Raw genomic sequence first — 55,877 nt, forward strand, 5'->3', positions numbered from 1 at the left:
GAAACAAACACAGAGGGAGACGGCGGCGGGGTCCCTCTTGCCGGCCCTGACAGGGTGATGATATACAGAGTTTTAAATAAATGTATCTCATTAGGGACATATTGTCTGGCAGGAGAAAAATGATGCCCTTCCCCACCCCTGCCTCCCCCCCATCCCCCAAAAAGGGGGCAGGGAATCCAATGCTACAGCTAAAAAGGAAATTGCGTTAATACAGATTGTTTTATTTAAAAAACCTTGACCTCCACTTCAAAAAAAGTCATTAGACATTCTCCTTCTCAAAGGCCGCCAGAGCTGTTATGGGGAGGTCTGGTCATCCTTCAATGACTTACTGTTCCCGCGCTAGGGGGAATGTGTGAGGGACTTGGGGAGTAATTTAAGGCTCCCTGCAGAAAGGTGTGTAAATCTTTGCATGTCTAAAGAAACTTTACCAGACCACTAAGCCAGAGGAAAAGAAAACGGGCAGAGTCACCCCCCCAACCCACCCTTTTTTCCGTTTCTTGCCTTTGGAACTCTGATCTCTTTGATGGTAAAAATGGTCATATTTCACCCCCAAAATATCAGCAATCAGCGAACGAAGGAAGTAGAAGCCCATGGGGAGTTTCACCGCCGATTAGGCCCTTGGTTTAATTATTTAACGCCTGCCTGGATTGTGCAGGCTGTGAACACACTCTCCTGGCGTGGGTTCAAGAACAAGTTATAAATAATAATAACTATTATATCCCCAATTAAGCTGGTGAGCTGAAAGCCTCGTCCCCGCCCCCTCTCTGCCTTCTGTCCCCGCCTTGTCCTCACCCGCTGCCCCACCTTCGTGGCACATGTCCCCCCGCCATGCTGTGTGCTCTGAGGAACCGCACACGCCTCACCCCACCCACCGCAAAGTAATCACAGCAAGGTTGTGCGGGGCCCGGGAGGGAGCCAGGACAGGGCCCGAGGGCTCCAGAAGCCTTTGTGAAGGAGGCTCAGGGCTCCCTGGGCCTCAGCGTGTGCCCCCGGCCCCCAGCATCCTTCCCTTGACTCCCAGAGAAGGCAAGACGGGCGTGCTAAGGACAGTGTTCCAGAAGACAGCTGCGGCGAGAGACGGGTCCCCAGTTTGGAATTGGTCGTTTCCCTTGTGAGCTTCAGTTTCTCTACTTGTAACAAGAGGGAGCTCTCCATCAGGGGTCCCGACTGGTTGTTCCCGGGGTCCCAGCAGTCCAGAGCCCATGGCTTGGAAGAGGTGTTTGTTGTAAGAGTGGGCGGCCCGTCCGAGTCTATCTAGGCCCGGGGTGCTTGGGCTCCGCGACTGGACAGCACGTCCCCAGGGCGTCAGCCTTCAGGGCCTTTTCTTCACACCCATGGCCGATGTTTGTCAACTCTTTCCCACGCGCCAGGCCCACTCTGCCGGTGATGTAGGCCCTGTCGTTGCCTCCGGCTGACAGACCAGGGAACCCAAGTCCAGAGAGGGGAAGAGACCTGAAGGGACCCATTGGCCCCACTGGAAAGTGTCCAGCACAAGGCCACCGCATCCCCCAAATCTAAAACCGAAATGGAAAAGCAGGAGGCCACATGGAAGCTGGTCTGGAGGTAACGGGGCACCTCCGTTTCAGCCAACCACAGTCGAGCTCCTTGTTTCCCCTCTTCTCACGACTGCATTTGGCTAACCTTAAAAAAAAAGAGGGGGGGCCTGGGTGGGTCAGTCATTAAGGGCCCACCTTTGGCTCGGGTCGTGATCCCAGGGTCCTAGGATCTAACCCCACATTGGGCTCCGTGCTCAGTGGGAAGCCTGCTTCTCCCTCTCCTGCTCCCTCTGCTTCTGTTCCTGTTCTCACTATCTCTCTCTCTCTCTCTCTGTCAGATAAATAAATAAAATCTTTTTTAAAAAATGCCATGTGGAAGGAGAAGAGAAGAGAAGGTAATACACTGACTTGCCGTAGGGGCAGATAAAGTTGCTGTGACTTTGTCTTCGCAAAGGCAAGGCAAAAAGGGAAATGCAGTGGTTGGCCAGGTCTTGTTATTTTGTTTGTTTGTGTGTGTGTGTGGTTTTTTTAAGATCTTATTTATTTATTTGACAGAGAGAGAGAGAGAGAGAGAGAGACAGCCAGAGTGGGAACACAAGCAGGGGGAGTGGGAGAGGGAGAAACAGGCTTCTGGCTGAGTGGGGAGCCCGATGCGGGGCTCGATCCCAGGACCCTGGGACCATGACCTGAGCCAAAGGCAGAGGCTTAACGACTGAGCCACCCAGGCACCCCCATATTTGTGGTTATTGTTGTTGTTTTGTTGTTTTCTTTTGTAAGAAGAGACCATAATTCTTCAAGAGAAACACTAAACTTCCTAGTCCTAAATTCTCGTAGAACAACTTGTCACGGTGGTTAAGAGACTCACAAACCTAGTGGGACACAGAGTGTAAGCTTTCTGAGCCTCAGTTTCCCCTCTTGGCATGGTATCTGTGAGGATGTTGCAAGACAGTGTGGTCGGTAGATCGCCTGGCTCACAGAAACACTCGTGAAATGTGAGCCCCTCTCTTAGGGAGAGTGTCTCTTTCTCTGGATTTACAGGTGAGGCAGAAACATTTTTCAAAGGGGCATAATATTTCAACCCTTGCCCAGCTGAGAACCAGTCACTTCAGCAGGATATCCCGGCCAGGAGATCCCCCCAGGGAGGAAACTGAGGCTTGGGGAAAAGTCTGGGCAGCAAGCTGAGGGAGAGAGCCAGATGTCCTGCCCCATTGGGCTTGGCTGTACTTCCCACGGGGTGGACAGGGGTCTGGGATGCGCGGGGAGCCCCGCTGTGATGGCAGCCTGACACAATATTTACAGAACCCTGCCGTCTGTCACGGTCATGCCTGGTCACGTCTGAGTCACATCAGCCTGCGGTGTTTACGATTCCCCAGACGCGCAAGAGTGAACACTGCTGAGCCTGTGTGGCTCTGTGGGCCATCCCTGCGAAACCGTCTCCTTCGGAAGAGGTTCCTGGGTTTGTGACCACTGGGGCCGATCAGGTGACCCGGAAGAGCCTCAGGATTCCATGTCATCCCTGGTCTCTGCTTATCCATCTGTGAAATGGGCCTGGTCCTTGAGTGATTGACAGCCAACTGTCTTGCCAAGGTTGTTGTGACCAAAGAATGACATTGATATAACTCCAGGAGAAATAGGGAAGCATTGCAGTAGAAACATGGGTAGTGACCACGAACAGAAATCTTACAAATGAGAGATGCAAAAGTCATTAAACACCAAAAGTTTGGGACGCCCGGGTTGCTCAGTCAGTTAAGCTGCTGCCTTTGGTTCAGGTCATGACCCCAGGGTCCTGGAATTGAGTCCCGCGTCGGGCTTCTTGCTCATTGGGGAGCCTGCCTCTCTCTCTGTCTCTGCCTGCCACGCTGCCTGCTTGTGCTCTCTCTCTCTGACAAATAAATAAAATCTTAAAAAAAAAAATTACCTTCAGCAATAATTCAATGTATGCAGGTTGAAACAGGAAATGCCTTTCAAAATTGAAAATAAATTATTATTACCCCTCTGGCTTAGCCCTGCTTACAGAGGGGGCAGCCGTCGACACACAGGCATCATGCTGCCCTTGGACCCATGGTGAAGTCCAAGATCATCACAAAGAGAACCAAGAAGTTCATCTGGTCCCAGGGAGACTGATAAGTCAAAATGAAATGTAACTGGCACTGGCCAGAGGATTCAGAGACAGTCTGGGGGCCAGTTCTTGAGGCCCAGATGTGCTTATAAGAGCGACAAGAAAATAAAGTGCGTACCATCCAGCGGCTTCCGGAAGTTTCTGATCCACACCACCAAGGCTCTGGAAGTAGCGATGGCGCTGGTGTGAGTCAGTCACCCATCCCAGCCCCAGGCTGCACGGGGAAGAACATGAACATATTGCTCACGTGCACGTTTTATTTGATTCCAATAAATCCAGAAAGACATTGCTGTAAACAAACAAACAAACAAACAAACCAGCTCACGCTAACCGGGGCCGCAGAGACCCAGGAGTAGACATTGATACAACCTTTCTTGAGGCTATCCGGCAATAATGATCAAAAGTCTTAAATCTTTGGCAGAATCTTTGACTCAGGATGTGAGGTCTGTATTTGCTGCTGTAACAAATGATCCCAAGCCTTGTATTTTAAACCGATAAAAATGCATTAACTTTCCAGCCTAGAGATCAGAGAGTCCTGGGCTGAAATTAAGGTGGGGCTGGGCAGGCCTGCATTTCCTTCTACAGGCTCTGGGGAAGAAGACTGTTTCCTCACTTTTCCAGCTTCTCGAGGCTGCCCACCTTAGTTGTGGCTGCTTTCCTCCTTCTTCAAAGCCAGTGAGTTTTTCTCACATTGTATGGCTCTGATCCTGGCCCCCTTACCTCCTTCGTCTACTTTAAAGGACCACGTGATTACACCCTGCAATCTAAAAGGATCTCCTTAACTTAAGGTCACCGGAGAGGCAAGTTTAATTCCATCTACTCCCAAATCCACAAATTCCGGGGATTATGAGGTGGACATCTTTTGGAGGCTATTATCAGCCTACCATATCCAGACATCCTAGGTATTTATTATCAAGAAAAGAAGTATGAACATATAACAGTAGGGACTGATGCATCCCTGGGCTTTCATTAAAAATAGTGGTGGACGAGACACAGTCAGCAACTTACAAAAGGTGGTTACATTGTAGCTCGACTTACAATATCTTGACCTACAAGATGATCTTTGTCTATCTAGAATATAGATATAAGCTAGAAAGATATACTCGAAAATTATTATTTTTTAAAAGATTTTTATTTATTTGATAGAGAGATCACAAGTAGGCAGAGAGGCAGGCAGAAAGAGAGAGGGTGAAGCAGATTCCCTGTCGAGCAGAGAGCCCAATGTGGAGTTTGATCCCAGGACCCTGAGATCATGACCTGAGCGGAAGGCAGAGGCTCAACCCACTGAGCCACCCAGGCGCCCCTCGAAAATTATTTTTAGCTCATTACTTGTCCTTGTCATATTGCTTTCCTTGGCCTTCAATATTGAATAAATATAGCGATTATCCTCAATCTCTCTCCTTAAACCAACTTGGGTTTTTAAAATTTTTTAAAATTTTTTATTAACATATAATGTATTATTTGCACCAGGGGTACAAATCATCAGGCTTTGTAAATCGTCAGGCTTATACACTTTATAGCACTCACCATAGCACATACCCTCCCCAATGTCCATAACCCAACCACCCTCTCCCTACCCCCTCCCCCTGGTAACCCTCAGTTTGTTTTGTGAGATTAAGAGTCTCTTATGACCTTAAACCAACTTTTAAAAAAGTATATTGAGTACTTACTGTGAGTCAGAGAGCTCTTACAATGGGATATATGTGATTTTTATTTTCTTAATTTTATTTATATCTTCTAAAATCTCTAAACATCTTATTTCTGTGATAAGAAAGTTAACTTTTTTTTAAAGCACATGAGCTTTTGAGATTCAGGTAAATACGCACTTTTTAAAAAAAGATTTTATTTATTTATTTGACAGAGAGAGAGAGCAGCAGGGGCAGAGGGACAGGGAGAAGCAGGCTTTCCGCTGAGCAGGGATCCGGACGTGGGGCTCGATCCCAGGACCCCAAGATCATGACCTGAGCCAAAGGCAGAGGCTTAACCAACTGAACCACGCAGATGCCCGAAATATGCACTTCCACTCATGGTCAGACCTAGGATCCCACCTCCAACAGACCCACCAATTAAGCATCAGCTCCTTCTCCATGAAATCTTCTCTGGTGAGCAGGGATCATCTCTGCTCCCTTTTATTTCTCCCCATCCCAGCTGCCGGGAGCAGGCCTGGTTCTATAAGCCCTCGTGGAACCGAGGTTCCCAACCGGGATCCTATTTACCCCTCATTCCCCGCTCTGAGTTAGCATCACAGCATTGATCTCTATGACCATGGAAATTATTTCTTTTCTAGCCGTATCCCTTTGGGGTAATGAGTTCTGTCCTCTTGGGGTTAACTGGCGTTTCCTTGGGTGAGTTTCCACGCCGCCATGGGCCTGGAGCTCTCTCTTGCTCGAGGGCTGAGCTTTGGAAAGAGGCTATGCCTCTCCTTCCCCACTCTGCCACGCCTGTACCACCCCGGCCCCCAGCCCCAGGACTGGCAAAGGTAGCAACAACCTAAGGGCAACAGCAGTAATAATAATAATAATAATAATAATGCCAAACTCGCGGGAATTCTTTGGGTTGGTCCCTTTATTTATTTATTTTTTAAAATATTTTATTTATTTATTTGACCAACAGAAATCACAAGCAGAGAGAGAGGAGGAAGCAGGTTCCCCACTGAGCAGACAGCCCAATGCAGGGCTCGATCCTGGGACCCCGGGACCACGACCCGAGCCGAAGGCAGAGCTCCAACCCACTGAGCCACCCAGGCGCCCCTGGGTTGGTCCCTTTATGATCCCCATGTACAGATGATGGACCAGCCTTGGAGGGAACCAGTAAGTGACCTCCCCAAGGCCACAGCTCGTAAGTGGCAGGAAAACATCCAAACCCATGCCCCTGTCCCCTCCCCCTGCTGCTCCAGAGTCTGACTTTGCTATCACTGCCCTCCACCACTCCTGGGAAGAAATGGGTGGGGTTTTTTTGGGTTTTTTTTTTTGTTTTTTTTTTTACGATTTTATTTATTTGTCAGAGGAAGAGTGAGAGAGAGTGAGCACAAGCAGGGGGAGAAGCAGGCTCCCCACTGAGCAGGGAACCCGATGCAGGACTGGATCCCAGAATCCTGGGATCATGACCTGAGCCAAAGGCAGACGCTTAACCGACTGAGCCACCCAGGCATCCTTTGGCATAAATGTTTTAAAAGTGACAATTGTTGACACTGAGTGCTCACTGCATGCGAGGTTCCCCACAATATATAGATCGATCTGTTGACCTATTGATCCATCCATCGATCTATATCTATATCTATATCAACTTACTTAATTATCCTAATTGCCCATTTTACAGATGAGATAACTGAAAGGAAGAGTGAAAAGAGACTTCTAAGGTCCACAGCTAGGAAGATCAAGGTCTGGATTTTAACCCAGAAGGCTGGGGCCAGACCATCATCATCGTACAGAGATCCAGGACATAACCTCTCTGTACGTGTAGGATGAGTGAATGACGAAGCTGATGGAGGAAGCCGCTGTGACTAAGACCCACTCACTATACGTCTCGGCCCTGGGCCTCACTTTACCTACCTGTTCAATGGAAGAGCTTGGACAAAACAATCTGGTTCTCCAAGCTCTGGAAGGAGCCTCTGCCTTTGCTGCCTCAGTTTCCTCATCTGTCATCCAAGGGAATGGGACATAGACCATTTCCTGGGCCTTTCCCAGGTCCACAGGCCCATACTGACAGTACCCTCCCTGTATTCTAGGCCTTGGGTCCAAGATTTCACCTGCAGAATCCCCCTAGTGCCCAGGAGACTGGTACTTCATTTGGCCCGACCTAGGGGGGAGAAGTTGGGGGTTAGGAAAGGAAAGGTGACCCGCTGGAGGCCAGCATGAGACAGAGCTGGGCCTGGAACCTGGTCTCTGACACCAAAGCTGTTTGGGACACTCAGCAGCCCTTTTCCTGGGATGAGCCCCCACTCTTGCCTTGGTGGGCGATCCAGGAGGGCGGGGCACTCCCAGCGAGTTCCCAGAGCCAGTAGCTGCCCTACTCTGCTCAGTCCCTCAGAAAATGGTTCTCTCCACCCACCGTGTGCACTGCCCCTTCTTTCGCTGGCTTTTCTCACTGGGCACTCCTCGGGGGCAGCTTTCCAAGGGAGAAACACCGTATTAGCTCCGAACCCTCAATCTGCCCATGTGTGCACCTCTGAGGACTGCCCTGGTCGACACCACTTGGGGGACACTCAGCCTCATTTTAGGGGTTTTTCCATTGTGTCTGGGGGAAAAATGTGACTCATGCAGAACCCAGTCTGCTGGGCTGCAGGCTCCCAGGGGTGGGCACCGGGCCGGGTCTCTGTGCAAAAGTACAGAAAGAACACCCTGAAGGCCCGCTCCTGGTGGGCTTGTTGCCGTGACTCCGACACAATGGCTGTGCAGGGACAGAGCCAGGTCACCCAGCAGCTGCCTGCGGAAAGGCCCGTGGCACCCGGATGGCTTTCAGTCTCAGTTCTGCCACCAGAGGCATCTTTTCCACGCTTTCCTTGAAAAACAAAAACAAGAGCAGAGACCCAAGCCTGCCTCTCTCTTACCTTGTCCATCTGTCAGTCTGGCTGTCGTCTGGCTGTCTATCCTCTCTGTATGTAAACTAGGAATTCTGGAGGGGAGAACTCTCTCCTACCGGATTGATTTTCCTTGGGGAGGGCCTGGAGCTTCCTGGAGGTGGGCTACCAGGGGTGTGTGTTGGGGTGCCGCGCAGTGTCTACACCCCAGAAGCTTGAGAATGAGCTGCTTCCTGGATGGGGGGGGGGGGGGGGGGGGGGGGCAAGGGGGGCCCTGGGTTTTTTCCCGCCAGGGGGGGAGGGAGTGGGGTGCTTCGGGGGGGGGGGGGGGGGCAGGGAGAGTGGCCAAGGTGGACCTCGGCTTCTTTCCGGCAGATGAGGAAGGCATTGGGGTGCGTGGGGGAATGAGGGTGGAGTTGGGAGTTGGGCTCTCCTCAGTCAACTGTCTCAGAGTCGCCCCCCTTCACCCTTGCGGAGGAATTTGTGAATGGAAGGGGCAGTGGAGGGGGGAGTGTGTGCGCTGCTAATCCCTCCACGGTCGCTTCCCACCCCCACCCCAACACACACACTTGTTGGGGGATTTAACCAACCCCAAACACTGAACTTTCCTACTCCTTACGATGTGGGGGGGGGAGGGGTGAAGGGAGGACACCCCTCCTTCCCCCTCTCCCCGCCCCCAGCCTCCCGCCGGACTCGGCGCGGGACCCCCTCCCCGCCCCCCGCAGCCGCAGGGTGGGGGCGGGCGAGGCGCGGCGCAGGGAGGAGGAGAGGCAGGGGCGAGGTCCGCTTCAAGAAGGGGCGTGCGGCCCGAGGAGCTCGCGTTTTAGCAACTTGGAGCGAGCGAGGCGGCCGAGGGGAGGGCGAAAGTTTGCTTCCCCGACGTCAGCGCCGGGCGGGCCGCGGCGGCCGGGGGGCGAGGAGGCGGCGGGCAGCGGGGCCCGAGCGCGGGGCGGCCGGGGCGCGCTCGCTCCGACCCGCGCCTGCCACCCGCGCCGGCGACGCCGGGGCCCTCGCGGGCATGGACAGCGCGGCCGCCGCCGCCTTCGCCCTGGACAAGCCGCCGCTGGGCCCGGGGCCGCCGCCGCCGCCGCCGCCCTCCGCGCTGGGGCCCGGCGACTGCGCCCAGGCGCGCAAGAACTTCACGGTGAGCCACCTCCTGGACCTGGAGGAGGTGGCGGCGGCCGGGCGGCTGGCGGTGCGCCCCGCGGCCAGGGCCGAGGCGCGGGAGGGCGCGGCGCGGGAGCCGTCCGGGGGCAGCAGCGGCAGCGAGGCGGCGCCGCAGGACGGTGAGTGCGGGCGCCGGGCGGGGCCGCGCCGGGGTCGCCGGGGCTCCGGGGGCGTGGGAACGGGAGCGCGGGGTCCGGGGCCGGCCGGTGGGGGGAGCTCGGGGTGGGGGGAGAGAGTCCCGGGGCGCGGGCGCGGCGCGGGACCGCTGGGTGGGGGAGGCTGCTGGGCTGGCCCCGCCGCGCCGCGGGACGGTGGAGGTCGTCTGACCGTGACCCGTGATCGCGTGGGCGGCGGGCACCAGGGCTCTCGACCCCCGGGGAGGGGCCCGGCCGCCTTTTGGCCAGAGCCACCGCCGCGAGTCGTGGGAACAGCGGGGAAGTGGGCCGCCTTTGTGCCCGGGTGGGGGGTGGGGGGACAGCCCTCGGGGCCGCGCTGCCGGATCGAGTCCCCTGGGAAGTGGGTGTGATTATATTGCCCCCGCACAGCTAGGGAAACCGAGTCTTGCGAGGGCCAGAGCATCCAAGTCACACAACTGGGTTCCGTCCGAACTCTGCCCGCCTGCCTCCCATCCCACCCCAGCTACTGCTAGGTCCTCGGATGGGTTCCTTGGCTAGGATAGGGATGCCGGGCCCCCATCTTCCAAGCCGAAGGAGCCAGCTAGGCCTCTCTCCTCTGCCGAGGTTAAAGGTCATCAGGAAAGGGCTTTAAAAACAAACAACCCACCCAAGTGGCTTTTTTTTCCCCCAGAAAAATCACACTGGATCACAGGGGCCTGAGTCCTTGGTGAGAAGGGGGAGGGGAGGAGGAGCCAGAGCAGGAGAAGATGAAGATAAAGCCGAGGTCCCAGGCCCTGGCTGGTTTCTGGGGGGGTCAGAGGAGTCCCGACAGCTCACCCACACCCTGTGGAGGAGATAGGATGGGTGACACCACAGTCCCCGCCCCTAGCTCCCAGGGAGCAGCCTGGCCTGAGGGAGGACCACTTCCCACTCCTGGGAACCCCCACTTCCTGCACCAGCCTCCAGGTCTCAGACAAGAGAGCGCCTGGCTGGCCACATGCCCTGCTTTTCACATGAGAGAAGGTGCAGGGAAAGCGGAGGTGACTTCAGCCTCATCTGAAACCTGGTCCAGGAGCACGTGCGGACGTGAGGCACGCCTGACACGCAGCTGTGCCTTGGTACCCAGCTGGTGCCAGCTGCGTCCGGTAGTTACTGGCACCCTCCCAGGGGCGCCCGCTGCCCACCAGCCACAGTGGACCGGCATCTCCAGGGTGAGCATGAAGCTGGCTGACCCACCCCCCGGGAGCTGGGGTTTCCCTGAGGGAAAAGCAGAAGGAAGGTGTCTGGTTTGGGGTTAGGTGGGGGGGCCTGCTGGTTCAGGAGGAGAGGGGCTCTGTCCCCCTGAGTTTCTTGCAGGACCTCGGATCTCCTGGGAGGAGCAGCTGGCTCAGAGCTGGCTTCCCCTAAGGGGAGAGGAGAGGGCTCTGGTGAATGCGGGACCCCCTTGGCAGTGGGCAGAGGAGGAGGAGCAAACTGAAGGCGAAGCCAAGAACGAAGGGAGAAAAGGAAAGGAGAGAAGAGAGGAGTGCGGCAGTAACAAGGGTGGAGGGAAGGAGGCACAGGCATTCTCTATACTCAAGTCCTAGCCAGGGGCTGGGTGCCTGTCTCCACCCTGGCCCCCAGCCGTGGGGAGAGACAGTGGAAGGCATTGCTTCTCTTGGACACAGCGGAGAAGATTTCCAAACCCAGGGTTTTTCTGGGGAGTTCCAGAACAGCTCATGCCAACTGGGGACATTAAGTGCCTGGACCGGGAGGGGGGGTCTCTGGCAGCCCCCCAGGCAGCTTGGTGGGTACTGGGCCTCCCCAGCAGCCCCCTGGGGCCTCGCCACTCTCAACTGAGCCCTGGAGGCCTGCAGGGCCTTTTTGGAGGTGGGGCTTCCACACCCCAGGGGTATGGCCAGTACTGGGGACAGAGAAGGCACTGGGTGTGGGGGCAGGTGGGATGGCGCTAGAGCAACATCCTCCATAGTTGGGCATCTCCTTCCCCTCACCAGTGAGTGACAAAGGGCTGAAGGCTCAAGGAGGGGCTCACGGCTGCCTCCTACCTGGGAACCCCCGCCCAGCGCTGCTTGGGGAAAGGCCATTTAGCTCAGTGCTTCCCCTGGCCCCCGGGGAGATTTTCCCCAGGCCTCTGGAAGCTGAAGCAAACAGGACAACAGGGAGAGTTCGTCAGGAAGCTACACCTTCCAGTGTAAAGGATTCTCTGTGTTTGGGATGGTTATATTGGGATCTTTCCTCCTCACTTTTGGTGTTTGAACATCTTTCTTTTATGAACTAGGGATAGTAACTGGAGATTGTTTGATTTTAATGTCCTTACTTGGCGAAATTAAAAGGCAGTAACCCTATACTCATTCCTTAGATTGAAAGCAAATCACTAGTCCGTGAAATCCAAATGTTTTATATAGAATCAAACATCTCCCCAAGGCCAGCCCCAAGCCGCATGCCAGGGGTGCCCGCTGCCAGGCAGAGTCCCAACCCCCCGAGAGGCAGGCAGGGCAGCGGAGACTGGGGCGCTGCGTGGCTGCTGCTGGTCTGGGAGAACCTCTCAGCTGGCCGTCTGGGTCTGGGCCTGCAGAGAGAGGACAGAAGTCAACTGCCCTGCTCTCCTTCCATAGCCTTCCCTCTCAGGCAGGTGCCCCCCGCCCACTAACACTCACCATGGATGCCGGAGTCTTGAGGTCTTCAAGAGGGGGAGAAGGAACTTTTCCTCCCCTCATCTCAGTGAGCCAGGCCTGCATCACTTGACCCCTTTCCTAAGTGGCCAACTAAACCTCTGGGTGCCAGGACTCTGGACCCCAGGCCAGCAGGCATGGGCTCTGGGCTGCGACTTCTACCCCCTAGTCCTGGGCCTGCGGGGAATGCTGGCGCCTGCTGGAGATCGGGACATGCTCAGAAGTGGGTTTTCGTGTGGCTTCTGGAGCTGTTTCTGGGCCCAAAGAAAGCAACTGACATCACAAAGAGATGGGGGACCCCGTATTAAAAATGAAGGGCCAGTGGGGAGACTCATGAGTTAAGAAAATTGATCCATTTTCAAATCTGCCAGGGTAGCAAGGTTCACGTTTTTAATTTTTTTTTATTATTTTTTGCTCTTTTGTTTTCCCAAAGCCACCAGTAGATGTACCCTATGCTTGCCAGTGATTTTCCCAGAGCAGGCACCCCCGGAACTGGCCGGGAAGGCTGTGGCTTCACTGGTGACTCAGAGCAAACCGGGGTCTAGCGTTCCTCCCAAATCAAATGCTGAAGTCTGCGGCCGGCGCTGAGCTATGCCAAGCACGTTAGGAAAATAAACCCTCGTTTGGTGCCTTTGCAATGACTTACAACAAAAGAAACCACATTAATAACTGAGATTTTCTTTAAAGCATTCCCTCCTGTGGGCAGGGCGGAAACAGGGATGCGGACACACTGGGAAAATAAACAAAGCTCCTGGGGCTGGGCGGGAGAGCCCCCCCCCGTCCCCCCCAGCCAGGGAGCCCTCCGCCCCCAGCCTCTGGAGGGCTGGTACCTGTTTCGGAGACCTCAGGACCAAGAGAGTCAGGGCAGCCCCGTGCTCGGAAGCTGGGGGCACAGGCTGAGCCAGGGTGACTAGAGCCCTGGGGTGGGCGGGGTGGAGATCTGGGGCTCCCTCCACAGAGCCGCTCCCTCAGCCACAGCTGCTAATGGGGGCCCAGGAAGCCGAGAGTGAGCCTGGTTTGGGGTGAGGACCTGCCCCTTCCCCTTGCCAGTGATGGGCGGGAAGGGCCGGTGTCTGAGCAGAGGACCTGAAGGGACCATCTAGGGCTCAGCAGAACTTGCCTCTAAGTTCTGAAAGCATTTATTGTGGTGAAATATATCCAATGGAAGGTTTACCCCTTGTACCATTTTTTAAGCACACGTTCAGGGGCATAAAGCACATTCACATTTTTGGGCAACCATCCGTAGCTTCTGTCTTCAGAACTTTCTCATCTTCCCTGAATAAAACTCTGCACCCATGAAACACCCACTGGGCATCCCCCTCCCTGCGCTTGGCACCCGCCCCTCTCCTGTCCGTCTCTGTGAATCCCACAACTCTGGGGACCTCATGGAAGGGAAGCTTGTGACATTCGTCCTTTGCTGTCTGGCTTATGTCACCTAGCATGACATTTTCCAAGTTCCTCCACGTGGCCGCCACTGTAAGGATCTCCTTCCTCTGGGGGGCTGAGGAATATTCCAGTGCCCTTGCGAGGGTGCGCGTGTGCGTTGTGCTCTCCATTCATCTGCTGCTGGACACCTGGGTGTTTCCACCTCTAGGCCGCCGTGACTAATGCCCGTGAACATGGGTGGGCAAATACCTCTTCCCATCCCTGCTTTCTGTTCTTCGGGGCTTGTGCCCAGAAGTGGAACGGCTCCTGGGTCATGTGGCAATTCTAGGTTTCATGTTGGGAGGAAGCGTCACATTGTTCCCCGCTGGCCACGGGGTTCAGCCACCTGCCTCCCCCAGCTCGCTGTGACAGGTGGCCGTGCAGCCCCTGGGCCAGTGATGGCAGGAGCCCGGGAAGCGGGCGGCCGGGACAGCACAGGCTGGTGGGGGAAAAAGACAAGAAGGGTTTCTTCCGCGAAGGGCTTTTTTTCTGATCGAACCTGCTCTTCTTCCCTCTTCTCTTGCTTCCCTGCCTCCATTTCCAGGGGGCAGGGAGAGGGTAAATCCTCCCCTTCCATGGGCGAGGAGCCCTGGCTTTTGCTGCCCCCTCCCTGCGTGACCTTTAGCATGTCACATCCATCCTCTGGGCTCAGTTCCCACCTGAACAGTGGGAGGCAGGACCCAGATGTTTGAGAGGCCTCTCCTGTCCTTCATCACGGTCTGATCAGGCTGAGAAAATGCCCCAGGAACATGGAGTCTCCAGGGTCTGGGTCCTGGCGAGGGCGGCCCTTGGCACCCGCCCTGAGCGGGAAGAGGAGGCTGAGAGAGAGGCTGAGGAACCAGGTCTGGAAGCTGCGAGCCCAGGGGAATTCAGCTGGAGAGAAGTGCCGGGTCCACCAGGGTGGCTGGTGGGAGGGGTGCCTCTCCGGCTTTTTTTCAGCAGGCCGGGCCCTTGCGTTAGCTCATTGTTCTCCGCTCCAGGGTGGTCATGCAGATGATCTGTGTGGAGCTTGGGGGTGTGGCACAGGAGCCTTGGACCAGCTAGCACGCCACGACGGCCCTTCCCCATGGGCAGAAGCTCAACAGGGCTGGAGCTCTCTTCCCTCCCAGAAGACTCTGGAAAAGTAGCTTGGGAGCAGCAGTGATAACACCTGTCTGCACACCACACTCGAGGCCCAGAAAGCAACCCGAGACTCAGTGTTGCCATCTGTGAAATGGGCACCATGGACAGGGATGTCCCTCTAGGTGTGGTGAGACCCGAGTGGATGATGTCCACAGCTGCCCTGTGAGTCAGGCAGGACTAGTGACATGTCGTCCCTATTTTTTGGAGGCCCAGAGAGGCAAAGCAACCGGCCCAAGTTCTCCCAGCTGGGAAGGGAGGGGTGGGATTTGTTTGGGAAACCAAAGTGAGCAGAGAGGCAGGAAGGGATAGGCCTGGAGGGCTGCACGGAGTCGGGCTATTACATGGCCCTGTGCCGCGATGAGGGTTTCTAAATGGGTAAAGACAAGAAGGAGGGGGTTTGGTGGCCTGTCCTAGGCAAGAAGGTGAGGTCAGATGGGATAAGGTGAAACTTGACAGGCTCGCGTGGTGTCCAAGACCCAAAGGACGGTGGCTGACCCCAGGTGCGAGTGAATCTTGGGGGTGATTTAAGGGAGAGCCCGTGGGTCCCCTGAATGCATCCTCCAAATGGCACATCAGGGTGGAACCTGGCCAGGGGCTGCCCTGGGCTTGGAGGCTGTGGGACGGGACAAGGGACAGGGGTCGTGCCAGGGACGCAGGGAGAGTGGCCAGCGGCCATCACAGGCTCGTTGACTGGGCGCTCACCGTGTGCCCCCCAGGACTCCACCTACCTGCCTGAGCCCTACTGTCCTCCCAGCATGGAGTGGGTCCTTTCATCATCCCCATTCTACATGGAGGGAAATGAACCACTGGCCAAGGTCCCATCTTCCTGAGGATTTAGGGTTCCAGCCCAGATCTGTCCTGTTCTGAAGCCCTTGTTTTCTGCTACTCCCCAAGGCCATCCCTGGAGCCCCTCGGATGTGTGCTGGTCTCCCAGGCAGGTGTGGGCTGCACTCAGGGGGCCATGGGGCAGCCCGCCGAAGGGGTCCCCTCAGCAGGATGGCCTGGATCACAGGCCCATGGGAGGCACTGTCGGGGTCTGTTCAGCTTGGGTTTGGGAAGGTGTGAAGTGAGTGGGGGTGGGGGTCCTCTACCCCTCCTGTCTAGAAATATCTAGAATGGTCTCCTTCTGCCTATGCAGGCCCGTCCGCAGCCTCCCGGACCCAGGAGAGCAGCGGAGGGTCCCTGACTCGGGAACATGGGACAGGCGGCCCCCTTGCCCAGTCTGGCTCAGCTCACAGGCTAACTCACTCGCTCACTCCAGGGCCCTTCTCTGAGGGCCGACTATGTGTCAGGCCTCGAGCTGCTGCCACCTGCGCACACCCTCAGATCCCAGCCCCGGTGAGGTTCCCAGGGGCTGAGAGCGACAAGCACGGGCGGGGGGGCGATGATGAGAGTTGCCCAGAAAAGCCACTGACTCACAAACACCACCGTTCATCCGAGAGAGACCCCGCGGCGTCTCCGAGTCAAGGCCGGTCCTCAAACCGGACTTCTTCTGGCTTAACACAGTCACAAGTTGTCCCTGTTTTTCTCATTCTGTGGCAGGTCATTGAAGACCTTATCACGGGCTGGCATTTTGGGGACCACATAGTGGACTGGTTTTCCCAGACACACAGACAGAGATGCACTCCCGCACACAACCCCACACACACACCTACTCACACACACAAACCCCTCTCACTCACACATGCACACACACGAACCGACTCATACTCACACATACAACCCCACTCACACACACACAAACCTACCCACACACACACACACACACAAACCCACTCACATATGCCCTCTCACACACACACACAAACCCACTCATACTCACACACAACATTCCCAAATGCACACACAACCCCCACACACACACAAACCCTTTCACCGTCCCCCCCCACAGCCCAGTTCACACACTCACACACACAAACCCAGTCGCTTGCACACACACACCTTCATCAACACACGCTGACCCGCACCTGCACACTCTCAACACCCAAACCCGCACCCACACACTCACGCCCCTTCATCAGGGCTCCAACCGGGGCCCAAAAGATCAAGTCCAGGCTCTGAGTGGGCAGGGGGCCGCAGGCAGCTGGTGAGTGGTGAGCAGCCCGTAAGGCTCGGGGATGGGCCAAAGGGTTAAGTGGCTTCTGTGAGGTGGCGGAGAGTAGGAGACCACTGGGGAGGGGGGCTTCCTGCCTAGACAGAGGGGGATGTTATCCGGCCTGCTCCCATGCTGAGCAGTGAGGGTGCTCCAGGGGCCAGGAGAGGGCCTGGGGGAGGGGGACACGCAGCAGGGCGCTCCTCACCCGGGGACTCGCCGGTGGCAGTGGGGGCAGAGCTCACCCTGGCCAGACGGCAGGAGTCGTGGAATCTAAACAACCCAGATGCTCTCACTGCCCCTACGAGGCTGTGTCCCTCCCACATCTGGGAAGCTGCCTGTCCCCAGCCTGGCTCCGAGCGCCACCGTGATGACAGGCGCCGTCCACATGGGGCACTTTACAGCCGGTGATATCTTTTATTAGATCCTAAAAGACGAAGCAGGTTCTGGAAGACATTATTTTTGGTCCCTCTTGTGATCCATTCTGCTTTTCCGTGCATGGGAGGGGCAGCTGGGACCTTCTGGTTGATGGGGTGGAAGGGGGCATGGGGGCCAGGAGGTGGACAGGAGCTGCCTGGCAGACTGGTCTTTGGGGGACGGTCCTTGGTGTGGGGCAGTGAAAGGGTGGGGGGCCGGGGCAGGGAAACTGGAAGCTTCCACAAGGGCCTTTCCACCCCAGAGCCGAGCAAGCACCTTGTAGCCTGAGAGCCGACCAGGTCAGGGGTGTTACCTTTGCGACACTGCTCCCCAGGAGGCCTTAGGTGGGGCCCTGGACACGGCCTGTCGCGGGTCTGAGGGAATTTGCACCATCTGTTCGTCAACACGTGGTCCCAGAAATCACTGCATGAGAATCACCCGGGTAGCCAGTTGAAATGCATGTCCTAGGGCCGCACCCCAGCCCACAGCATGACGCTCCACAGGGCCTGGGCATCTGCATTTATAGGTTCTCCATCATCTTCCTGTGCACGAAAGCGTGAGCACCCCTGGACTGCCACAGACCCTCCAGCTGCCAGCAGTGGGGCATGGCGGGGGCGGGGGGCCCTCTGCTTCTCCTGTCACTGCCAAAGCCCCCTCCCAGCATCCTGCCTGCCCACCGCTGTCCCATGGGGTCCCCGGGGCCCGGCTGTCCGCCGGCCCCAGGTACTGCCCCCTGGGTCCCCCATCCCACCTCCTGGTCTGTCCTCCCTCCTTGCCATGGGTGCAGCCGTTTCCACGCCAGAGATGGCATTATTAAAAGTGACATTTAACCAGAGCTGGAATTACCACGCGGATGACCACAACCCGTGGAATCAAAGCGGGAGCCGCCAGGCGCGCCTGGCAGGGGCCCGGGGCCTCTCCTGTACCAGAGCTCGTCGCGGGCCTCCCATATAAAACCCCCGCAGAACGCCGAGGTCTTGAAAGCCAGTGCACCTCCTTTCATTAGACTAACAAATAACACGTAACAGAAAACATCTGTTAACAGCAGCCCCTAATGCTCTCAAGATGCGGGCGGCCGGTCCAGCCAGCGGGCAGCCAGGCCGCGCGGGGCCCCGGGTCTGGCCGCCGCCTCCCCAGAGTGGGTGCGGGGCCCTCCGGGGAGCCCGGCCCCCGTCCCGGTCTCTCCTGGGCCTCCTGCCTCTGCACCCCCCACTCCGGCAGAGACTCTCTTCTTGCTGATGACAACGGGTCAACCGAGGGTCTGTTTGCGTGGGGACCGTCCACACCGGCTGTGTGACCTGGGCGGGTTTCTTCCTCTCTCTGAGAACCTGGGTCAGCAAGGCGGAGAGGAACCGTGCATCCTAGCAGGGCGGACGTGCAGACACAGGGCAGTGCTGGAGCCGAGTACAGGTGGACACGGGTATCTGCCGTTAGGATTCCAGTGCGGGACATGGAGGCTCGGAGAGGGTAAGCGACTCACCCCTGTTCCACGGTGTGTGGAGAAGCGAGGCTTAGAGCCTCCCAGTCCACTTTTCCACGATGCTGACATGCACAGAGCGAAAGGCAGCCACCTCCCTGCAGCTAAGGGTGGAGGACGAGCTTCTCTTGAGAGCACGGGCTGACCCGGCCCTCACTGAGGCCCCACGTCCCCTCACAGCCCCCCACCCCTCACCCTGTGGGCTTGGAAGCCAGAGGGGCCTCCCGATGCCACGTCTTCCCAGCTGGGGGCCTGGAGACCTGGCTTCCTCTCTGGGACCTGGAGGCGGAAGGGCTGCCACCCCACACAAGGGGCCAGCTGGCCGGAAGGACATCCCAGGAACGGGACAGAAGACAGCTTGGCACTTTGTCCCCTGTTTCTCCTCAGGGCAAATCTACAGAAAACAGGCCTTTTGCCTTCCCCTGAGAGACTGCTCAACCCCCTCCCCTCCCCCTCCAAGAGACACCTTGCCTTGGGTTCCAAGAACACTGGATGGGACCCCTTAATTTGCTCATTCATTCGGTGCACACGTGTGTTGTTTTGAGACATTGTGCTGGGAAAAACCCAGGGGACAGGCACGCTCTGGCCCCTGACCAGAGAGTGGAGCATGACGGCAGTGTCATTTGCTTGCTGCCTGCTGTCCTGCCCAGCCTTTCCTATCTGCCTGGCTCCCCTCTTACAGATAAGGAAACTGAGCCTCAGAAAGGCCCAGTGACTTGCCCAAAGCCAGAGTCTCAGGGCAAGGCCGGCCACCCCATGCCGGGCCCCCAGATGGCCAAGGAGCCACAGTGACCTCTTGCTGGAAGCGTCCTGGGCCCTGCCAGGGAGAGGCTATGCCTCTTGCCTACCCAGTTCTCATCCGGAAGCTTCTGCAGCGCCCTGAGGAAGGCACGGGCTTTTCCAGGACCCCCTCATGCAGGGCCTGCCCCCTAGCAGTCAGGCAGGAGGAGCCCAGGGCAGTGTGAGGCCAGAGGGGGCCGGGGGCTGGGGGCTGGGGAGGGACCCCAGCCTTTGGGACTCTCGTGTTTCCTAGGGACATTGTGTTTTAACTGGAAGGCCAGCCTCTGCCACAGACCCGGCTGCCCAGCCAGGGAACCCCGGGCAGGGAGAATGTCAGGGCTCCAAGCGGGAAATGGCTGGAGACAAGAAGGAAAAATGCTCTGCTCTGGTTTCACTGGGAAGGAATGAAGGAAAGGCAAAGATCTAAGTGGCCAAAAGCGAGGTCAGTCTTTCAGGCAACTGTTGCTGGTGCAGTGAACTCAGGGCCGGGCTGGCCAGGGCTCCCAAGATGGCGACCTTTTCAAGGGGCTGATGTCGGTCTCACAAGAGGAAGGATGGGAGAGGCATCCCAGGGGTGCTGCCCTCCTTCCTTCCTTCCAAAGATATTTGTTGAGCGCATGCCCCGTGTCAGGTGTACGCTGGATGTCGGGGTCCCAGCTGGGATCAGGGAGGTGCAGTCCCTGCCAGGAAGGAGATGTCCTGGCCGCTCGGGGGACAGATAATGGGGCCCCCTACCTGGTCTGGAGGGTCAGGGAAGGCTTCCTGGAGGAGTGAGCCAAAAGAAGAGGTGGCGAAGGGTGCTTCAGGTGGCAGGAAGAAGAGACGCAGAGGCTCAGAGGTGAGAAAGAGACTGGCTGTTCCAGGAGCAGAGGGACAGGAGGGAGCGAGCCAATGAGCGAGGCCTGGTCCAAGACATGTCATCGTATTATTAAGAGCAGCGGGAGTGCCTTCTGCTCGTCTGTGCGTGTCCGGAGTCTCCAGAGCGCCCAGGCCGTCTCCGGGAGCTCTGTCGGTGAGCCAGTTTTCCTCCGCCGTGTGGGAAGTGAGTGGCTACCTTGGGAACCATGTCCTCAGTAAGACGCTTGTCCTCGACATGTTCCTCAGCCTGGCTGGCCCAGAGCCTCTGGGGCTGTGCCCACTCCGACCTCACCCAGGCTCTCCAGGCTTGCCCAGGAGGAGATGGACAAGGGACGCCATGATGCTGGATCAGAGGCTGGAGCTCGATCCACGCAGATGCCCGAGATCCTGGAACAGGGGCAACCTCCCTGGTTCCCTGTGCAGCTCAGTGGTGGCACTGGTTTAGAAACAAAGCTGGCCCCAGAGAGGTCCAGTGAGTCCCACACCTTCTCGGAGGCAGGGCATGCTGCTGATAGTGCCTGGGTTGGCTGTGGGATTCTGGCCCCAAACGCACCCCTGATTTCTGACGATCTTGGGAAAGCACCTTATTTCCCTGAGCCTCAAGCTCTGCATCAGCAAAATGGGCATAGCGGTAGCTCCCGGAGCTTGGGCTGTTCGGAGGAGCTGATGAAATCAGGCAGGCAGGGGCTCAGGGCTACGCCCATCTGGCCAATTTATTTTCTCTTTCACTCTCTTTGACGCTTGGGAAGAGGGGGCAGACACCCGGCTCAGGACCGCTAAGCCCTCTCCCAGTTGGAAAAATTAAGGAGAGCGAAGTTTCCCAAGGCCCCACTGGAAAAGGAGCTGAGGTTAGGAACAAGAGTTTTGGGCCCCAGGAGCTAGCTAGCTCTAGTGGCCTTTGCCGGTACCTAACTCTGCTTTCCAAAGAGGGGACCATTTATCCAGCCCTGGGCGTCCCCCCCCCACCCCCACACAACCCTGCCCAGTGACTGGGGTCCCCTATCTGGAAGGATGGCATGGATCTGCCACAGCCCCAGCCTGGCTAGGATGGACTGCTACTCCCAGGCAGAATAAGCATCTTGCTTTATTTTCCACGGCCCAAACTGTAACCATGTATAATTTCATGACAAATGCCGCCTATAAAACACAACACAACTATTTTTATAATGTGGCATTTGAGGTTAAAAATTCAAATTAGAGATTAATTGCAACTTCTAGAAGTTCTGTGGATAAGATGGCTACGGGAGAAAGGCTGAGATATTCAGATATGCTCCCTCAGGGATTGCAGATGGGTTCTTTCCACATAGTGAGAACATGTGCGCGCTCACACTCACATGCACGCGCAAGCACATGCACGCGCACACACACACACACACACACACACACTCAGTGATCCCTGGGCTCCAGCAGATCCCAAGTTCAGACATGGTGTTTGCACTCATGGGAAAGCTGATCTTGATGCTGGCTCCTTTCTCTGCCTGGGACCCCAATGTCCAAGTGGCCATCAGAAGCAGGTTCCGTGTGGATCTGGGTTTGTAGGCGGGTGGCAGGGGGGAAATGCACAGAGCTTGGGGCACCAAGAAAAGAAGTGAAGGTACCAGATTTACCTCCACTGGGAGCCAGCTCTCAGCTTCTCCCTAAACCCTCTTCTCCCTCTGCCTCTCAAAAACCAGAACCAGATGGGAATCTAAGTGAATAGTGGGTCTGTGGACAGGGCAGACAGAGTGGGAGGGAGCCCCAGGCAGGGAGGAGGGAGAAAAGCTGAGAAAGCCCCATTCCAAGGAGATCAGAGGTGGGCTGTATCTCCTTTGGCCCCCAGGGGCCGGCCTGGAGGCCCCGCAGGAGAAGCTCAGGGTTCTAGAGAGCTCTGTAGCAGCTTCTTGGGCTCTGCGGCTTGTGACAAATGTCGGCTGCTTTCTGCAAACCGGTGTCCTCTGCACAGCAGATTTTCATCTCTACCTCCTCCTGCTACAGGCAGGCCTCTGAGAGGGGCCATGGTCCCCGTTAGGAAGGCAGCAGTTCTAAGGAGTTCATAACCAAGGGCTGGGGCCTCATGGCCTTGTGTGTCCAAAGGGTGCCCACAGAGAAGAGGTCCGGAGTGGGGCCAGTGAGTCAGACCCAGCCCAAGTGGTTCCCTGGGGCAAAGGGTTTCCCCTTTTGGGCCTCAGTTTCTTCATCTGCAAAGGAAGGATACAGACACGTGGGTTGTGAGGATGCAGAATTGGAAGCACTTGGCCAGGGACTGGCACTCGGCCACCTGCCATGTCATCACTGCCATTGCTAGAGCCAGCAGCTCCCTCGGGGGTAACAAGTCATCTCCCCGAGGAAGCTCCTCTAAGCTCATGGCACGCATCTCCCCCCACCCTCCGATCTTTACAGAAGGCCATCCACATTCCCATTTCACAGCTGAGAAATAGAGATTCTTCTACTCAACATATTTCTTGAGCCCCATACCAAATGGAGACACGGGGCAGACACCCACCATCTGCCTTCAGGAGCTTCCAGGCAACCTGCGACAGGTGATTAGCTGATAATGACACAAACAAGTAATGAGTTACAGCGCCAGTAAATTCCATCAAGTTGAGGAGCACGGGGACCCCTGGGGCTCAGAGACAGGCGTTGTCATCCCAAGGCTGCACAGCCAGCACCGGGTAGAGGTGGAGTCAGACCCCGGAGCCCTCCCATCCCAGCTCTCCCCACGATGCAACGCTCTGGCTGTCCAGAGCCCCTCCCCCCCAACAGGCTGCAAAGACCCACATCCCAAATCACCTGGGAGACGCGACCACGACAGCACATGCAGCAGGGAAAGGGCTCAAACAGAGGAGGCAGGATAACGAAGTCCGGCCCACAAGTCCCTGGAGTGCTGTACTTGGGGGAAGGGGTTCTCCTAGTGGGGGCACACTGCTCTAGTTCTACCAGGGCAAGGGCGAGGGTCCAGGTGTAGGTGAGGCTCCAGCTTTGTGCTAGTCAGTGCTGTCACCTACAACGGAGAGAAAACCGGCCCCAAGTGGCTTACGTGGAAGTAAAATCATGATGCTCATCACTAAAAAATCCAGGGCGGGACTTCAGGCTCTGCTGGATCCAGGGCTAAACCATGCAGCAGCCAGCATCTCTCTCCCAGGGTCTTGCTCTGCTGGGATTGGGTCCCTGCCCACCTTTGAGCCAATCACAGAGGACCTGCGTGCTGATTGGCTGAGAGCGGTTGTGTGGGTTGGGTTTCAGCCAACCCCTCTGACCTGGGTAGAGGGAGGCTGCTCTCCAGGGAGACGCTGCCTGGCATCACAGAGCTTACCTTTATGAGGAAGAGTTCCCCCAAATACCACCGGGGCCTGCTTTACGTGCTTCATATGTATCGTCTCCCCTAACACAGAGGGACCTTTATATGCCCTCTTTATAGATGAGTCAGTGGAGGCTCCGAGAGTTCAAGTAACTTTCCCAAGGTCACCCGCCTTGTAAGTGGAGGAACAGGTCAACCATGGCCCTCAAAGCAACCAACGCTCATCCAGGTGGCCTGGGCAGCTGGCCCTGGGACCACTCTTCTGCCATCTTGTCCCCTGCCATGGGGACAGACTGCTATGTCACTGAGACCCTGCACGCCTCTCCTCCGGGGCCGAGTGTGTCTGTCTGGCCCCGTGGGTCTGTCCAGCTCCCACAGAGTCTGAGAGGTCTGTGTCCTGGGCTGAAGGCTGGTGGCAGGAAGCCATGGAGGTAGCTTCAGAAGGGGGTGGTCCCTGCCCTTGAGGGGGAGCTGAACATGGGACCCCCTTCCAGTAGCAGTGCCCCCCTCCCATGACATCAAACCCTCCATGGCAAATGCACTTTCTGCACAGTGAAGAGTAACAGTGGATCTGGGTCGTTCAGCTGACATGCCGTCACGTGTGGCCAACATGTCATTACCCGTTTGTTAATTACCCTTCCACGGTGTATTCTGGAACCCATAAAAACTGTATTCCTATAGGAAGTGGTGCCTAAGGTGGGAGGTGAAGAACTGGGCTGGCTTTAAGGCAAGGTGGAAAAGTGTTCTAGCCAGAGGGAACAGCATGTGCGAAGACAGGAAGTGACAGAATGCAGCTGGTGGGAGGTTTGTGGGGGGCGGGCAGGGAACGAGAAGAGGCTCTGGAAGAGGGAGTAGGTCCTGAGACCAGGATTCAGACTGGTCTGGCCTTTTGGCTCTTCTCTGGGTCTCGCTCGGGACCAGGGAGAGGAGAGTGAGGGACTCAGGGCACAAAACATCAGGAGACGCTCATTGGTGGGGCTGTGCCAGGGGAGGGCAGACATCTGAGAGGGTGCCCCACCCTGGCTCAGCGTCTGCTCGCTCAAGAAGAGGTCCCGGCTCATCAGGAGCCTCAGACTCTGTCTTCACAATCAGCAGCCCCTCCTCCCCTGCCCTCCACTCTGCAAACACTCCAGCATCCTGATTTAGTGAGTGGGGGGCCTTCGTGGGTCTGGTGGTGGGGGAGGGTCTCAGCAGAATGCTAATGAAATCAGAGCTGCCCAGGTGGGGGCCAGGCCCTGGTTAGGGGAGAATTAAGCAAATGCACCCAGCCTGTTGCCAACTCTTTTCCATATTCAATTGGTGCTGGCTGAGGGACACCCACCCGCAGCGCAGCCCCCTGCAGAGGGGGTGGGGACATATGACTGTGAGGGAGCAGGTTGCTCCCTCACTCCTGGGAGCCTGCCAGGCCTTGGACATTCAGGGATGCTTCATAGAAGGGAGGGGCAAAGATGGGCCTCGTGGCTTGGCAGGGAGCTTGGCCAGTACAGCCCTCCCCCTCTGGAGAGGTGAGGTGTACAGAGGGCCCACGCCATGCTTGTCAGCCCTAGCGACACTGTGGGTCCCGTATCTTGACTGCTTTCCAGATGTCATCCCTCGGAGCCCTCACAGCCATCCATGGATCACGCGTTATACAGACAGGGAAACTGAGGCACGTAGCAGTGACATGATTTGCCCAGGCTGCAGACCAGCAGCCTGATTTGTGGCCTCTTTTGGTCATTGGACCCGAGTCCCTGGAATCATCATAACAACCCGGTGGGGTGGGTCCTCTTATTATACCCCCTCGAGATTTGGAAGGAGACAAGTGGCATGGCCCAGGAGCTAAGGGCAGGGAGATTCTAGCTAAGATCCCAGCTGGGCAAGCTTGGGCAGGCCGCATGGAGACTCTCTGGACCTGTTTCCCCTCTTGAGAAGCCAGTTAACAACCGTATCCCCCTTGCACCGTCTCTAAGGGTGGGTGAGAGGGTTTTGAGGGTGGGAAGGGCCCCCCGATGTGAAGAGGGGGTTGTTTGAAGAGCCCTCCTCTACCCAGGCTCCATGGTGCAGGCGCAGAGCGTGAGCTGCCCACCTCCCGCTCTGCCTCTCCTCCTCCCTCTCCCTCTGTGCCTTCCTCCCTTCCCTCCCTGAACCCCTGCAACAGCGCACTCAACCTCATTGTTTTCTCAACGATGCACCATCCACGTCAGGACGAGGTCTAACCAACTCTGAAGGAGAAAGGCCGGGAGGGCTCCCTGGGTCCACGTTTCAGCTGCTCCTTCTACCTCCGTTCAGTCACACGGGGCCCAGAGAGGCAGCTGGGAGCTCACAGCCTTGTAGGACTTGGGACAGGGGCGCAAGCATGAAAGTGAGTCACGAGGAGGCAGAAGCAGACATATGCGCAAGGCGTTCCAGGCTTCTCACGTGGAGTCTTGCAGGATGAGTAGGAGCTTGTGTTCAGAGTTCATGCCTCACCACCCTCGGCCGCCTGGCTTTGGACTGAGCAAACCCTTCCTTCTCATTCATAGAAAGGAACAGAAAGTGCCTGGTCTGCTGAGACTCCCCAGAAGTTAAGGACAATGAGGGTCTCCCAGGAAGGAGGTGAGGTATGCATAGGGCAGGGGTGTTTTGCCTTGTTCTTTTCGGAGAGGCCCGTGGCTTAGGGCTGCTGGGCCCATGGCACAGGGAGACACTCCTGTTCTCCTTAGTGCACCTCCGCCTGCTTTCCAAATCTCTCCTCTTTCAGCTTTCCCGTCTTCTCTGAGCGGAAGCCTGCCCGCTCGGGTCTGAATCCTGACTCTGCCAACCAGCTAGCTGGATGACCTCGGGCAGGTCCTCATTGTCCCTGAGCCTTGGTTTCCCTGCCCGGAAAAGGGGGATCAATGAGAGTGTCAGTCTCCCAGCACAGTGCATTGGGCTCAGCGCCCTGCACACGTGTGTAGACCGATTCCAGCATGTCTCGTTCTCCTGCCTTATGCCCGGCACTGGGATGCTCGGTTACCTCAGTTACCGCCTGGGACAAGCCACTTCGCAGGTGGAGAAATGGGCTTATTTTGGCTAAGTGACCTGTGGCCACAGTACAGGGGCTCGACTAGGCCAGTCGGATGGCCCAAGACCATGCACTTGGCCTTGTCAGGGAGGGGTTCTCGACCCCCCGACTGCACAGTGTGAGTGCTTGATGAGTGCTCATGGCCAGGCTCCGAGCCTGAGTCACACTCTGGAGGGCTGGTGGGGCGGGGCGGGGGGGGGGGGGAGACTTGGCCTCTTATTTTAAAATCTCCACCCAGGGATTGTGCTGAGCAGCTACAGTGAGGACCCCAGTTCTGCCCTGCGGCCTCCGTCCCTCCCACCATACCCAACCCATCCTCCCCTTCCCTCGCAACCTCTGTTTTGGGGGGATGCACCCCCTTCCCCTGATAATTGGTAGGAAATCTGAGTTTTTCTTTGTAAGGATTTTTCAGCCCTCTGGGCACACCCTTGAGGGTGATGAGTCACTTTAGAAAGACCCCAGTGTTCAGCGGGTTTTTTGTTAAACACACAGGTTGCATCAAATCACTGGGAAGGGCCTGAACCCTGGCGAACACGGGGCAGGAAGTGGGGGCTTAACAGCCCCCCGACAAGGGCGGCAGTTCTCGGGGGACAGACAGGGGCTATCACCATCCATACAATATCTGGTTTCCAAATCCAGAATGGCCCGTACACCATGACGCTGCCGCTGACAAAACCCTCCTCCTGCGCGTGGACAGGGATTCACAGAAATGAGCAAAACAGAGACCACCTCCCTTGGGTGCTCAGAAAGGGGCGGGCCAGCATCCGCTTGTGCTGCCTCACGAGTGCCCGCCAGGAGACTGCCCGGGATTTTGGAAGCTAGTTGCCAAAGACAGATGTTCTCAAAAGTTAAATTAAATAAAGTTACAATGACACAAGCTGTCTTGAAAACAAAGGCAATATATACTGAAAACTCACCCCTTACCAGTTTACTGCACTGACTACGATTTATAGGCTTGAGATTTTTTGCATTTATGGTATCTGGATGGTGCAAATACTGTCTCCTGGGGTGCTTCTGTGCCTGTCCTCCCAGTCTGGACGTCGTTGGCGTCATGTTATAGCTGGAAGTTGGCCGTGGTGGAAGTATTTATACCCCAGAAACTGACAAACATAAATCCAGGGTCCCTTCTCACAGAGGACCGATTGTTAAACATCTAGCAGCACACCACAGGCTGTAGTTAATTTTTTTTTCCTTTTTGTTTTCCCTTTTATTTATTTATTTAAAGATTTTACTTATTTATTTGACAGAGATCACAAGTAGGCAGAGAGGCAGGCAGAGAGAGAGAGGAAGGGAAGCAGGCTCCCCACCAAGCAGGGAGCCTGACGTGGGGCTCCATCCCAGGATCCTGGGATCATGACCTGAGCCAAAGGCAGAGGCTTTAACCCACTGAACCCATCAGGCGCCCCTTGTTTTCCCTTTTAAATAGACTTTATTATTATTATTTTTTGGAGAAGTTTCAGGTTTGCAGCATGATCGAGCAGGAAGTACAGAGAGTACCCATAACCCCTCCCCTCACATACAATACCCTGCACCAGATTGGTACGTTTCTTACAATTCACGAACCTAAATTGTTGCATCATTGTCACCCAGGCCATAGGGTTTGGACCAGTAGATAATGACAGACATCCCCCATGATAGTATCGTATAGGATAGTTTCTCTGCCCTAAAAATCCTGTGTTCCACTTGCTCCTCCCTCTCCTGGCTGCCAACCCCTTTTCACTGTTTACAGACTTTTGCCTTTTCCAGAATGTCATATAGCTGGAATCATATGACACGTGGCCTTTTCAGATTGGCTTCTTTTACTTAGTAGTGTGCACTTAAAGTTCCTTCATGGCTTTTCATAGTTTGATAGCTCATTTTGTTTCTTTGTTTCTCCTTCTCCTTCCCCTCCTCCTCCTCCTCCTCCTCCTCCTCCTCCTCCTCCTCCTCCTCCTCCTCCTCCTTCTTCTTCTTCTTCTTCTTCTTTTTTTCAGGGCGAGAGCACAAGCAGGGGGAGAGGGAGAGAGAGAATGTCAAGCACACCGGCTGCTGAGTGCGGAGCCTGACTTGGGCCTCTGATCTCAGGACCCTGAGACCATGACCTGAGCCAAAATCAAAAGTCAGACAGTTAGCTGGCTGAGCCCTCGGGGCACCCCAAGGGCTCATTTCTTTTAACATTGAATGCTTTTCTGTTGTCTGGCTGGACCGTGGTTTATCTGCTCGCATCCTGGAGGACATCCTGGTTGCTTCCCAGTTTGGGCAATTATGAGTAAAGCTGCTATAAACATCCACGTGTAGCTTTTGGTGTGAACATACATTTTCAGCTCCTCTGAGTAAATACCAAGAAGCCTGACTCCGGGCTCCTATGCTCAGAATCGGGTTCGTTTCATAGGGAAACTGACAAACTCTTCCAAAGCGCCTGTCTGGTTCTGCAGGCTCCCCAGCCCCGAACAAGAGTTCCCGTTGCTCTGCCTCCTTGCCAGCATCTGGGGTCGTCAGTGTCCTGGCTTTTTTCCATTCTAGTAAGTGTGTGCTGGTGTCTCCTTGTTCTTTTAAGTTGCAATTTCTTTTTTTTTTTTTAATTTAAGATTTTATTTATTTATTTGACAGACAGAGATCACAAGCAGGCAGAGAGGCAGGCAGAGACAGAGGAAGGGAAGCAGGCTCCCTGCTAATCAGAGAGCCCGATGCGGGGCTCGATCCCAGGACCCTGGGATCATGACCCGAGCCGAAGGCAGAGGCTTTAACCCACTGAGCCACCCAGGCACCCTTAACTTGCAATTTCTAACAGCACATAAAATTGAGCATCTTTTCCCATGTTTATTTGCTATCTGTATCTTTTCTGTGATGAGGTGTCTGTTAAGGTCTTTGGCCCATTTAAAAAAAAAAATCAGGTTGTTTCTAATTTAGTTTTGTAAAAGAACTTTGTCATAGAAGTATCTTAAAGATAATGATTCTCTCGGAGCAAAACTTGCCTTGCTGTCATGACCTAGCAGTGTGATATTCCTGTGCGAGAGGTGGAACATTGTCCCTAATATAAATGCATCAAAGGAAGTAGGATGGTTTCTCTTGCTTCCACTGAGGCCCTGGACAAGGGTTTGCTTCCTGGTCGTGCCAAATTGCTGCTCATTCATTTCCTTGAAGAGGCAGAACTGAACATCTCTCTCTCCAAACGGACTTCTGTGACCTACGTGAAACTTCCCAAAAGAACATGTCAGGGGCCAAGGGGCAGGGGGATGGTGGCACGTTGCAGCTCCACTCTTGAGATGGAAAGCGCCCCGAGAGGAGAGCAAGGTCCCCTGCCCCTGAGAGGGGACCATGTCCCCTCTCTGCCTTTGTTCAGAACTTTCCCAGAGTCCTCGAGCAAGTCATGCCTCCTTTCTGGGCTCCTGTCTCCTGCATTTATAAAACCAGGACACTGGAGCCAGGCTCAGAATTGACAAACACTTTCTTGTCGAAATACCCCCTTCCCGAGCCCGCGGCCAACATGGCTAATCACCCAGGGTTCCTCAGACTCTCTTAACACAGTGTTCCAGGCAGCTACTAGCAGATGTTCAGAAGAGTCAGCCCTGGTCTGTGTGCCCCCCAAAGCCCCTTGCGACATCTGTGCGGGCTGCTGCCTGGGCGAGGAGGGACGCACACACTCACCCATGCTCAGCAGGAACATGGATGCTGTCCCACCAGGAGGCAGTATGGTTCAGTGGTTAGAAGCTCTGGTGCTGAAGTCTGGTGCATGGGGTGGGGCTGGGGGTGAGTCCCTGATTCATCCTCCATGAATAGGCTGTGTGACTTTAAAGAAGTTAATAGTCCTCTCCGATCCCGTTTCTTCATCTGCATGATGGGTCAGTGATGGGGATCTGTTTGCTGGGGTTGCAGGCGTGAGGACTCTGCAATGTCCTGTGTGTAAAGTAGCTGGCACATAGAGGTCTCCATGGAGGGCCGCTGGGGGAGCTCCTTCCAGAATCATGATAACTAGTATGGTGTCCGGGCATGGCTCTGGTAGTCAAGCAAAAGCTTTGTGGCTGGGCCAAGCCTCTGGCTGGGGTCGTGGGTTGGGGGGTCATTGGTCTTCCCCTCACCAGCCACCCCCCAGCTCTCTGCATGTCTGCAGCTTCCAGATGAAAGGGACTCGCCATATAGAAGGAATGGGCCATGCAACCAGGCCACACAGAGAGGGCTAGGTGCAGGGCCAAGGCTCCCACCACTCAATCTTCGGGGTTACCCGGCACCCGGGGGAGGATCTCAACACCGCACAGACCGGTGACTGGGCTTGCTTGGGGCCAGAGCCTCACAGAGTCCCTGGGCCTGAAAGTTCTGGAACTCCCACCTCCACCTCCCACCCTGGAGTAATGGATGGGGCACCTGTAAACGGCCTCCCGTCCACAGGTTTCTGGCTAAGGAGGAGGGAGGGGAGGCCACCAGTGGAAGGAAAGGCAAGGGGACAGAGCTCAGTGACCAGAACCTGCCAGCAGCTCTCATAGCAGGAGAAACCACCTTGGTGGAGAGATAAGACGCTGAAATGGCAGATGCTTGGTAGAACCGGCTTCCCTCCAAGTCCATGATCACTTGCTCAGGCTCTACTTGGCCAGTTTGCTTTGATGGTTTGGTTTTTACACCTGGAAGCAGTGTTGGTTTGTCCTGGCCGGTGGCCTGACCTTCACCGGCTCCCAGGCCCACTCAGCATGTCTTACCAGGGGATGGGGGGTAGGGTGGGGGGTGTCTCACCACAGGAGGGCAAAGTAGGGGCTGGGAGCTGGGTTAGGAGCCTCCAGTTTGCTGGCACCTCTCCCTTCCTGCACCACTCTGCTCTTCTCCTGGTCCCGCATTTTGGGTGGGGAGGCGTGGGGTGGGGGACGGGGAGCCCCCCAGCCCAGAACTTTTAACATGAGACTTGGCTGGAAAATTAAAAAAGACAGGCTTCCAACGCCGGGACATTCACCAAAGCCATTACAGAGCCTATTACCTTCAGCCTAGGAACTTTTTTTAAAGTGGTTTTGTTCTAAAATCCAGAATTTCTGATGCCCCAGGTTAACAAGCCCCCCAAGTGAATTCAGAGGGTATTAACAGGAAAGTTCTGAACAGAACTCTTCCGTGGTGTGAGCAGCTCAGAATAAAACAAAAAACAAAACAAAACAAAACAAAAACTATTCTCCTCGTTTAAGGGCAAGCGTGGTACTTTGATGTGGGTCCGTTTTCTTATAAAGTCTCCTCTGAGGGGCCGGGGGGATGCTAAAATTTAACCTGGAGCCAGCAAATTACTTGCAATTTACAAACACACGTGCTTACCCCTAGAGGTTAAAGGCATAGTGTGTGTGTATGCCTGTATGTATGCACATATGAAGTCCGAGAGAAACCCATGACCACTCTGACCGCTTTAGCCCACTCAGATGGAGATCCTTTAATCCAGAATCCGGAGAGTTTCTAAAGATCATAACTTCCTTTCAAAAGCAAAAGTAGGGGCGCCTGGGTAGCTCAGTGGGTTAAAACCTCTGCCTTCAGCTCAGGTCATGATCCCTGGGTCTTGGGATCCAACCCCACATCGGTCTCTCTGCTCAGCGGGGAGCCTGCTTCCCCCCTCTCCCTCTGCCTGCCTCTCTGCCTACTTGTGATCTCTGTCAAATAAATAAATAAAATCTTAAAAAAAAAAAGCAAAAGTATGTCGTGTCATACACCCTTGAATAATAATAATAATAATAATAATAATAATAATAATAAAAGGAGGTTCCAAAGCAGAGCAGTTCCCATGGTTCCCAGAGCAAGAGTGGGCCTGGAGTGCACCCTTCTGTTCCCGGGGCAAATTCTGAATGAGGGGCTGTCTTGGAACCTTGCCAGGAGAAAGAATCCACCCACATTGCTGGGGAGTCCCCAGAAGCCTCACGGCCTCCAGATGCGTGGGTCGAAGGACCTCAACGAAAGGATCTGGGGCGCAGCTGAGGAAAGGTTCTCTAGGGAGGGGGGCGGGGTCTGGGGGGAGGGCGCTCCCCCGGTAAGGGACTGTGTTGCCACCGATTTTAGGTGACTTTGGGCTCCGAGTGTGTGCGTTAGGAGTTGAGGAGGGGGCAAAACCCGGTGCGGATCTGCCTGGGGGTGGGGAGTAATGATGGAGTCCAACCGCCCAATTGAAGGCCAGCCCTGTTGCCTTCTCGCTGGGTGACGTGGGGCGAGTGACCGCTCCAGCCTCAGTCTCCCCAACTGTGAAACGGGCGGGCGATGGCAGCAGCGTCTCGTCTCCTAGGGCCACCGGGCGCGGAGATGCGCTGCGCCCTCGCCGCGCCCAGCCCAGCGCTTGGCTCACCGTGCGCGCCGGGCCAGCTGGCAATGCTTGTCGCCAACTGGGAAGGGGGTGGGGGGTGGATTTCCGTGAACTTGGCTTCCCGGGACCGGCAAAGGCAGTCGTCGTTCCAAGCCGGGACCTAGCGGAGCTGGGAGGGGGGGTGCGGAGGTGGGAGGGAGGTGTGGGAGCCGGAGGGCAGAGGGGCGGCTGCAAGGGGAGAGGGAGGGCGGGCGCCTCGCCCCGGCCCCGGCGCGCCCCGCGCCCACCCCTCCCGCGCGGGCGGCCGCCTCGCACTCCCACTGAGCAGCTTGGCGGCGGCGGGCGCGGGCCGCGCGGGGCTGGGCGCGCCGATCTATTAACGTCTGTGTGTCTGGGCCGCGGGTCTGCGGCGAGGCAGGCGCCAGGGGCTCGCCTGGAACCAGATGTGCCGCGGCGCCGCTCTGGCCGCCACCGGCGCGGCGCGCTCGCACGCACGGGCTGGCGCGCACATGGCCGGGCGGGGCGGGGCGGGCGGCGGCTGGCGAGCCGGGCCGGGCACCCCCCTTGCTTTCGGGTCGACCCGCGACCCGCGCGGATGCTCACCGGCGACCCCGGGCCCCACCCGGCAGCCGAGAGCCGACGCGCCCCGCCGGGCGGGGAAAGCGACCCCCGGGGACGCAGGGCTTCCCCGGGTGGGGTCCGCCCAGCCCGCTGGCCCGATCCCCAGGAGGGAATGATGGCTTCTCGGAAAGCCCAGTCCCCACCCCCCCCACTCCGCTAGGACCGGGGACTCTTCCCGCCCCCACCCCCAAGTTTGTTTTCTTAAGTTGGTGTGTAAGATTTTTTAAAGTTCTGAGTCAGAGCTTCCCCTAAGATGAGGAGTTTGGGCCATACTGAGAAATGCCAGAGTAGGGGGGGAGGGGAGCAGGAAATGGGGCGAAGGAAATGTAAGGGTTGGCGACTTTTAAACGCGTGGATTCGCCAGGGGCCTTTTTCACCCACCGGGGTAAACAAAGATTTCTTTGAGGCCCGGAGCAGCTTGGCACCCAGTCTGGGTCAACCATAGGGTGGTCTTCAGCCCAGGCTGTGAGTCAGGCCCTTGCCCCTCCCCCACCTCCGGGGCAGCTTGGGGTGCCCTGCTCTTCCGGACCACCTCCTTACCCCCCTCCCATCCCCTACCTCCTGCTCAGCCGGCCTCCGCTGGGGTCCTTTGGTGAGCAAGGGAGCTGAGCTGTCGGTCACACCCATACCGCACTGGTGGCTTCCAGGCTCCCCGGAGCGCCAGGGCATCCAATGCTCCCAGCAGGAGAGGACCCCTCCCAGCAGCAGGGTTGAGGAAGATGGGGGTTGGGGGTGGGAAGACGGAGGCCACACTGAGAGTAGAGAGGAAGCACGGAACACGGTGGCGGTGTCCTTCTGAGCCAGCCCAGTCCCGCTGCAGAAGAGGCGGCCTCACCCAGGGCCTTGGGGTCTGGGGTGGTCTGCTTGGTTTGCAATCCTTCCCGGACTTGTGGGAAGAGTACTTCATAGAAAACCTTTGAAGATATGTGGAAAGAGTGGATGTTCCTGGCTTTGCAGGCTTCCTTATTCTGGAAGTGGGGAGCTGGGATGCTGAGTAGGGGAAGGGAGAGTCAGCCACATACACATGAACCCTGAGAGGCGATCCCCTTTAGGTGTCTGTGGGGTGGGGACTCCTGCACCATCTCCAGGGGCTCTGGATGGCGTGGGGTGGGGGGTGACACCTAGAGGGCCAAAGCTCTGGCCATTGGCCAGTGCTGCAGGGGCTGCTCCCTCATCCTGTTGGAACACATCCCATGGCTCATGAAGAAATCAGGGCCCAGAGAGGAGCAGTGATGAGCTCAAGGTCACAGAGCTGAGAGGTGGGATGCCAACCCCGGCTGTTGGACTCCAGACGTCAAACTTTGGGCTCTGGATCAAATCTCCTTTGCATTTGGAGGCTCAAGGAACAAAGTGGTCCCCAAATTTTAGGAAGGGAGGATGCTGGACCCCATTGGAGAGGACATCGGGATAACCAGCTGCCTGCCCCTCCAGTCCAGTCCCGCCATCCCTCACCTTTCAGGGCAGACAGATGTGGCTGCAGCCCCCCACTACCCACCTCCCCTCGGAGAAGAATGATGCCCCTGTTCCTTTGACCTTGAGTGCAGGCAAAGCTAGGTTGAAGCCTTTCCCTTTGGAAAAGGGATTTCTCTGAATCATGCTCCGCCCCTAAATTTAGGGAAACATAAATAAATTAAGTTTCTACAGATAGTAGGGTCAGAAAAGTAGGAAATCTTGTAATACATATCCCAATCTGTAGTGCATAAAAGTCTTCCACATATTTGGGTGGGCACAGAATTGTGATTACCTCCCCTGGGACCCAAATTCCATTCATACATTCATGCATTCATGCCTTCAGCTGGTCATATATTTTTTCTTTCAGTATTTATTGAGCACCTACCGTGTGCCAGGTGCTGAGACTAAAGAGACAAGTTCAGTCAGTGACTGGCGGGGCTTCCTGCTGGATCCAGCCCAGCTTCTCTGGAAGCATCCATGAAGGACAGACTCCTGGGACAGCTTCAGGGCAGACCCTGTTCTGTATGTGGGTGTGTGTGTGAGCGTGTGTGTGCACTGGTTCTGGGGAAAAGTTGTCTTACAACTATTGAGAGTGTGCCTCTCAGTAACCAAAGTCTCCATGCCACAGATACAAACATGAGGTTCAGAGAGGTTAAGCAACTTGCCAAAAGGTTGCACAGCCACTACATGCAAATCTGGGACTCAAACCTAGACCCACCTGACTCCAAATAAACACACTAATGGCTAACATGATTTAGCACTTAACGAGGTCCCAGGCACTGTTTTAAGAATTTTATATACATTAATAGGAGTGCCTGGGTGGCTCAGTGGGTTAAAGCCTCTGCCTTCGGCTCAGGTCGTGATCTTAGGGTCCTGGGATGGAGCCCCACATCAGGCTCTCCACTCAGCGGGGAGCCTGCTTCCTCCTCTCTCTCTGCCTGCATCTCTGCCTACCTGTGATCTCTGTCTGTCAAATAAATAAATAAAATATTTTAAAAAAAAAGAATTTTATATACATTAACTCACTTAGTCCTCATCCCAGCTCTGTGAGGGATGTATTATTTTCTCCATTTGTTAGATGGGAAACTGAAACACAGAAAGGTTGTAACTTACTCAGCGTCACACAGCAGTGAAGCTGGGATTTGAACCCAGGCAGGCTGATTCCAAAGTCTGGCTCTTAGCCAGCGTGCTGGGAGAACCGGCCTTCACAGTTGTGTGGGGAGCCTGTTCTGGCTGACTAGGTGGCCAGAAAGAGCCGGAGGTCCTGACAGAGAGGAGGCTCCGGTTGTGAGAACTTACCCTGAAGTAGGCGGGGTTTGGAAATCCAGGGGAAGGACAAAGAGATGAGCCATTTCCACATCATTTACAATAGAGAAAAATTGTAAAGAACCTAAATGTCCCACAAGAGGGGAATGAAGAGTTCAGCAGTTTTGGTGTCCCCACTAGGTGACATGAGGCACAGATGGATGGATCCTGTCGAAGAGGGAGGAGATTAAGCGAGTATCAAGCAACAAGCTCAGCCCTGGGCTGTGCCACTGCCAGCAAAGGGTACTTTATCTGCCTTATCTCGCTGAATCTGCCCCCATGAAATTGTGAGGTAGAGGAACGCCTGGGTGGCTCATTTGGTGAACTGTCTGCCTTCAGCTCAGGTCATGATCCTGGGGTCCTGGGATGGAGCCCCACATCAGTCTCCCTGCTCAACGGGGAGCCTACTTCTCCCTCTGCCCACCCCCGCCCCGCTTGTGTTCTCACTCTATCTCAGTATCAAATAAAATAAATACAATCTTTTAAAAAATCGTAAGGTCGTGGGGCGCCTGGGTGGCTCAGTGGGTTAAAGCCTCTGCCTTTAGCTCAGGTCATGATCCCAGGGTCCTGGGATCGAGCCCCACATCGGGCTCTCTGCTCGGCAGGGAGCCTGCTTCCTCCTCTTTCTCCCTGCCTGCCTCTCTGACTACTTGTAATCTCTGTCTTTCAAATAAATAAATAAAATCTTTAGAAAAAAAAATCGTAAGGTCGTAATAGTCACCAGCATAATAGCAAAGTGACTCAAGTGCTTCCTAGATGCCAGGCATTGCCTAAGCACTTTAGGTACTGCTGTCCCCATTTATAGTTGAGGAAACCAGACTCAGAGAGGTGAAGTCGCTTGTCCACAGGGCTCATGCAGCTGGTGCAACGTGAAGCCAGAAATTAAATGCAGCTATTTCCGGAAAGCAGGTATGGTCTAAAGGGTTGCTCACTGCATAACTAGAGGGGGCTCCAGCTACAGTACAATCTGTGGGGATGGTGCCTTTGGAGTTGTGCAGTGCACAACCTGTGCGACCATACATGCTGTCCCCAGGTATGTCGGATCTTAAAATCCTGCCCTTTTCATCAGTGTCCCATCCAAAAAAGAAAATTATTTTCATGCACACTCTAAGTGGACTCACGTGCAAGCTGGATACATGTGGACATGGGCTAAAAAGTCCACAAAATAAAAGTAAACAGATATGTCAACATGGTGGGAGTGAAGGATGATTTTTCTCCTCTCAAATGTCCTTTAATGCTGGTCCTTATTGTGGTTGTTCCCTCTCCGTTAAAAGAAGAAGACGAATGGACGCCTGAGCGGCTCAGCCAGTTAAGTGGCTGCCTTCAGCTCAGGTCCTGGGATTGAGTCCCGCTCAGTGGGGAGCCTGCTTCTCCCTCTCCCTCTGCTTGTGTTCTAACTCTGTGTCAAATAAATAAATAAAACCTTTTTTTAAAAAAGAGAGAGAGAAGAAAACCTGGAAATCTAGAGCAGCTCCATCTGATATGACTTTCTGTAATGGTGACTAATCCCTGTCTGTGCTGTCCGGTGTAGGAGCCAGTAGCCACGTGTCACTACTAAACCCTTGAAATGTGGCTAGGCGGACCGAGGAACGGGATTTATAGGTCACCCTTCAAATCAGTGCAAATTTAGAGTAGCCGCTACCACATGGAACAGGGCAGAGCTAAAGCAGGAATCAGTATTTTTCCTGTCCAGCTGTGTCATTCCTGCTTTGCTGTCCTGAAGCCCACTCCTGGATTGGAATCCCGTGGGATGGGATGGGAATGTCTGTCCTTCCTTCCTTCCTTCCTTTCTTTTTAAAGATTTTATTTATTTATTTGAGCAGGGGGTAGGGGCAGAGGGAGAGGGACAAGCAGACTCCCCACTAAGCAGGGAAACTGACTCAGGGCTCCATCCCAGGACCCTGAGCTGAAGGCAGACGTTTAACTGACGGAGCCGCCCAGACGCCCCTGGGAATGTCCATTTTTAATAAGCTTCCCAGAAGTTCTGAGGCGAACTGCCAGTGGACACCCCTGTGAGAAATTAGGAAGATCTGGTGCCGGTCCCACCACCGGGCACCCCAGGGGAGACGAGAGGGGCCGGCAGGTTCCCAGAGTCATGCGTGAAAAAGGCATCGGAAGAACGCCTTCCAGTGTCAGCAGCCCTTCTGGAGAAGAGCCCCCAGACAACGGGGTGGGGGGACCCACAGGGAGATGGATTACGGCTCACCATAGCAGAGGACTTTCTAGAGTCAGGGTTGGCGTGAGCAGGAACATGCTAGTGGTGTCGCAGATGGCTCTGGCCCCGGGTTCTGAGTGTGCCTGCTGCTGGTGGGACCAGTGGGTGCTGGGGTACAGACAGGCTGACACATGGCAGGGGATCGTCAGCCTCGAGGGCACCAGGGCCCGTGAGGGGGAGCAAGTGTGGGCAGAGGGATCAGCTCTGTTCCAGTCAGAATCCAGGAGGCCCTCGGGGCTCTACAGCAGGAGAGAAAAGCCACCTGGGCCCTTAGTAGCAAATTCACCCCCGTCTAGAAATGGTTAACCAGAGCCGCTTTCCTCCAGAGACCAACGGTGGCATTGGGGACAGACAGCCTGGCTGTGTGACCTGGGTCAGTTACTTCACCTCTCTGAACCTCACTGTCCCCCACTGTCCCCCACTGAGAACAAGGCTTAATGACGGTGCCTTCCGCATTTCAGAAGGCAGGACTTTCTAACCCAGTGCCAGGCACGTAATAAAGCTGAGTAAATGGAAGCCAAATGCGGGGGGGGGGGGGGGAAAAAAGAAAAGAAAGGAAAGGAAAGGGCGGGGGAGGAGTCCTCTGTCCTCACCCACAGGCCCTGCTGTGGTGAGGAGACAGGCTTGAACACTCCAGAAGGCCCTGGGAGCTCCTCAGAGCCGAGCCTCAAACACATTTTCCAGCGTGGCTGGAACTCACAAGTGGGTCATAAAAACCCTCCAGCGACACTTTAAAGGTCAGCCTCTCGGGGAGCGCAGCGCGGTCCCAAAGCCAGGGTTCCGTGAGCCCCTGAGGAGGGGCCCATAGCCTTGGCCTCAGCCTTGGCTGCTGGCTGTGGGGATGGGGCCCCTGGGGACCCCCAGCGGGACAGGTTCTTTTGGGGCCAAAGAAACCTGACTTTCCATGAAGCTGACTGTGCAGGGCGGGGTCCGCGGACAGGACTCAGCGAGTCTATGAATCACCCCGAGTTCCACGTGAAATTGTGCGTGCACCTGTGTTTTTCTGGGGGAAGAGCCCACAGAATTCCTCAGATTCCACAAGGGGTTCACTGGCGAAAGAGGGGAAGGACCTGGGTTTCAGCGGGGAAGAACACTAGTGCGGAGAACGGTTGTCTGTGTAAAGTCCCACCGTGTTTAGCACGTTCTCAGGAAAGCCCCGGACGGTTCTGTCCTCTCTGTGCCACTCTGACGGGGAGGAATAGTCACTCTTGTCGCCCCATTGCACAGATGGTGGAACTGAGGACCCGAGGGGGAGGGGGAGGGAGTCATTTGCTCTCTGGGTGGGCTGCTGGTTGCCTGTCCCCCACTGCCCCCAGGCATGCCCAATTGCTGGGTCAGGGCTCAGCTCCCAAGTCCCCCACCCCAACCCCAACCCCGGCCCAGAGGGAGCAGAGAGGAGGCAAACGTGTATCCTCAGGGTGGGACTGTCGTGGGTAGAACTTGGGATCCCACCACCTTACTGGGAGCCCTTAGCCAGGTCAGTGCCCCCCCACCCCGTGCCTCTTTCCCAATCTGCAAAAATCAGGGGCTGTAAGGTCCTCTCAGGTCTGAGTCCTTGAGAAGACAGAAGTCACAGGCTTGAACCCCAGAGCCTCTGCAGGTTGGCTGCAGAACCAAGCTACGGGGAGTGAGAACATCTCGCTTCCTAGCCATGAGCGCCCACCCTGACTCCCAGCAGGTGCTGACTCCAGGCCTCGAGAGGCCCTCGGGCTCTTCATTGGGAGGCAAAACCCCACGCTGGGCCCGGAGCAGTGACTTCGCCCTGGCCTGGAAATGGTTAACGAGGGCAGCTTTCCTCCAAATACCAACTCCTTATTAAAATGTAGGTCTTACAATAAATTTGGCATTTGGCCACCAACCTTAGATTCAAACCAGACGGACAGAGGCTAACCTCCTTCTCAGACCCAATTCTGAACCAAGGGCTGCTGTTTTCCCTCCTGAATGACTCCCCGGCTCCCATCCCCCCTGGGGCCCCACTTTAGCCAGGTGCTCCCACTTTCTGGAGGTGGTTTCGGGGTCTGGGGAGTGGAGAAGGCTGGCCGACGCAGATGTGGCCAGAGGAGCCTGGAAATTTGAACACTTGGGCTCTTGGGCTGCTGAAGCCAGAGGTGGTCAGGCCCTGGAACCCAGAAGCCTTGGGGGAGGCATGAGGGGAGTTTCCGGAAACCCAGAGCCTTTGAGCTGGCCTTGACCTCATGGCCCTTTTCTCTGCCTGAGAATAGGACACAGATATTCTCTGCCCAGTAGCTTTGGCTCTGCTGCCCTCATTGGGCCCAATGACCCCATTTTTCAAAGGCTTCTCCCGGAGTCCCCTCACCCCAGCTCAGGGGAGCTCCTTTCCTTGCCATTCTCTGCCGATCCCAGAGGCTCTCTCTGCTCCCCCCGCTTTTTCCTGTACTTCTTTTTACAGAACAATTTATTGAGATGTAATTCACATACCATTTGAAGTGTGCACTTCAGTGATTTTTAATATATTCGATTGTGCAACCATCACCACGATTTTAGAGCCTTTCCATCAGCCCCCCAAAACCCCCTGTGCCCCTTAGTCATCCTCATTCCCTCCCCACCCCAACCCTCTCCACCTCCAGGCCTTAGTAACCACTGATCTCTCTCTGTAGGTTTACTTTTTCTGGACAATTCTTTATCTTTTTCTTTCTTTCTTTCTTTCTTTCTTTTTTTTTTTTTGAGGTTTTATTTATTTATTTGACAGAGAGAGAGAGTGATCACAAGTAGGCAGAGCAGCAGGCAGAGGGAGAGGGAAGGGAGAAGCAGGCTCCCCGCCAAGCAGTGAGCCCAAACTGGGGCTCGATTCCAGGGCCCCCAGGATCATGACCTGAGCCAAAGGCAGACGTTTAACTGACTGAGCCACCCAGGCACCCCTGGACATTTCTTAAAATTAGAATCATCCATTATGCAGCCTTTCATGGATGGCACAGACTTCTTCCACTACTCAGCATAATATTTTTAAACATAAGTAATGTTTTTAAGGGTTCGTCCGTGTCGTAGCATGAATCAGCGCTTAATTCCTTTTTACAGTCAAAAGGCATTCCCTTGTGTGGACAGGCCACGGTTGGTTTACCCATTCATCAGCTGATGGACATTTGGGTTTTTTCCAAGTTTGGGCTGTTATGATTAACAGTCATTTGTATGCAAGCTTTTTTGCGTCTCTGTGTCTCACTCCTCTTGGGATATACCTATGAGTGGAATTGCTGGGTCAGATTGTCACTCTGCGTTTACCATTTCGAAGACCTGTCAGATTCTTTTTCCGAGTGGCTACACCATCTTTCATTCCCACCAGTGTTGCAGGAAGGTTCCCATTTCTACAAACACTTGCCCACACTTGTTATCTGTCTTTCGATGCAAGCCATCTCCTGGGTGTGAAGTGGTGTCTCCTTGTGGTTTCGATTTGCATTTTCCTGATGACTAACGGTGAACATCTTTCCGCATGCCCGTGGGTCATTTATTTATTTGGACAAATGTCTATTCAGATCCTTTGCTCATTTTTTTTTTTTTAAGATTTATTTTACTTGTTTGAGAGAGAGAAAGTGCACAAGCTAGGGGAGGGGCAGAGGGAGAGGGAGAGAATCTGGAGCAGACTCCAGGGCTGAGCGTGGAGGCCAACAAGGAGCTCGATCCCACGACCTTGAGATCATGATCTGAGCCGAAATCAAGAGTCAGACGCTTAACTGACTGAGCCACCCGGGATGCCCCAATTCTTTGCTCAATTTTAATTGGATGATTTGTCTTTTTATTGTTGAGTTTAAGCGTTCTTAAGATCTTCTAAATACAACCCCCTTACAGAACATATGATTCTTTTCACTTCCTTGATGTTGTTGACCAAAGTTTGAATTTTGATGAAGTCCACGACATCTTGCTTTCTTTAACTGCGCGTCCTTTGGGTGTCACATCTAAGTAACCAATGTCTGGCCTTTCGGAGGGGAAGGCAAACTGTCTTTGGGTGTTGGGACTTCCCATTGTTTTCTGGAATGAGACATTCCTTCATTTATCTAGTCACCCATTCAGAAATATTTCTGAAACCAAACTTCTTGCCCAGTCCTGGGGATACAGAGGTGACAAGGCAAATCCAGTCCCTGCCTTCCTAGAGCTGAGTTAAATGGGAGAGACAAGCACAAAGTAGATAACCCAAAAGAGAAAACGACCTCATTACAGATGTGTGGGTGAGGGAGAGGGCCCAGGGGCCTATTAGGAGGAGATCTGACCTGGCCTGGGGGCTGGGAACACTTCTCAGGGCAGGGAATTTAAGCTCAGACTAAAAACTACATAAGCCTGTGTCAGGCAGAAAAGGTGCAGTGCCCCAAGTAGGGGGAACAGCTTGGGCAAAGGCCCTGGGGTGTGTAGGAGCTCACATTGTCTGGAAAGGCAGATCCCATTGGTGTCCAGGCCTCTCCGCTGGGTTTTCTGAGGGGGTCCGGTCATCCTCAGGAAGGATACGCAGCACATCGTGGCCTTTGTGCATGGAAGGCTCCAGAGCCCAGAGAGACCTCTAGGACTCTGCTGAGGTTTCTAGGGGATCTTTGGGAGCCTCTCCCAGTCTCCTCCAGATTCCATGGTAAGCCCAAGCCTGCTTCGGCCCCCTTGTCACTGGTCACTGGCCTGGGGGCAGGGAGGGGAGTCTGGGCATGAGAGTCCCAGGCTGTTCACTCATTCATTTACTCAACACTCAAAAAATATTTGTGAAGTGTTTACCTTAAGCCAGGCCCTGTGATGCGTTCCAGAGGGACAAAAAAATAGTAAGTTCCAGGCCCTGTTGAACCCGTGACCCCACATTTACTCTACAGGGTGACACAGCTACAACAGGGGGTCTGGGATGGCTTCCTGAAGGAGGTGACATTCTGCTGAGACATGAAGGTGAGTCAGGGAAGGAGAGAGGAGGTGTTGCGAGCCCAGGAGCGGTTTACACAGGGCTCCCATTGAGAGATGTGTATGTCCAATGTGAGTACCAACCTCAAGGAGGCCGCAAACCCAGGACAGCAGCCCTGAGCCCTCCCAAGGACCGGACGCATCCGGTGGGTAGAGCCAGAAAGGCCCTCTAGAGAAAGCCTCCGTCCTTCTGTTGTGTTCACCATGTCCAGGGCTGGGCTGGGGGCTGGGGCTACCTCCTCTTTCCCTTTTCTCTGGCAACTGGCTACCGGGGATGTATCAAGAAAAGAACGGGGCCAGGAGGGTGGGCTTTCTTTGCTGTGTGACCCTGGGTAGGTCCTGGCCCCTCTCTGGGCTTCTCCCTGTCTTCTCTCTAGGTCAGAGACAGCCCTATCTTCCCCTCTTGAGACTGTGGGGGGCCTCCAGGGAGGTGATGCTAGGAAGTCTGCCTGTGTGATCTCCCCAGAGGACCTGAGCCCCTCCTTTGTTCTTAGGCCTGGTCGCTCAGTGTCCGGGACCAAGGCCAGCTTGGCTGGACATGAAACCACCTCTTGTGTCCCTTGCTTGGGAGCCTGGCTGGAGTGGGACTGGCTGCCTCGGGAAGGCCTCCAGGGACCATGTTTCTTCTCCTTCCTCCTGTCACTCCTTCCTTTTTTCCTTCTAACGTTGCTGGCCTGACTCAGGGCCGTGCCTGACCCTGGCCCTGCCCTGGAAGATCTCATAGGCTGGGCAGCCTGCACGCCTTTCCCTCCTGCATGCTACTCCAGGCCCTAGCTTGTGTGCCCGGGAGCTCCAGCACGCACCCCACCCAGCTCCGGAAACACCTCTGCGGACTTCAGTCCCCCTCCTCCTGGGTGTATCATCGACCCTAAGCCCCTGGAGAGACCCTCAGAAATGCCCCTGCATGGGATGCCTGGGTGGCTCAGTTGGTTAAGCGGCTGTCTTCGGCTCAGGTCATGATCCCAGCATCCTGGGATCAAATCCCACATCGGGCTCCTTGCTCAGCAGGGAACCTGCTTCTCCCTCTGCCTCTGCCTGCCTCTCGGCCTACTTGTGATCTTTCTCTCTCTCTCTCTGACAAATAAATAAAATCTTTAAAAAAAAAAAAAAAAAGAAAGAAAGAAAGAAATGCCCCTGCAGGAGAAACAGCTGGCCCACACCAAGGGGGACTAGGAGCCTGGGCTCTGTGCCCACCTGCAGGTTCAAATCCCAGCACCGGCCTTTTTTTTTTTTTTTTTTTTTTTATTTATTATTAGACAGAGATCACAAGTAGGCAGAGAGAGAGAGGAGGAAGCAGGCTCCCTGCGGAGCAGAGAGCCCGATGCGGGACTCGATCCGGGGACCCTGAGATCATGACCTGAGCCGAAGGCAGAGGCTTTAACCCACTGAGCCACCCAGGCGCCCCAGCACCGGCCTTTCTTAGTCAGATATGGCTTTGGCTTGTTCCTTAACCCTGGGAGCCTCAGTTTCCTTATCTGCAAAATCAGGCCAAGAGCCCCCGTGTAGGGTTAATGAGGAGTTCCTTGTTGTTCCCATTTTTCAGTTAGATGCCTGGGGCCGGGCGCGCGGGCGGGGGTGAGGGCAGCGGGGGTGGGGGGGTGGGGGGCTCTTTCCTCCTTAACCACTGGGCAGTCCGGCCTTTCCCTTCTCCCTCAAGGAGGCGCGAGATTACCCTCAGCGCCTCCTAGTGGCGCTCCGTGGCAGCTCAGGGCGGTTTGCAGAATTTCTGCTGGAGCCCGACAAAGGAGAACCAGGGGTCCTTCCAAGGAGCCCTCATCTCTTCCAGGAGACCTGGGAGTGGGGGCCAAAGCTTTTGAAGGCCCCTCCGGGCCCTCCACCTCCACTTCCTTCCTCAGACTTCCCTGGCTGTAAATATTTCTGCCGCTCGGAGCTCCTCTGACGAAGGCCTCGGTGTTAATTTGTTAAATCCACATCAAGGTCCTGGGGACCCGCTGTTTATTTTTGTGAACGTGTTGGCAGAGATCACATTGGAAGGGGGGAGAGGGGCTGCTTATTTGGTCAGAATAAATGCTAATTAATAAAAGTTATTTATTTGGGTTGGAGCTCGCCACAGCCCCGGGGTCAGGCGCAAACTGACTTTTTGAAGCAAAAACAAACAGAGAGCGTCTCTCAACAGCTTGAGAAAGGCAGAAACGAAGAGGCAGGGTTTATTTGTCTTAGGAAGAATTTGCAGTTAATTCCCTCCAGACTGTTTAGACCCTTAAATTACACGGAATAAGAAAAACCCTGGGTGCAGGGGAGAGGAGCCAGGAACACTCGATCAGTTGGCCGAGAGCAGAGTTTTTAAATGTCTTTGGCCCGCATTCAGCCAAATAAATGGTACGTGTGAAATAATTTAATGGCAGAAAACTGTGCACAAGTCATTTTTTTTTTGTATCGTAATGTAATCGGGGACGAAGTAATTTGGTTTTAAGGGAGAGAGAGCGTGGCAGGCCTCCCCCCCAACCCCCACCTGAAGACGTGTCTCTCTCTCCCCCGATCCAGCCCTGTAATGGCAATGGCACCAGGGCAGCTCATGTAAACGCAGGCAGGTTTGGGCTGAAGAAAAGTGGGACTTTTACTGAACAAAAGGAGATTTGGGGCACAGCCTGACTTGGAAAGAGCCAGGGTCCCAGCAATCGCTGGCTGGAGGCTTAGTGAGCATTTCTTTCTTTTCCAAGTGCTTGGAAGTCCCAGCTTGGAGCCCCCTCCCTGGGGGACACACGCGCCTGCCGCAATTGGCGTCTCAGAAAGGGACGTGGGAGCTTCAGGTCACAAATATCCAGCACATCCACTGGGAAGCAGAGGCCAGCGCGTGGGTTCGAGTCCTGGGCCACCTGCAGGAAGCTGCTTGAGGTGTCCTCAACCTCGGCGGCTTCTCAGCCTCTGCCTGCAGCGGGGACCAAAGGGCCTGGGGAGAAACACCTTTGACCTCTGGCACGAAGCTGCTTGCACAGAAGCAACAATGCTAAGGACAGTGACCATTTATGGAGCAATTCCTCTGCTCTGGGCACTGCAGCGAGTTAAACTCTGCTCCTCATAGGAACTTCATGGGACCTCGGGCAAGCCATTGTCCCTCACGGCTCCCAGAGGGGAGCTCTTCCTTTGGAACAAAGCGGTGCCGATGGACCAATGGACAGATATACTTACGTCTTCCCCCACCTCTCCCCGCCCGCCAGGCCAGGCTGGAGATCCAGGGGCATTTCCACACCAGTGAGGTGCCGTGACCCTGCAGGCCTCCTAGAGCCAGGACTGAGATGGCAACAGACCCCTGTGTCACCTTCCCTAGGAGCAAGGTGGGCGAGGGAAGAGACCCCCACTGCCGGGGCCGGCGGAGCCTTCTGACCAGCAGGAATTCCAATCCAGAGGGACAACCTTGGCCTCAGTTTCCCGTGTGTGCAGTGGGGTAACACCTCCTAGGGCGGGGGCAGAGATTCGGTGGGTGGCAGCATGGGCGACGCTTGGCACCGCTCGTGGGCCGAACCAGCTTCTTCCGAGCCTTGCCCCATTGGCGCTGCCATGATGTGACCCCGGAGACAGCGGACCCCAGACCCGCGAGGAGACCAGCTGGGGTTGGTGTGGGAGGCCTGGGGTTGCCGGGGGGCCCGGCGCTAAATGCCTTTGCGTGAGGGTTTCGGCTCCAAGTAACCACACAGTTTAACTGGTGAAAGAGCCGAGTTTCTTCCGGCGCCCACTTGGCGGGGCCAAGGCTGCAAAATGGTTTTCATTTAAACGCCCTCCGTTTTGAATTGCTCAGAAACTTCTCGAAAAAGTCTCCTTTTTTGGCTGAAATGCCTCCTGCATTGGGTGTGTGCCCAAACAGCGTTGCCTGGAGGGGGCGGAAATCGTCTCTGGGATGGCTGGTGTTCCAGAAACTTCTGTCCTGCTTTCGGGCTATTGATTGCCACCCGGTTTTCAGCTCGTGGGCCCTTGTTTTTGGTTTAGCTTTCTTGCTGCTCCAGGGGACAGGGATGTGGGGCAGAGAGACATTCGCAGGCACCAGACATTCTCATCCATCTTCGCCTTTTCTTGGAGGAGAGGGGTGAGGAGAGAAGGCTGGAGCCCGGCCAGGGGACAAGGCGGCTCCCTTGGGGCCACTCGTGTTCCCGGCCACCCCCCGCCCCCACATGTGACTCCTGCAGTTTGCAATCGTCCTGGACGTCCTGCTAGACCAGCACCGTGAGCACGGTGAACGAGATAATTCTTTGGTGTGCGGGTCTGTCCTCATCCTGTGTATCAGCGCCCAAGCCTCTACCCGTTCAACCCCCGTAGCACCTCCCACCCCCAGTCCTGACCATCAGAAATGTCTCCAGGGAGCTTGGGTGGCTCAGTGGGTTGAGCCTCTGCCTTCGGCTCAGGTCATGATCTCAAGGTCCTGGGATCAAGTCCCGTATCGGGCTCTCTGCTCTGCAGGGAGCCTGCTTCCTCTTCTCTCTCTGCCTGCCTCTCTGCCTACTTGTGATCTCTGTCTGTCAAATAAATAAATAAAATCTTAAAAAAAAAGAAAGAAAGAAAGAAAGAAAGAAAGAAAGAAAGAAGAAAAAAATGTCTCCAGACACTGTCGGGTGTCCCCTGGAGGCAAGATCGTCCTCCACTGAGAACTACAACTACCCATCCAAACCCAGCTGTAAGGTCACCTTTTCCCAGGCACTGCCCTGTGCAGGACCACCTTCGCCTCCCACATTCAGTATCCCCCAGTCTCATGGAAAGCTTCATCCTCAAATCCAATCCGTTGGTTGCTCGAGAGTCAATAAATCCTGCTAACGTGGGAGCATCTTTGAAAACAGGGATCGAGTGGTATTCATTGTTGGGCCTGGAATATTCTAGAAGCTCGGGAGAACAAATACCCAGCATTGTGCATGTTAAGGGAACGTGTAACTGGGAAAGCAAAAATACAAGGTGTGGACTTAACTCCAAAAGGTTGACAGTATGTTCTGTGGTCCAAACTGAGCAAAACAGGCCTTCCCATGCACCACTGGTGGGAAGCCTTATGGGGGACTCTGGCCACCTCTAGCATTTTTCTCACTGGCCGAGCAATCCTACTTCTAGGAATCTGTCCCAAATATGCGCTGGCAAAAAATAGAAAATCATGTCTGCGTGTGGTTCTTCGTCGTGGCATTCTTTTAGTGGCAAAAGACTGGAAATGCGCCAGGTGCCTGTCAATAGGGCTCCAGGGGGATAAACCATGGAGCGGTCCCCCAGCCCAGTGCTTGGGGAGTGTGGATGATTTCTGTGCACTGCATGGAGGGATCCCTGGCTTCTCCTGCTAAGTGGGAAAAAGTGAGGTGTGGAGCTATATGTGCTATACTACTTTTTGATAGACGAGAGAAAATATTATACATGTTTTATTATATTTGCAAAAAGCCATGCTGGAAGGATAAAACAAAAACTGCTTTAAAAAATAAGTTCCGGGGCACCTGGGTGGCTCAGTCGGTTAAGCATCTGCCTTCGGCTTAGTTCATGATCCCAGAGTCCTGGGATCGAGTACCGTGTCGGGCCCCCTGCTCAGCAGGAGTCTGCTTCTCCCTCTGACCCTCCCTCGCGCTAGTGACCTCTCTTTCTCTCTTTCTCTTTCTCTCCCTCTCCCACTCTTGAATAAATAAATAAAATCTTAGAAAATAAAAATAAAAAATAAGTTCGCCAGGTGGAGGGAGAGAACATGAGAGAAAATAGAGTGTGGGGGAACAATCCACAGAAAGAGGGTTATGTTTGTCGTGCCAAGGCAGAATGATGTCTGGAATATTATCGAGGAACGGGCAAGTTGAAGCACCAGGGTGTTCAGCGTGATCTCATGCTTGTAAATTTTTTTAAATATACATTTGTCATCTCGTAAAGTGTGGGGGGTGGAGCTGGGGAGAGGGGAGTGTTTTGTTTTACTGCTGACCCTTCTCTGGTATTTGAATCTGTTACTGTGACAAGCAGTGACATTACTTGGTTATTAAAATATACATTTTTAATAAAATCAGAGGCCCAAGGAAGTGCTGAGTTTGGTGGTGTTGTGTGTGTAGGGGAGGTGAGTGTAGCAGGGGATCTTAGGTGGTCAGGAGGGCTTCCTGGAGGAGTAGGCAATGAACTGGGCCCTTGCGGAAAAACAGTCAAGTCCAGTTCCACCCCTCAATAAAATGGAAATGTGGCCATAATGGCTGTTCACCCCCTGGTCATTCCCACCTCTTCTGCGTTGCCTCTAATGCCTTCTCTCCCTCCCTCCGATCTGATTGGAAAATTCCTGTACATCCATCAAAACCCATTTCAAGCACCACCTCCTCTGAGGAGCCTTCCCTGATTGTCTCCCCATAGCTGGCCAGAGCTGAGTATCCTCCTGCACCCTGGTGTTCCCTTGGTCCCACATCACTGGGCCTCTTATTCTGGGGCCTACCTCCCTGTCTGCTCCAGCTCTTTCCAGTACCCGGCACGGCCCCTACCACACAGTAGCTGCTCAGTTAATGTGTGTGGAAGGGATGAAGGAAGGTGTGAACTCCAGGGATCTGCTCCTGCTCTCGGGGCCGGACCGTCCATCCAGCAGTGGGGGAGACGCGAGGAGAGCACACAGTGCAAATTGCCAAGCTAATGCCCGAGTCGTGACCCCCTGGGTGGCCTTCCCACCCACCTGCTGACCCTTGGCCCCTCCGCAGGTGAATGTCCCAGCCCGGGGCGCGGCGCCGCCGCCAAGCGGAAGAAGAAGCAGCGGCGGAACCGCACCACGTTCAACAGCAGCCAGCTGCAGGCGCTGGAGCGCGTGTTCGAGCGCACGCACTACCCCGACGCCTTTGTGCGCGAGGAGCTGGCCCGACGCGTCAACCTCAGCGAGGCGCGTGTGCAGGTGAGCAATGCGCACCTGGCGGGGGGACGGGTAGCCCACCGTGGGAGCGCGCAGCCACCTCTCCCTCGGGGCTCCGGAGCCTCTGTGGAGGGGAGGCCTTTAAGAGCAGGAGCATCCGAGGCTGGGAGGACTCAGGTTCAGATCCAAGCCCTGCCACTCACCAGCGGTGTGGCCTTGAGCAGCTTACTTAACCTCTCTGTGTTCAAGGTGCCTTCCTGGAAAGTGAGGACCACGTGGGTCTCTTTTATAGTGTTCTTAGGAGAATTAAAGGAGTTAACAGATTTGCCAAGCGCTTACTTAGAGCAGTGCCTGGCGTGAAAGGTTTTGATAAAAAAAAAGTCGCGTTAAAGTGTTAAGGGCTGCTCTGTGCCAGCTCTGGGCCCAGTGCTCAGCACGCCCCTCTCCAGTTACAACCTTGTAACAGCGAAGTGCTCGTGCCCTCGTTCCTCCGTGCGTTCCCTCGCCCTTTCTCCCACGCTCACTTACCCCGCGGTAGAGTCATCCCCGTTTTATAGATGAGGAAACAGAGGCCCAGACAGGGGAAGCTGCCAGCCCACAGCTGGTGGCAGAGCGGCCACGCACTGCAACCAAAAGGACGTGGGTCCCCTTTGCCTCCTGCTGCACGCGGTTCAACACCCCTCCCCTGCCCCCCAGGTCTGGTTTCAGAACCGCCGGGCCAAGTTCCGCCGAAACGAGAGGGCCATGCTGGCCAACCGCTCCGCCTCCCTGCTCAAGTCCTACAGCCAGGAGGCCGCCATCGAGCAGCCCGTGGCTCCCCGGCCCACCGCCCTGAGTCCCGATTATCTTTCCTGGACAGCCTCGTCCCCCTACAGGTGAGAGCAGGAACCCCGGTCCAGGAGGGGGCGGAGCCCTAGGAGTCCCCGCCCCCTCCCAGGATCCGCACAAGCTATGATCCGTGCCCAGGCGCGGCTGAAGCCCGGGTCTGCGGAGTAGTGCGTGGGCCAGTGTGTGTGCGCTCATGAGTGTGGGTGTGTGTGCGAGAGTTGCATGATTGTGAGCACATGTGCACACGAGTGCTTGTGTGAGGCGCTCTGCTGGGGCCCTGGTCTTGTGCGAAGCGAGATCCAGCAGGTGGGCCCGTGGAGTCAGAATCCCTGTGATGCCCATGGTGGCCAGCTCTCCCGCCCTGTCCTTACCTAGGGAGACCCACCCAGAGGCATTCTTCTGAACAGGTGTGTGTTTCCTCCTCCCCCATCCCGCTGTGCGCCTGGCCCTGCCGGGGCACTGAGGGTGAGCAGGACCCAGGGAGGCTGCTCCGTGTCCGGTGGGGTCTGTGCTTGTTTCTGACTCCTCCCCAGAGCCTGCATCCCCAGCCATGCCCCGCCCTGGGGGGAGGGCTTCCCAGGAGCGTCAAGGGAGGAGGCGAGACAGAAGGACCAGAGGCTGGGGTCCAGGCCTGGCAGCCGGAAGTGGTCAGTTGGAAGTGGTCAGAGCCACATGTCCTTGTGCCTTCTGTCGCCCCCCAGCACGGTGCCACCCTACAGCCCTGGAGGCCCAGGCCCTGCGACCCAAGGAGTCAACATGGCCAACAGTATCGCCAGCCTCCGTCTCAAGGCCAAGGAGTTCAGCCTGCACCACAGCCAGGTGCCCACGGTGAACTGATGACCGGCCCCCCAGGACCCCGCTGCCTCCCTGGTCTAACAACAGCCAAGAGGGCAGACATGAAAGTGACCTTGTCCTGTCCGCTGTCTCTAGGGCAGGCTGATTGGGCTCTCCTGGCCCCTCTCTCCAGTCCAGACTGCTGGGCCCAAGAGGCTGCTGAGATGCTGGGAGCCCTTTGTCTACAGCCGTGGGAGACCTTGGCCCATGACCTTTGGAGGGGTTGGGCCAGAGATGGAGAAGGAGCCCACCAAGGACTACATTTATTTTGTGTATTAAAACCGAAAAGCTTTTTTCTTTAAGAAATAAAAACAAAACAAAACAAACAAACAAAAAAAACTTTAAGCCCCCAAAAGTTTGAGGGAAGGCGGATAAGGTCAGCAAAGCAATTGAGTGGTTGGCCTTCTGGGGCCCTGCTCTGGCCTGCAGCCCTCAAGAGGCCTGCCCTGGGCCCAGCTCAGACCAGCCACCATCCCAAAGCCAGATGCCCTCATGTCTGAGCCTTCTCATGAATGAATCCATCATCCAGCAGAGCCCCACGGGTGGGGAGTCGGGTAGGAGGACAGAGGCCTGCCCTGGACCCCAATGGGCACCTAGGTGTTTGGGAGAAACCCTGCTGTGTGACTCTGGGCAGATCCCTTCCCTGTCTGGGCAGAGAGTGTCCCCTCTGACCTATGGTTGGGGGCAGGGTGGGTGACCATGGATCCCTGGGCTGGCCGGACTGTGGGTGGAGGGCAGATGCTGGAATTAAGTCTCTTATCTCTGGGCATGCAGAAGGTGTGGGACACTCCTGGGGCCTAGGTAAATGACCTGGGAAGTAGGGGTGCATAGTAGAGGTCCCATGCAGCTTCGAAGGACAGAGGAGTGGTCCTAACAGCCAAGGACACTGGAAGACCTTATCCAAGTGCACCCACCTTTTTGCAGATGATACCTGCGGGTGACAGAGGACACACATACCACCAGCTAATGACATGACTTGGCAGGAAACCAGGGTGAAGGGAGTGGTTGTAGCCAGAAGGCAGCCCCTTCTGCCCGGCCCCCTCCAGCCTCTTCTGCGGGGCATAGCCTCCGGGGAAGTTCGGAGTCATTTCTGTCAATAGTGACTTCAACCAGTCCCCAGCAAGTAGCACAGCACTCCCTGACCCCCAGAGGGCATAAAGATGACCAGCCCCTCCTGGTGATGGCCCTCGTTGTGACACAGTGGTCACACCCCGATGCAGCCAATCAGAGGGACCTCTTCTCCCATAGTCTGCCCTGCCCACACTGTAGCAAATGCCCCAGGTGCCAGCTGTCCCCCGCCCCATGGGCTACATCTTCTAGGTGACCTCAAACAGGTCAAAGCCTCGTAACAATCTTTATGTGGGAGACAATCCCCATTTCTGTGTTAGAAGGTATGCTAAGGATATGTCTGAGTGAGGGGAGGACCCCTCCCCATTCTCCCGCATTCACCCCGAGACCTTCTCCCCAGTACTTCGTCTGGGATTTCACCGTGGATACTGGGTTCTTGCTCATTGAGCGCTGCTCATTTCCAAGGTGCACACAAGCCCCAGGACACTCACCATGTGACTTTCTCGTGGCTGGACAGTCGGAACTCTTGTCGGCCGGAGAGTGTGGGGCACCGATGAGGGTGAGGGAGGTACAGGCTCTGGCTGAAGGCATGGGGAGGGGGAATTCTGCTGTCTTGCTCAGCTTGGCCTCTGCCTTGGCTCAGTGATTTCTGGGCCTCCATTTACTGTTCATTCACTGAACAAATAGGACACACTTGCTGTGAGCCAGGGCCCTGAGAGAGCAGAGAACTGACATGGGGTCCCTTGCTGCAGAGGCCACATGCAACACACGGAGCCCCAAACTTGGTCTGAGGCATCTGTGCAGTCTTCCTGGAAGAGGCGTCCTGGAAGGACGAAGGGTTGGCCAGGCAAGGAGAGTGGGGGAGAACAGTGCTTCTGGCTAAGGGAACAGCATGTGTGAAGGCCCTGCGGCAAGACAAAAGCTATCTTTTGGGGCCAGTGGGGACAGTTCCAGGGCTGGATCTCCCAGTGTGCGATGAAGGTGGAGAGAATCTGGCTCAGATGGGGCGGTGTGGCCATATCTAGAAGTCTGGATGTCATCCTGGCAGTGGGGAGCCACGGAGGGGATTGGCTTGGTGGAGGGACACCCCCGCCCCCGGGTTCTGTATGGAGAAGTGGCCATAGGACTAAGAGTGGAGGCAGGAAGGGCTCTGCAGAGGCCAGGGCAGCTGTCCAGAGAGGAGTGGCAGCAGCCTGGACCCGATGTGGGCTGATCTGGGAGGTGTTCCAAGCACATCGGGGGCAGGGGTTAAGGACAGGATGATGGGATGAGGGAGATGAGGGAAGCCAGGTGGTGGCCAGGATTTGGCTTAGGCACACGGAGGTGCCCGGGAGGAAGAAGATCCTGGAAGCAGGACCTGCCTTGTAGAGGTGTCGGGAAGATGCTGGCCTGCCCTTCCACCCAGACCAGAGCTGGGGGCCATCATGGCCCAAGCAGCCTCCTCCCTTATGGGCTGACTATTCCTGCCCCCACCCAAGGAATCTGCACCAGAGAAGGCCGTTGGCCCATGGGGGGCCAGAGCAGTGCCCTCTTGGCAGCCAGGCGGGCCTCTATCCTCCACAGGAGCACTTAAGCGAAAGCAAGTGACAGGCAGCCCAGCTACTGGCCCGAGCTCAGCGCTCAGATGGAACCACGGCGGTCTCGCTATTTCCCATCCAAAGAGAGGGTGCCATGAAGCATCGCCAGGTCGGGGCGGCCCGCGGCAGAGATGGGGTCACACTGGGTAGAAGTTGGGGCCTAGAAGGTGGCTCCCAAGAACACCAGCTTCACAAAAACCTGGGGGCCTGTTTCCCACGGAGGCGCTGGCCCTACCATGGGACCGCAAGGATGTCAACGTCACTTCCTCCCAAGCACGGTAGAGAAAACAAACCGGCTTAACCGTTTACACGTGCTGCTCCAGGGACCAGAGGGAGGGGGCACGACAGCCTCCCTGGATGAGGCTGTCGCTAGTGTCCCCCTAATTGCAGGGCTGTGTGGGCAGCCCCCTGGGCACCCGTCCCGGGATAGAATTTTCCATGAGGATAAGATTCCCAAGGCCCCATCCCCTGCTGTGAGAACTTGGAATCTTTCTCCGAATCCCTCTGCTCATTTGGCAGGCAGGCTTGGGAGAAGACATTGCATAACTTCACTTCTATTTTTTGTTGTTGTTGTTTGAAATAAAAGAACTTGATTGAAAGAAAGAGAAAAGGCAGTCTGGGCTCTCGCAAAACCCAGAACCTGAGGGATAGAGACCGGTTTTACTTTGGGCTAGGCACCTCTGCGAGCCTCAGTTTCCTCCTCTGTGAAACGGGACTAATGACAGGGATACCTGGGTGGCTCAGTGCATTAAGCAGCTGCCTTCGGCTCAGGTCGTGATCCTGGGATCTTGGGATCGAGTCCCACATCCGGCCTCTGGCTCAGCAGAGAGCCTGCTTCTCCCTCCCACTCTGCCTGCTGCTCTCCCTGCTTGCACTCTCCCTCTCTTTTAAATGAATTAAAAAAAAAAAAAAACCTTAAAAAAATGGGGCTAACAACAGGTAATGAGAACCGAAGCTACCTCATGGGATTGTGGGCACAGAGTTCCCTTCTATAAATGGGCACTTTGGTGTTTACGGCTGAGGGCCACAGAGTAGTGTTGGAGGAAGTCAGACTACTTCCTGTCCTGGAGTGCAAGAACACATCTTCTGCCCCAGGTACCCAGCACATACAGTTTGGGGGCTCTTTCCTCTGTCCCTTCCCTGCCAGAGCAATAGGGCATGCGCAGCCCCTGCACCTTTGTCACCCGCCCCTGGAGGGTGCTGTGCAGTCGCTGCTGGGCGCAGAGCCTGGTGACCATCAAGTGCCTGCCCCAGTCTTCTCTCCAAAGACAAAGAAACAAGCAAATCCCAAATCACCAGCAGGGGTCCCAGCGTAAACAGGGGCACTAGCCTTCCTGAAAATGTCCCCACAGTCGTGAAAACGTTCACATGCTGTCACCACCAGTAATTCCATCTCGAAGCCCCACTTCGAGAAGGAATCCAACATGGGGGAGGGAAACCAGGATGTAGTGAGCCGTTTGGATCTCTCTTGGCACACATTTCGTCCATGCGATGCAAAAACTCTGGGACGAACACAAACCCAAACGT

General features: G+C 55.5%; 1 protein-coding gene across 1 annotated transcript; it reads left to right on the forward strand.

The window, feature by feature from the left end:
• Window positions 1–8,938: 8,938 nt before the first annotated feature.
• PRRX2 (paired related homeobox 2) lies at window positions 8,939–52,011 on the forward strand. Its single transcript, XM_032866063.1, has 4 exons — window positions 8,939–9,420; window positions 49,898–50,085; window positions 50,740–50,918; window positions 51,573–52,011. The coding sequence occupies exons 1-4, from the start codon at window positions 9,153–9,155 to the stop codon at window positions 51,706–51,708; spliced, it is 771 nt and encodes a 256-aa protein (XP_032721954.1). The 5' UTR covers window positions 8,939–9,152; the 3' UTR covers window positions 51,709–52,011.
• The last annotated feature ends 3,866 nt before the right edge of the window (window positions 52,012–55,877 follow it).

The sequence above is a fragment of the Lontra canadensis genome, unplaced genomic scaffold (assembly GCF_010015895.1).
Source record: "Lontra canadensis isolate GAN:19392208 unplaced genomic scaffold, GSC_riverotter_1.0 scaffold30, whole genome shotgun sequence".
Classification (NCBI taxonomy): Eukaryota; Metazoa; Chordata; class Mammalia; order Carnivora; family Mustelidae; genus Lontra; species Lontra canadensis.

Bases quoted from the DNA above. Each gene is read 5' to 3' on its own strand.
- PRRX2 (XM_032866063.1), top strand. From the start codon at position 9,153: ATGGACAGCGCGGCCGCCGCCGCCTTCGCCCTGGACAAGCCGCCGCTG. The intron at 9,421-49,897 runs GTGAGTGCGGGC...GCCCCTCCGCAG, and splicing joins CGAGGCGGCGCCGCAGGACG to GTGAATGTCCCAGCCCGGGG. The intron at 50,919-51,572 runs GTGAGAGCAGGA...GTCGCCCCCCAG, and splicing joins ACAGCCTCGTCCCCCTACAG to CACGGTGCCACCCTACAGCC.